Source organism: Aquarana catesbeiana, linkage group LG05 (assembly GCF_042186555.1).
Source record: "Aquarana catesbeiana isolate 2022-GZ linkage group LG05, ASM4218655v1, whole genome shotgun sequence".
NCBI lineage: Eukaryota > Metazoa > Chordata > Amphibia > Anura > Ranidae > Aquarana > Aquarana catesbeiana.
Genome location: NC_133328.1, coordinates 316,325,913 through 316,398,001, shown reverse-complemented (window position 1 = coordinate 316,398,001; position 72,089 = coordinate 316,325,913).

The window sequence follows — 72,089 nt, the reverse complement described above, 5'->3', positions numbered from 1 at the left end:
CTTAAACTCTCATAGACTCGCCTAAACTTTGTACAATATGCTTTCAATTTGTGTCTTTTATGTCACGTTTTTAAAGCTAAAAATGTTGACGTTTTTTCTGCTTCTAGTGTGCATGGAGCCAGAGTGTCAACTACAACTCTGCCCTCTGACACCAACAGTTTACAATGCGCAAATTAGAAATTTAGAATAGACAATACACTACTAATATTAACACACAGGAAGGCGCAAAGGCTTAGTGCAGCCCTCAAAAAATCCACTTGCCTGCTCACATTTTGCGAGTGGATTTTGAGGGCTGTCAAGTGTGGGTTGCCTGGGGGCGGGGAGGTGAGCACCGCCGGAAGCCTGGGTTTGTCAGGGTGATCATAGGGGAAGGGAGAGGAGAGCCACCGCCACCTGGTTGATCAGAGAGCGGGGAACCTAACAGCTTTAATTTCAATAGCTGTGTGTTCCCCGCCGCGCACCGTCATATACAGCCTCTCCTCTTTGTCTGGGTACTTTGATAGACAGATCACCCGTCCCAGGATTGGACGGGTGATCTGTCTATCAAAGTGCCCGGACAAGGGGGAGGGGCTGTATATGACGGTGCGCGGCAGGGAACACACAGCTATTGAAATTAAAGCTGTTATGTTCCCTGCGCTCTGTTCAACCAGGCGGCGGCTCTCCTCTCCCTTCCCCTACACAGGTAGGTTGCATTGGGGACACAGAGCTGCATTGGGGATACAGAGCTGCATTGGGGATACAGAGCTGCATTGGGGACACAGAGCTGCATTGGGGACACAGAGCTGCAATGGGGACACAGAGCTGCAATGGGGACACAGAGCTGCAATAGGGACACAGGGCTGCATTGGGGACACAGAGCTGCATTGGGGACACAGGCTGCACTGGCAGACACAGGCTGCATTGGTGACACAGGCTGCACTGGCGGACACAGGCTGCACTGGCGGGCACAGGTTGCATTGGCAGAGACGTGCTGCACCGGTGGACACAAGCTGCACTGGGGGCACATAGCTGCATTGGGGACACCGGCTGCAATGGGGACACATGGCTGCATTGGTGACACAGGCTGCATTGGGGACACAGGCTGCAATGGGGACACATGGCTGCATTGGTGACACAGGCTGCATTGGGGACACAGGCTGCATTGGGGACACAGAGCTGCATTGGGGACACATGGCTGCATTGGGGGCACAGGCTGCAATGGGGACACATGGCTGCATTGGTGACACAGGCTGCACTGGCGGACACAGGCTGCACTGGCGGACACAGGCTGCACTGGTGACACAGGCTGCACTGGCAGACACAGGCTGTACTGGCGGGCACAGGCTGCACTGGCGGGCACAGGTTGCATTGGTGACACATAGATGCATTGGGGACACGTAGCTGCAATGGGGACACGTAGCTGCAATGGGGACACAGGCTGCAATGGGGACAGGGGCGGACTGACAACCTATGGGGCCCCCGGGCAATGGGAGATTATGGGGCCCCCGGGCAATAGGAGAAGATTATGGGGCCCCTGGGCAATAGAAGATTATGGGGCCCCCAGGCAATAGATTATGGGGCCACACAGTGTACACACACACATACGGTATACACACACAGACACACAATATACACACACACAGTATACACACACTGAATACACATACACACACATTTTTACATACTGTCCCTGGTTTTATTGAGGCTGGCAACCCTGATGGGGCCCCTTAGTGGCATGGGGCCCTCGGGCAGTGCCCGAGTGCCCGAATGGTCAGTCCGCCCCTGAATGGGGACACAGGCTGCATTGGGGAAACAGATAAAGTTGTTAATATCTATTTTTATAACGTAATTCTGCATGAAACATTTAAGTGTCATTTCATGAGATAATTTATGAGGGCGTGTTTGGGGTATTCTTCTTCAATAAAATTTAATGGTGGTAATGCACTAGGCTTTTGCGTCTTCCTGTGTGTCTCTACAGTTTGTTGAAGATATCCCTATCTGAGGTGGGCTGCATTGAGCGAAGCATTATGGTGACATCATAGAATGTGTGACCACTTGGGCACTGGAGTGTTTTTCTAAAGGCCCATACACACGATCTGACTTTTTGACAACAAACATGCAAATTAGCTGTTTTGGAGCAACATCCCACCGTGTGTACGCTCCATCGGACAACCTTTTTCTGTTTCCATCTGACTTTTGTTGGCTGTGCGAATGGACAAACTTTCCGGCAACAAAAGTCCGATGGAGCAAAGTCCGATCGTGTGTACACAAAAGCATCGGACTACAGTACGCGGCCGCGAGAATGTTTCCAGCGCGAACCCATCGCGCTGGTTCTCGGCGACAGGGTACTGTACATCTCTCGCTGGCTGCAACAGGAAAAACACATTTTCCTATTTTGGCCAGCGCGAGAGGGAATTCCCCTCTGGGGGGCATGCCAGGCCCTTAGGTCTGGTATGGATTTTAAGGGGAACAGCGTGGGGGTCCCCCCCAAATCCATACCAGACCCTTATCCGAGCACGCAGCCCGGCCGGTCAGGAAAGGAGGTGGGGACGAGCGAGCGCCCCCCCCCCGAGCCGTACCAGGCCACATGCCCTCAACATGGGGGGGTGGGTGCTTTGGGGGAGGGGGGTGCCCTGCGGCCCCCCCACCCCAAAGCACGTTGTCCCCATGTTGATGAGGACAAGGGCCTCTTCCCGATAACCCTGGCCGTTGGTTGTCGGGGTCTGCGGGCGGGGGGCTTATCGGAATCCGGGAGCCCCCTTTAATAAGGGGGCCCCCAGATCCCGGCCCCCCACCCTATGTGAATGAGTATGGGGTACAGCGTACCCCTACCCATTCACCTAGGGAAAAAAGTGTCAATAAATAAAACACACTACACAGGTTTTAAAATTAATTTATTAGGCAGCTCCGGGGTCTTCTTCTGACTTCGGGGGTCTTCTTCCGACTTCGGGGGTCTCTCAGGCCCTTCTCCCTCTCTCCGGTGTCGTCTCCGCGCTCTCTGGTTCTTCTCCTCTGGTGCCTTCTTCCTTCTGCCGGGCTCCTCCGCTATCTTCTGCTCTTTTGCCGCTCTTTTGCTAGCGGAGGAGCCCGGACATCTGGATCGTCTTCTTCCTTCTTCTCTTCCAGATATGTTGACATGACGCTCTCTCCCCCAAAGCACCCACCCCCCATGTTGAGGGCATGCGGCCTGGTATGGCTCACGGGGGGGGGGGGGCGCTCGCTCGTCCCCACCCCCTTTCCTGACCGGCCGGGCTGCGTGCTCGGATAGGGGTCTGGTATAGATTTTTTTCAGCGTAGGGGGTTCCCCTTAAAATCCATACCAGACCTAAGGGCCTGGTATGCCCCCGGAGGGGAACCCATGCCGGTTTTTTATTTAAAATTTGGCGTGGAGTTCCCCCTCAAGATTCATACCAAACACAGTGCCTGGCATTGGCGGGGATCCAAGTCGGATCCCCGCACCAGTGTGAACCCAGCTCAAAAGGTGTCAATCTTGCCAATAAAAGTGGCGAGATTGACACAATATCAGACAACAATACACAAGTTGACCAAAGGGTGGTGGTAAAGAGCTGAAAAACCATGTGATTTTGTGAAAGTTGGCTGGAAAAGTCCTTTACAAATACACTAAAAGTGAAAAAAAAACCACTATTAAAGGGGTTGTAAAGGTTCGTGTTTTTTCACCTTAATGCATCCTATGCATTAAGGTGAAAAAACACCTGGCAATGACAGCCCCCCAGCCCCCCTGTTTAAATACCTGAGCCCGTTCACCTGCTGTGTGCGTCCCCCGGCGTCCTCTTCTCCACGTAGTCTGGCCGTTGATTGGATAGATAGAATAGATTGATAGCAGTGCAGCCATTGGCTCGCGCTGCTGTCAATCACATCCAATGATGCGGTCCGCCGGGGGACTGGACCGAGTCATACACGCTGTGTCTATGGACGCAGCGTGTATGACAGGGAGTGCGCCCGCAAGCTAACCCCCTCGGGATAGAGCTTCCCAGAGGGAGGTTAGCTATTGCCGGGAGGAGCCGAGACAGCCGCCAAGGGACCCCAGAACAGGAGGATCGGGGCCACTCTGTGCAAAACAAACTGCACAGTGGAGGTAAGTATAACATGTTTGTTATTTTTTTTTTTTTTTAAACTAACCCATACAAACCCTTTGAATTAAAACTATCAAAACTACTAACCTTTAAGTCAGAGGTCTCCAATTTTTCTTAACAAAGGGCCAATGTACAGACTTCAGACAGTGGCAAGTAGGAGTAGAAAATGCCCAAGTGTCAGTGGAAGTAGACAATTTCTTAGGCTTGGTGGTCTGTGGGGGTAAATAATTTACACAGTGCCTGTGATCAGAATGAGTAGAAATAGTGCCCCATCAGTGGTATTTGTGGGAGGAATAGTGCGTCATTATTAGCATCAGTAGTAGGAAAAGTGTCTCACCATTGGTGTCAGTGGGAGGAATACTGTCTTACTCTTGGTGTCAGTAGAGAGAATAGTGCCTCATGTTTGGTGTCACTGGGAGGAATAGTGCCTCATTACCAGTGGGAGTAATGTCGCGTACACACGATCAGTTTTCTCATTGGAAAAAGATTTGACCGCTTTTACCGACGGGATTCCGCTCAAGTTTGCCTTACATACACACTGTCACGCAAAAGTTCGCTGAAATTACGACGCGGTGACGTACAACACTACGACGAGCCGAGAAAATGAAGTTCAATGCTTCCGAGCATGCGTCGAATTGGTTCAGAGCATGCGTAGGGATTTTGCGCGTCGGAAATGCCACAGACGATCGCATTTTCGGATAGGAACTTTTCCCGACCAAAAAATTGAGAGCATGCGCTCAATCTTTTGCTGGCTGGAATTCCGCTAGCAAAAGACTGATGGAGCATACACACGGTCACATTTTCCGACGAAAAACTCTCATTGGTCTTTTGCGGGCTGAAATTACGATCGTGTGTACATGGCATAACAGTTCCCCAAGGGTCAGATAAAGGCACGCCGTGGCCCGAAAAGAGGGCCATATTTGGGCCACGGGCCACTGTTTGGAGACCATTGCTTTAAGTCATTTTTTAATAAACCCTCAATTTAGTAATTTCTACCTACCTGCCACTATCTTTCCTTCAATAATTTAGAGCAGGACACACTTGCAGAGGCACCATGGCGTAGTGTGAAAATCCACATATATTGGCCAGTGTATGCATCTAATCTAATTTTTTAATATTACTTTATAAGTGGGTTCTAATTTAGGTCCATAGTTTCCAATATTGCAGTGGTTGTTATGCATTCATAGGAGGTATGCAGTGTGGTCCTCTCATGGGTACAGTAGCTTTATGGAGGGCTAGGATAACCTCCTGGGAAGCTTTGCTCTTAAAGGGGTTGTAAAGGTAAAAGTTTTTTCACCTTAATGCATTCTATGCATTAAGGTGAAAAAACTTCTGACAGAACCGCCGCCCCCAGCCCCCCCGTTTTACTTACCTGACGCCTCGAAAGTCAGCTTCGCGTTCCCGACATCTGTTCCTCCGCTCACCCTGGCCGCTGATTGGCTGCAGTGGATGGATTGAAAGCAGCGCAGCCATTGGCTCGCGCTGCTGTCAATCACATCCGATGACGCGGCGCGCCGGGGGGCGGGGCCGAGTGATACAGCGAGCGGCTATAGCCGCCGGCTGTATCACGGGAGCGCGCCCGCAAGCACTCACCACCGTGCGAGAGAGCTCGCATGAAGGTGGTAAATGCTTGCGGGGAGGAGCTGAGACAGCCGCCGAGGGACCCCAGAAGACCAGGTTCGGGGCCACTCTGTGCAGAACGAGCTGCACAGTGAAGGTAAGTATGACATGTTTGTTATTTTTTTGGGTGATGTATTTTTTATTTATTTTTTTATCTATTTTCTTTAATATGTTCAGAATTTAAAAAAAAAAAAATATATATATATATATACATATCGAATTAGCAGACAGAACTACTGTCTCTTTTTTACATGTTTTCAAGGCCATACTTATCTGCTTGGCTTCAAAGAGCCCATTGTTTACAAAGCTTCGTAGCTCCTATTCTAATATTCACAGAATAAATGACAGAGGCTGGGTTTACACATATGCGATGCCAGACATTGCATGTGATTCGCACCGCGTTGCTGTGCACATCACATGCGATGTCTGTTCGATGCAAATTCAGCCATACAGTTTGTATGGCTGAAAAAGCATCGCATTCACACCAAAATGGAGTAGGACCCTTTTTTTGGTCCACACTGGAATCAGATCGCAATCCGATTCCACAATTCGCACTGCGTTCTGCAAACCAATTTGGGGGTGTCATTCTATTGACACCCGCAGCGGTTCTCAGAGAGCAGTGAAAACCCTTGATAGAGTTAAGTGATCTGTGACGCAATGTGTCAGAAGGAGCCGGGTGACGTCACTTCCGGTCACAGCCGAAACCGGTAGTCTCTGATCTATGTGAGGTTGAACACTGCATTTTTTATATGTAAGTTTGCTGCTGCTCAATGAACTACTTTTATTTGATTACTGCACTATGGAGATCTCTTTCTATTCTTTGTGAGCTTTGAATGGAAGAGAGTGGAGGATATCAAGGAGGATAATATTTACAGTGGAGTTTCCTTTCCAACAATTGGAATATACCTTATCTGGCTGGATGCTCCAAGGAAAGGAGTTTGCTGTTTTGGCCATCAAGGATATTTAACAACAGAGGCATTACTAGACCTGTAGGGGTCTAAACTTGAGGTGAGAGGCTGGGGCCCACTATTGGTGTACTACGGATGGCGGCAGCTACTATCACTTATAACAAACTGAACTTTTTGCACCTGATGTCACATTTATCACCAAGGATTTCTACACAAGCGCTTTATTTATATATATTTTTTTGGATTGACTACGTTTTAAGCATTTAATATTGCCTTCTTATACAGATTTGTGGTGTGTTTGCAACTTTGCACATGTTTTTCAATATTTTTTACCATTAATGTGTACTGTTTTAACTGCTTTTCATACTTCCACTTTATTTTGTTTTCTTATTGAGTATGTGCCACATTATCATCTTTATATTTACTTTTTACTGTGTGGGAACACTTTCAATGTTGGCAGCCAAATTTTTTTTACTTTTATTTTTGGTTGCGCATTAGTGTTCTAATATTTTACATTTGCAGGAGAGCTTGTTATGTAGAAAAGTAACAGACTTACTGGCTGGTTCACCGGATAAATATAAAGGAAAGAAGGGCTGAAAAAGAAAACTAATGCATTACATCTAGGAATTAGTAAGTCGCAATACAATAAATGTTTGCTTTTGGGTTTAATACTGCTTTAAACAGTTGCAAATAATAACATGTGCATCAATGTTATAAGAACAGATAAACAGAGTGAGTTCTCACAGTAACATACATAGTATGCCCATGTTCACTGGGCCCCACACACAGCTGGCATATAGAGAAGCTCTATCTCCACCAATTCCATCACTACAAGAGGGCCAAAAATGAAAGGGGCACTAACATCTGCCAACAAGTGGGTCTGGACGCTGCACCTGTCCTTTCTAGGATCACTAAAACAAGTGAATTTTATGCACATAGGCTTAATACATACACTATATTACCAAAAGTATTGGGACGCCTGCCTTTACATGCACATAAAGTTACAGTGTTTGTTAACCCAAAAAGAAAAATAGATTTCCTGGTCCCTTAAAGCAGATTACACAGCACAGTGCTTGTGCTGTGTAATCTGCCCTCTCTAAACTGTAAAAAAAAACCTGCCTGCACCTGCCACTTCTTGTATCCCCCTCTCTGTACTGACCAAGGTGGTCAAGGCTGCTGAGTCCTGACCACCATGGTCAGAGTGTGTCCCTCCATCATACGCAGTCCCTGCTCTCAGCTCTCCTCTCTCCCCCTCACCCCCTCCTCTCTGCCTGTCATCCCTGTGTCTGTGTGTCTTCGTCTCCGACTCCCCGCCCCCCACCGATTAGTAAAATAAAAAATTCTAAATGGTCCCTGCCAGCCCCTCTCTTATAGCACACTACATTAGTCTTTTATGAAAACAAAAGTTGTAAATACTGATTTAGCCTCATTATCAGGCCAGTCACGTGACTCTCTGTCAGTTTCCAGGGCTACTGCAGGAGATGCTGAGCGGCCATATGATCTCCCCGCCTGACGTCAGAGGGAGATCTCGGCCCCTCCTGCAGGAGCCAAATATCGGATGTATACAGCGGCCACGAGTCATGTGAGCAAACTAAAGATCGTTCTAAATAGGTATTTACAACGCTTATTTTTATAAAAGACTAATACAGTGTGCTATGCTATGAGGGTCTGGCAAAGTTTGTGTTACATGGGTTAACAAACACTTTAAATGGCATCCCAGTCTTAGTCCGTAGGGTTCAATATTGAGTTGGCCCACCCTTTGCAGCTATAACAGCTTCAACTGATTTTACTGACAGTCTACTAACGGAGAAGGTACCAGCTGATTGGAGAAAAGCCAATGTAGCAAAAAGGGCCAAAATACGTCCCTGGGATTTACAGACCAGTTAGCCTAACATTAATAGTATGCAAGCTCCTGGAGGGGATGATAAGGGACTATATACAAGATTTTAGTAAAGAAAACGGTATCATTAGCAGTAATCAGCATGGATTCATGAAGAATCGTTCTTGCCAAACCAATCTATTAACCTTCTATGAGGAGGTGAGCTGCCATCTAGATAAAGGAAGGCCCGTAGATGTGGTGTATCTGGATTTTGCAAAAGCATTTGACACAGTTCCCCATAAACATTTACTGTACAAAGTAAGGTCCGTTGGCACGGACCATAGGGTGAGTACATGGATTGAAAACTGACTACAAGAGCGAGTTCAGAGGGTGGTGATAAATGGGGAGTACTCAGAATGGTCAGGAGTGGAAAGTAGGGTCCCCCAGGGTTCTGTGCTGGGACCAATCCTATTTAATATGTTCATAAATGACCTGGAGGATGGTATAAACAGTTCAATCTCGGTATTTGTGGACGGTACTAAGCTAAGCAGGGCAATAACTTCTCCACAGGATGTGGAAACCTTGCAAGAAGATCTGAACAAATTCATGGGGTGGGCAACTACATGACAAATGAGGTTTAATGTGGAAAAATGTAAAATAATGCATTTGGGTGGCAAAAAATGAATGCAATCTACTCACTGGGAGGAAAACCTCTGGGAGAATCTAGGATGGAAACGGACCTGGGGGGTCCTAGTAGATGACAGGCTCAGCAATGGCATGCAATGCCAACAGAATATTGGCATGCATTAAAAAGGGAATTAACTCAAGAGATTAAGCAGTAATTCTCCCACTCTACAAGACTCTGGTCCGGCCTCAGCTGGAGTATGCTGTCCAGTTCTGGGCACCAGTCCTCAGGAAGGATGTACTGGAAATAGAGCGAGCACAGAGAAGGGCAACAAAGCTAATAAAGAGACTGGAGGGTATTAGTTATGAAGAAAGGTTCCAAGTACTGAACTTATTCTCTCTGGAAAAGAGACGCTTGATAGGGGATATGATTTAAATTTACAAATACCACACTGGTGACCCCACAATAGGGATAAAACTTTTCCATGGAAGGGAGTTTAATAAGACACATGTCCACTCATTTATATGGGAAGAAATAAGATTTAACCTTAAACTGCGCAGAGGATTCTTTACTGTAAGAGCGGCAAGGATGTGGAATTCTCTACCACAGGCGGTGGTTTCAGCGGGGAGCATCGATAGTTTCAAAAAACTATTAGATAAGCACCTGAATGACCACAACATACAGGGATATACAATGTAATACTGACATATAATCAAACACTTAGGTTGGACTTGATGGACTTATGTCTTTTTTCAACCTCACCTACTATGTAACTTTGTAACTCTTCTGGGAAGGCTATCCACAAGGTTTAGGAGTGTGTCTATAGAAATGTTTGACCATTCTTCCAGAAGTGCATTTGTGAGGTCAGGCACTGATGTTGGAGAGAAGGCCTGGCTAGCAGTCTCCACTCCATGTCTTTATGGGCCTTGCTTTGTGCACTGGTCAAAGTCATTTGGTAGGGATTATGGTGTGGGGTTGTTTTTCAGGGTTTGGGCTTGGCCCCTTAGTTCCAGTGAAGAGAACCCTTTAGGCGTCAACATACCAAAACATTTTGGACAATTTCTCCCAACCTGCAAGACTGCAAGCCAGGTCTTCTTTTGACCTCACAAATGTGCTTCTGGAAGAATGATCAAAAATTCCCATAGACACACTCATAAACCTTGTGGACAGCCTTCCCAGAAGACTTGAAGCTATTATAGCTGCAAAGGCTAATTCAATATGGATGCCATTAAAGTTCATGTGCATGTAAAGGCAGGCTTCCCGATACTTTTGGCAATATAGTGTAGAATGCACATAGCCCTAAATTTTTTTTCTCAACTTTTGTTTAGAAAAAAAAACAATCTCTTCTGGGTGATCTACGTACATTGCAAGGATTGTTTTTATTTTTTATTTTGGCCATAAATACACTTTAGTTATATTCTGAAGCTGATTAAGGCCATTGACAATGACAGTCTAGGGAAGTGGCCATCAGGATTAGAGTTCTGGAATGACACAGACCTACCTGTATATCTTGACTTGGTACTTATTCCAGAAATAATTCAGCTTCCAAACCTTAGCTGAAACACTGATATAGCAGTGTCACCGGAGCTTAACTTTATTTATCTAGCTCAAATCCTTTAAATATCAACCATCTCCACTTTCTACTGGCATGCCCCAAGGTTCTGTCCTCGGGCCCCTTCTGTTCATAGCTATCTTCTTCCTCTTGGTCTCATATTTTCTAAATTTAATCTACTTCCATTGTTATGCTGATGACACCCAGCTCAACCTGTCCACTAAACCTACCACCCTTCCACCCAAATCGTTTACCAGCTGTTTATAGGAAATTAACACCTGGCTCTTTTCCAACTTTCTCCCCATTGGTACGCACTCCACCCTGACAAAGCTTAACAGTTTTTCGGTTAATATTGATAACTCTACAATCTGTCCCTCCCCTCAGGTAAAGAGTCTGGGTGTCATCCTCGACAGTATACTGTCCTTTCAAGCCCACATCAGTAACGTTACTCGGTCAGCATATTTCCATTCATGCAAGATGAATCACCTCCGTCCATTCCTCACACCCAACAGCACTGCCTTTCTTTTTCACAATCTGGTCACTTTTCACATAGTTTATTGTAACTCCCTTCTTTTTGGTCTCCCTTTCAAGTTCCTCCATAAACTAAAACTGGTTCAGAACTCTGCTGCTCACATCATCACCAGAACCCCTTCCTTTAATCACACCACTTCTGTCCTTCAACACCTCCACTGGTTTCCGGTCAAATTAACCTTTAGAGGTTATTCATAACCTCCCTCCTCCATATCTTCCTGAACTCCTGCATGTCAACAGAGTGTCCTGTACTCTCAGGTCTTCTTCTTCCATCCTTCTCAATGTTCCATCTGCCCACCTGACCACTATGGGACTGAGAGCCTTTATACGTTCTTCTCCTTGACTTTGGAAAACCCTGCCTCTTGACATCCGCATCATTGATTTCCTGCCCATCTTCAAATCGCATCTCAAAACTCATCTTTTTAAACTAGCGTACTCTGTCTGACTTCATTAATTTGTTTTTGTAATTTAGTGGTTATGTAATGTAATTTATTTTTTGTTGCCCTGTTGTTATCTTTGCAAGGTGTTCCGAAAGGCGCTTATGAATAAAATGTATTATTATTATTATTACCTCTTTTTTTGTCTCAAATGTCTAGTTCTATTCAGCAGAAAAGCCAAAATACAGAAATGACTCCAACACCACAAAAATGCTGCTAGCTACTGCACAAACTCCTTAAGGATATGATGGAAAGCCTACTTGCAAGCTTTCCAAATTTTATTCAAGCTTACAGGATACCTCTCAAACACTCTCTGTACACTTTCCAAATGTTTATTAACCACTTGCCATTTGCCTGGAAAATACTTGAGGTTCCCGAAAGGGTCTTGTAAAAAGCCCTCCTTTTTAGGTAAGAAGTTGAATTTGCAGTCCTTAGCCATAATGTACTCAATAAACAAGTCATCTAGTCAAAATAATGAAACTCATAGCAATCTAAACTACACTCTATCCATCTACTAGACTGAGAGTTTCTACAGACAGAAAGTGCTAAAAAAAAAAAAATGACTAACAGAAGGATATCTTCTACCTTTGCTTTTTTTTAAGTGATTTAACCAACAAAATACAAGTGTATTCTGTTGAAAATGTTTTTTTATCTGCATTCCATTTCCTATTCCCACCCATTATTTCCAGTAATCACTTGTAAAGTGCTGTATAAGCATTTCTGCCTTCTCACTCTGCTTCCTCCTGCTTCTCTCTTCCATCAGTTTTTCATGTCTCTCTGAAGATACTATACATCCCGAGCCCACATCCTGCATCCTTGGCTTTTACTTCCCCACCACAAAGCAAAGTACTAAAGCTGCTGTCTTTTCCATTGATTACTATTTATTACTACCTATCCCTACAAACTAAAGAACTGCATAGATAATTTACAAAGAAACATTTATTTTAATTTAAATATGCATACAAACAAAAAGTAGGAAATTATCTTATACTAAAAGAGAGGCTGCCAACATGTATATCAGTTCCCAAATATACTGTACCTAATATGTGGCTAAATTAAATTTGCTAGTTAAGGCACATGACATTGTACTAGATTTCTTTTATTTTTTTGTAAGGACAGTATCTTCTTTTGCATAGACATGAAAATGTGAGTATTATAAAGGCTATACTAGTGTAGCACCCTCTAGTGCTAGAAGTGTGGATCAGGGGTTTCCAAACTGCAGCCTGAGGGCCAGATGTGGCCCTTTCCTAGCCTTTATCTGGCCCTTAGGGCACTATTCCACCCACTGATATGAGGCACTATTCCTCCCACTGACACCAACAATGGGGCACTACTTCCACCGATACAAATGATGGGATACTATTTCTCCTACTAATAGGGGCACTACTCCTCCTCCTATTGGCCACCAATCCTGGGGCCATATTTATTTTCACTGATGTCGGGCCCGGGACATTTCCTGCCCCCCGCTGGCCACAATCCGGCCTTCCTAAAGTCTGAAGGACAATAAACTGGCCCTTTGTTTGAAAAGTTTTGAGACCCCTGGTGTAGATAGTTTTCTTTTGGTGTTTAAGTGTAGGTAAATTTGTGCAGGCTTGGCCAAGCCTGTCTGTGTTTTTCCTGGATTGGGCAGAGATCCAGGGAGAGCTGGATGACTCACAGGCAACATCACTGAGACCCCCCCCCCCCATTTCTAGAATGTACTGGAACCTTCTAGAAAGATGGGAGGGTAAGTAAGGTGGAGCTGCCTGGAGTTTTCTGAGGGCCCTGACTAATCCCCAACTTGGGTTGGCAGGGGGCAGGCCCCCTTAAATATTCTGGGTCAGCCCAGCTGGGGAGGAGAGTTCTGGTGGAAGCTGGAGATGGAGTGTTAAGCTGTCATGGCCTTTGAGGGAGCTTCCCAGTCTAGGAGGGGTGACCTTGGGCCTGGGCTCAGGTGTGGATGGGACCTTCTGACCCATGGAGGTGTCCTGGCGATGAGGCACTGGGAGCAAGGAGAGGACAGCGGGAGAACACTGCCGGGCAAGTCTCCAGGAGGAACAGGTACAGCCAGGAGGGCTGGTGAGTGACACACGGTCAAGAGGATTGGGAGGCACGCCTGAGAGGACTGGGATGGAGCAGTCTGCGATGGGTGCAGAGCCAGTCAGGAGGACTGTGGTGGCACGGTCAGTTGAAAGCAGCAGCTGCAGCCAGGAGGGCTGGCAGTGCCTGAAGAGATGGTACTGGGAGCAGTAGCCACAGATAGGACAGCTAGCACCCAAGACTTCAAATTTTGCTACACCATAGGGGCCCAAAGTTCCTGTCTGCAAAAAGCTTTCAACCAGACCCAGCCAAGACTGTGCTGGTCCTGAAACTTGTGCTAGCTGGTCCTGGGAGTGATAGTCTGCAAGGAAGCATCTGCTGAAGGTAGAAGAGTAGAAAATGTATATACTGGAGTGTATATAATTCAAGTCTCTACAGAGTTTTCATTGATCAAATGGGCATCCCATATGCATCTTTCCCCATCCAAGTTTAAATCCCCTAATAAAAAACAACAAAGACTGTTTCTTGTCTCTGAGTGACTGGAAATTTGTGTGCCTGGCTGTGCATGGTGGGAGACGACCTCATTCACCAGCAGCCCTTAGGGGGGTAGCGCTAAATTTGGGGGCTCATTCGGGATGTCTGCCCATGGGTAACCTGCCAGCCGTTGCTCCTAGCAACCAGTGTTTCATCGAGCCAGAGAACAGAGTTTGGTTCCAAAGACCACAGATGGACTGAACTGGGGAAGGACTTATGTGATCTGCCTGTTTGTCACTGTAAAACCCAAGTGCCGTTGTCTATAGCAACCAGCGGGAGCTGCCTATCAAGTGATTGGGGCCATGCTTACCCAGTTTCCCCACCCACGGTTGGGACGGACACTTGTGCTAAAACCTGTTAATTCCGTGAACTCTACCATTTACTGTCACCCGTGGCAACCACGGCGGGCGACCACGCCCATGGATTACAAATATGTCCAGCGATCTACTAATGATGGACATTATGTCTTTATGCTCCAAACACCTTTATACAGTAAAGTGTGCCTGCAGATGTCTATGGTTGCCCTTGGTGATTGGGGTAATTCAGCGGCTGCCTGCGGGTGGGACTGTTCTGACTGTGTTCCCTTCAGTGAGACATGGGCTAAAAACTTTATTGTTGCTACCTGGAATGGGAGAAAGTATGCAACTAGTGCACGAGGAGTCGCCCCTTAGGACTTTCAAGGCAGAAAAGTATAAAGAGTAACAATATGTAAAAAAAATGCACATACAGTAAGTGCCAACTTTATTATTTAATAGAAAAAATATATAGTAATAGAAATATATGAATAAAAAATTCACTTTAAAATACACCAATGAATCAATTGTATACAAGGTAATTATACCCACTCAAAGCTCACAATCCACTGCCTAAAACGAGTTGAGGTCAGACGGATAGATTTACAGCATACATCCCGACATGTTTCGGAAATTCACATTGATATATAATATTCCTTCATCAGGGATTTTACAATTGGTTGAATTGATCCTTGTCTGTAATATAAATTTTAATCATATAGTAATAGAGATAATAACATCGTTTGTGCAGTAATGTAGGAAAGTGCAAGTAGTTACACTTTACACAGTATTCTATATCAAGGCTTATAATACTTACATAGATGGGATTCATTACAAATCATATCAAGATAAGAACAATAGCCAGGAAGGAATAGGCTGGCTGAGACGTCCACAGAGATATAGGATGGGCAGTCATGGATTAAAAGCCGATCACTGCAGCGCATCCACAAGAGAAGAAAAAAAAAAGAAAAGTAGAAAAAATATATATTAATAAAGATAATTAAATAATAATACAGTAGTTATAAAATAATATAAAATAGAGATAAAATAATATATAAAAATGGAAATGACTAGAAGAGAGAAGGGGGATGAGAAAATACTGAATAACGCTACATTGGTCAGATCAATGGTACCCCTGATGAAGGAATATTATATATCAATCTGAAACATGTCGAGATGTATGCTGTAAATCTATCCGTCTGACCTCAACTCGTTTTAGGCAGTGGATTGTGAGCTTTGGGTTGATATAATTACCTTGTATACAATTGATTCATTGGTGTATTTTAAAGTGAATTTTGTATTCATATATTTCTATTACTATATATTTTTTCTACTAAATAATAAAGTTGGCACTTATGTGCATTTTTTTTACATACCGTATTGTTACTCTTTATACTTTTCTGCCTTGAAAGTCCTAAGGGGCGACTCCTCATGCACTAGTTGCATACATTTTCCCATTCCATTTAATTAAGGATGTTGGCAGTACCCTATACATTTCCAATTCTCATATTGTCTTTATCTCTTATCGTTGCTACCAGCAACCACCATGAAAGTCAGCAGCCACATGCTCCCAGTTGCTCTGGCACAGTTAGTGCCAAGCGACAAGTTTTGCAAGCATCAGAAGGCCTGCAAAGCAACGCATGCGGGAAGAGACCTGCTTATCAGTTCAGCAGGCGCTAGCCCGTCTGGAAGCTTGGGGGTGGAAATACTCCCTGGAGAAAATCCAGTGTACCCTGCTAGTAGAGAGGAGCAAGATGGCGGAGTGTTCTCGTGTGTTTCCAGAGATGACCTGGTTGCTTGATCTGCAGGAGCAAACGCTGGTGGACACCGATGTCTGGTTGGAGTATTGCAGGGGATTCGCCCTCAGGATGATCAAGGGGATGGAGTGACTGTGCCTGCTGTGTCCTGAATGCCGGATACAGACCATGGTGGTCAGTGCCTGGGTCCGGTGCGGGCATTGTAATGAGCTGCTCACCCGGCTAGTACCCAGCCAGAAGGGGCCACAGTACTACAGCGTGGACCTGCAACCGGGACTGTGCAAACTGCAGCTGCAGAAGTCCCGGAAGACCAGAGTGGGCCTTGGATCATCCAAGCAAGACGGGGTCGAGTTTGAGCCTGGTGACTCTACTGCAAAGATCAGTGACATTGGGGAAGAAGAGTGGAGATCTGCCTAGGCCTGCAGCCCGGTCGGGGACCTGGTAACTGTAATTACTGCCCATCAGGAACCAGATAATGTCCCTGAAATGCTGGTTGTTTCTATGTGCTCTGCTGACCCAACCTGAAGGAGTCAGTGCAGGAAGGAGATCAGGATGAGGGGTGCCCTCAGGTGAGCCACAGGGGGAAAGCGGAGAAAAGGCCATAGATTGGGGTAGCCCCGGACTGCAAACAGAGTTTGGGTCCCTGGAAGAGATAACGGATTGGTCATCACACAGTAGCTTGAAGGAGGAATGGGAGATAGGAGGCTCCCTGGTCCAAGAAGAGATCCACTCCGAGGTGTTAGATGTGCCAGATCTTGTTGTGGGAACTGGAGGACCTACAGAAACCCCTGTCAGTGCAAGAAAGCTCTTCTATAACATACCTTCCACCACCTAGACCAGAGCAGCTGAATTCAAGCAGTGGGTCAAAAGGTCTCCCAACGCTTGTGTCCTGCCAGGAAAAGGGAAGCCAAGAAAACTGCCCAGGTTTTCCAGGTTCCTGTGGGAAGTTCAGCGCAGAGTTGCTCTGGAGTGGGATCTGGACTACCCCCGTGTCCCTCCCGACATCTTGAATGTCATTGAGAACTGCCAGGGAGAGTGGAAGGATGACCTGGTGTGGGAGTATATGCACATCCCTAAGCCTCAGCATGTTCCAGATTGTGAGGAGACCTAGGCCCGGTTTCAGGACATTCCAAAGGAATGGAGGCTGGGGAGAGCAATCTACAAAGATAGAGTGGTGGTCGTGAAAGCAGGACAGCCTGCTAGGAGCCACTCTATCTCCATCAGGAAAGCCACTGGCAGTATGAAGAGACTGCCTGATCTTAACTTTTATGCCTGAAGGACTGTTGGAGTGTACAGCCCAGGAGTGGGGATTGCCACACGGACAGCTGGGAGATTGCTGCCTGTATTTATGGCTTTGCTGAATACTTTCAGGACTAGGCTGCCACCCTGATCTTTTTTTTTTTTAATACTTTATTTGGTTTTATATATAACAAAGCCAACATATATCAAATACTTAGAAAAAAATAGTATTCATCAAAACATCTTTATATATCTATTTTTACAGTGGCTTGCGAAAGTATTCGGCCCCCTTGAACTTTTCAACCTTTTGCCACATTTCAGGCTTCAAACATAAAGATATAAAATTTTAATTTTTTGTGAAGAATCACCAACAAGTGGGACACAATTGTGAAGTGGAACGAAATCTATTGTATATTTTAAACTTTTTAAGCAATTAAAAAACTGAAAAGTGGTGCGTGCAAAATTATTCGGCCCCTTTACTTTCAGTGCAGCAAACTCACTCCAGAAGTTCAGCGAGGATCTCTGAATGATCCAATGTTGTCCTAAATGACTGATGGTGATAAATAGAATCCACCTGTGTGTAATCAAGTCTCTGTATAAATGCACCTGCTCTGTGATAGTCTCAGGGTTCTGTTGAAAGCATAGCATCATGAGAGCATCATGAAGACCAAGGAACCCACCAGGCAGGTCCGTAATACTGTTGTGGAGAAGTTTAAAGCCGGATTTGGATACAAAAAGATTTCCCAAGCTTTAAACATCCCAAGGAGCACTGTGCAAGCGATCATTTTGAAATGGAAGGAGTATCAGACCACTGCAAATCTACCAAGACCTGGCTGTCCCTCTAAACTTTCAGCTCAGACAAGGAGAAGACTGATCAGAGATGCAGCCAAGAGGCCCATGATCACTCTGGATGAACTGCAGAGAACTACAGCCGAGGTGGGAGAGTCTGTCCATAGGACAAAATCAGTCGTACACTGCACAAATCTGGCCTTTATGGAAGAGTGGCAAGAAGAAAGCCATTTCTCAAAGATATCCATAAAAAGTCTCGTCTAAAGTTTGCCACAAGCCACCTGGGAGACACACCAAACATGTGGAAGAAGGTGCTCTGGTCCGATGAAACCAAAATCGAACTTTTTGGCCACAATGCAAAACGATATGTTTGGCGTAAAAGCAACACAGCTCATCACACTCAACACACCATCCGCATTGTCAAACATGGTGGTGGCAGCATCATGGTTTGGGTCTGCTTTTCTTCAGCAGGGACAGGGAAGATGGTTAAAATTGAGGGGAAGATGGATGCAGCCAAATACAGGACCATTCTGGATGAAAACCTGTTGGAGTCTGCAAAAGACCTGAAACTGGGACGGAGATTTATCTTCCAACAAGACAATGATCCCAAACATACAGCAAAATCTACAAAGGAATGGTTCACAAATAAACGTATCCAGGTGTTAGAATGGCCAAGTCAAAGTCCAGACCTGAATCCAATCGAGAATCTGTGGAAAGAGCTGAAAACTGCTGTTCACAAACGCTCTCCATCCAACCTCACTGAGCTCAAGCTGTTTTGCAAGGAAGAATGGGCAAGAATTTCAGTCTCTCGATGTGCAAAACTGATAGAGACATACCCCAAGCAACTTGCAGCTGTAATCGCAGCAAAAGGTGGCTCTACAAAGTATTAACGCAAGGGGGGGGCGAATAATTTTGCACGCCCCACTTTTCATTTTTTTATTAGTTAAAAAAGTTTCAAAAATCCAAAAGATTTCGTTCCACTTCACAATTGTGTCCCACTTGTTGGTGATTCTTCACAAAAAATAAAAATTTTATATCTTTATGTTTGAAGCCTGAAATGTGGCAAAAGGTTGAAAAGTTCAAAGGGGCCGAATACTTTCGCAAGCCACTGTATATATACAGTATCTCACAAAAGTGAGTACACCACTCACATTTTTGTAAATATTTTATTATATCTTTTCGTGTGACAACACTGAAGAAATTTCACTTTGCTACAATGTAAAGTCGTGAGTGTACAGCTTGTATAACAGTGTATATTTGCTGTCCCCTCAAATTAACTCAAGACACAGCCATTAATGTCTAAACCGCATGCAACATAAAGTGAGTACACCCCTAAGTGAAAATGTCCAAATTGGGCCCAATTAGCCATTTTCCCTCCCCGGTGTCACGTGACTCGTTAGTGTTACAAGGTCTCAGGTGTGAATGGGGAACAGGTGTGTTAAATTTGCTGTCATCGCTCTCACTCTCTCATACTGGTCACTGGAAGTTCAACATGGCACCTCATGCAAAGAACTCTCTGGGGATCTAAAAAAAAAAATTATTGCACTACATAAAGATGACCTAGGCTATAAGAAGATTGTCAAGACCCTGAAACTGAGCTGCAGCACGGTGGCCAAGACCAGACAGTGGTTTAACAGGACATGTTCCATTCAGAGCAGGCCTCGCCATAGTCGACCAAAGAAGTTGAGTGCACGTGCTCAGCATCATATCCAGAGGTTGTCTTTGGGAAATAGACGTATGAGTGCTGCCAGCATTGCTGCAGAGGTTGAAGGGGGGGGTCAGCCTGACAGTGCTCAGACCATACGCCACACACTGCATCAAATTGGTCTGCATGGCTTCCCAGAAGGAAGCCTCTTCTAAAGATGATGCAAGAAAGTCCGCAAACAGTTTGCTGAAAGCAAGCAAACTTAGGACATGGATTACTAGAACCATGTCCTGTGGTCTAATGAGACCAAGATAAACTTATTTGGTTCAGAAGGTGTCAAGAGTGTGTGGCGCAACCAGGTGAGGAATACAAAGACAGGAGTGTCTTGCCTACAGTCAAGCATGGTGGTGGGAGTGTCATGGTCTGGGGCTACATGAGAGCTTCCGCCACTGGGGAGCTTCAGTTCATTGAGGGAACAATGAATGCCAACATGTACTGTGACACACTGAAGCAGAGCATGATCCCCTCTCTTCGGAGACTGGGCCGCAGGGCAGTATTCCAACATAACGACCCCAAACACACCTCCAAGACGACCACTGCCTAGCTAAAGAAGCTGAGGGTAAAGGTGACAGACTGGCCAAGCATGTCTTCAGACCTAAACCCTATTGAGCATCTGTGGGGCATCCTCAAACGGAAGGTGGAGGAGCGCAAGGTCTCTAACATCCACCAGCTCCGTGATGTCGTCATAGAGGAATGGAAGAGGACTCCAGTGGCAACCTGTGAAGCTCTGGTGAACTCCATGCTTAAGACAGGGCAGAGCTGGAAAATAATGGTGGCCACACAAAATATTGACATTTTGGGTCCAATTTGGACATTTTAACTTAGAGGTGTACTCACTTTTGTTGCCAGTGGTTTAGACATTAATGGCTGTGTGTTGAGTTGTTTTGAGGGGACAGCAAATTTACACTGTTATACAAGCTGTACACTCACTACTTTACATTGTAGCAAAGTCTAATTTCTTCCCCTTGACAGTGAAAGGAAAATGGGAGCTGGATGTTGGGCCCTTGGATGAGGATCAATGGGAGGAGGTTTTGCAGTCAGTTTCCATATGCTCATTGAATGTAACGCAAAGATTAACGCAACTATATACACTCTTGAGAACGTATTATACACCTCATAGGTTACATAATATGGGACTTTTTTCCACTCCAACCTGTACTAGATGTAAAAGAGAACACAGAGATTTAATACATATGTTATGGAGATGTCCCAGACTGCATATGTACTGGAAGGGGGTGGTGGACATGCTGAGCGCAGTGTTTGGGGTCTCGATTCCACTGGACCCTAGACACTGTATACTGAATGTGTTTGATGAACTGGAATGGGACCCCCATGTCAGAGAAGCCCTAACTAGAGCCCTTTTTGTGGCCCGTAAGTTAATCATGGTGCACTGGAAATCTGAAACGCCCCCCTCAGTTAAGGAATGGGTTACTGCACTAGGCAATATACTAAGAATGGAAAAAATTATATACCAACACAGGGGATGTTCATGTAAATTTGAAAAACTCTGGGAACCATGGCTTGGCACACTTAGCCCCGGAGGACCTAGTCATGGATAGACTATTGCGACTTAATAGTGGTTGAGAGTATTTTGCACCCTGCATTAGACTTGAATAGAGTTTGATGCCCCTGCCGGACGAGGACAGAGGGATGGAATCAGAGAGGATAAAGATGCAGTAATTTTATTGTTTAATAGTGGGAATTATATTAATGTATAAAACTTGATTCTATTTCTGGGATTGTGTCCGTTTATGCTATTATGTATAACTTAACTGAAGATTTCTTGGACTGTATGTACCTGTTTTTCAATAAAAACTTTTTTCTTGGATAAAAAAAAAAAAAGTCTAATTTCTTCAGTGTTAACACATGACAAGATATAATAAAATATTTACAAAATGTGAGAGGTGTACTCACTTTTGTGAGATACTGTGTATATATATGTGTAGTAACCTCCCACACACCACCCCTCCCCCCTCCCTTTGTCAGTCACCTCTGCCCTTTTTCTCTTCTTCTTATTGTCCGTTTCTACTCTTCCCTTCCACTTCCTATTCCATCAGATTCTCTGTATATTGCCTAGTTTTCTTAAAGTCTATCCAATTTTCCCCATATACTATTGTATCTTTCTACCTGGCCCTCCTCTCTACTACTAAGATATTACATTTTAAATACCGTATTCATCAGCATATAACACACACTTTTTTCTCCTAAAAATCAGGGGAAAATCGTAGGTGCGTGTTATACGCCGATCCCCACCGATACCCCGCTGATTGTGAGCGGAGGAGCGAGGGCCTCCGAAATACATACATAGCTGAGTGTACTTGGCTAGACTCATCTAGCTCCGCTCACAGTCACGCCCAGTCCCGCCCTATGATGGACATAACACAGGGACTGGGCATGGCTGTGAGCGGAGCTAGACGAGTCTAGCCAAGTACACTCAGCCATGTATGTATTTCGGCGGCCCTCGCTCCTCCGCTCACAATCAGCGGGGTATCGGTGGGGATCGGCGTATAACACGCACCTACGATTTTCCCCTGATTTTTAGGGGAAAAAAGTGTGTGTTATATGCTGATGAATACAGTATTTAAAATGTAATATCTTAGTAGTAGAGAGGAGGGCCAGGTAGAAAGAGTACACTCGGCTATGTTCTCGGTGGTGTTCTGACAAGAAGTGTCCCCCCCATCGGATAGTGTCCGCCCCGTACTACGCAGGCGCATCGCTTGCGCAATACGGAAGACAAAGGAGACGCCGAAAGTCTCCGAAGACACGGCGCCTGCGCAATACAGTATTACACGGTGCCATATTTAAACTGCAATGTCACTGGGCAAAGCTGCAAATTACACTGACAAGGCTGGAGATGGACACTGACAAGGCTGGAGATGGACACTGACAAGGCTGGACATAGGCTGGAGATGGACACTGACAAGGCTGGAGATGACACTGATAAGGCTGGAGATGACACTGATAAGGCTGCAGATGCCACTGACAAGGCTGCATTGATGGGCATTTAAATGTAAGGTTTTTTTTTCCTTAAAAAGTTTTTTTTTCTTAAAATTCCCTCCTAAACTTGCGGTGCGTGTTATACGTTGGCGCGTGTTATACGCCGATAAATACGGTATATATTTTTCTACTATTTCAAACCATTCTTTTATGGTAGGTTTTTCTGGGTCTAACCATTTTTTTTAGGTATTATTTCTTTCACTGCATTCAATAGGTAAGGTGTCAGGGTTCTCTTATATTTGTTTTTTCGTACTATTTGTAGTAATACGCATACACATGGGTCATTTGGCGTTTCCTTTCCTGTAATTTCCCTTATATAACATTGTATGTCCTGACAATACTCCTTTATCTTTGTATATTCCCACCATATGTGGGTCATAGTACCTTTCTGATTACAACCTCTCCAACATAGGGGAGATTTACTTTGCTTGTATTTTTGAGCCTTTATGGGGTTATATACCATCTCGCTAAGCATTTATAAATAATTTATAATGTATTTATATCGATTGCATAATCGTGTACTTCTCCCAACACTTTGGTCACTTGTTGTTCTATAGACCTGAGATGTTCCATCTTTCAATGTTGACTGTAAATTACATAATCTTTCTGTTGGGTTTAAGTTCCCCTTAGATCTAATTGGCTGTGGTAATGAAGTCATGAAGTGCTTCAGCTCTGAATACCTCCATTCATTTATCTTTATGGTTTCACTTTTGTGCATTATTTCCTTAATGGATCTTATTTTCGCTTTATTCACTATATTGTTTAATTGTGTATTTCCTATCCAATTTCCACAAAGTGCCCCTTTACCAGGTAAAAAAAAAAAGGTCTCTGAAAGCTAAATTAATGGTGAATTATATTCCGATTATCTTGCCTGTAAATTAAATCCCAAATTTTAAAACATTTCTTGTCAACTCCTGTGTGCCTTTAACTAGTGTTCTGTATTTTGGTGGTATCCAGATATTCTTGCTTAAATGTGTTTTATTGTGTTCTCCATCTTAACCCATCTTTTTTCACTTTTTTTGTTTGTCCATGCTATCAGTCGTGCTATTATTACTTAATTTTAATATCTTTTTATATCAGGTGCTGTTGACCCCCCATGTGTTTTATCTCTACTCAGTAGTGCAAGCTGTACTCTTGGCTTTTTATCTTGCCATATGTATCTTAGTATCATCGTCTTTAATGTCTTAAAAAATGTCAGAGGTAGAGCCCTTGCACACTGGGGCGGTTTGCAGGCGCTATTGCGCTAATAATAGCGCCTGCAAACCGCCCCGAAAGTGCCGCTGCTTTCATTCCAGTGTGAAAGCCCCGAGGGCTTGCACACTGGAGCGATGCGCTGGCAGGACGGTAAAAAAAGTCCTGCCAGCAGCATCTTCGGAGCGGTGAAGGAGCGGTGTGTATACCGCTCCTTTACCGCTCCTGCCCATTGAAATCAGAGGCGCTTTGCGGTGGTATTTAACCCTTTCTCGGCCGCTAGCGGGGGGTAAAACCGCCCCGCTAGCGGCCGAATAGCGACGGTAAAACGCCGCTAATAATAGCGGCGTTTTACCGCCGACGCCGCCCCCCGCCCCAGTGTGCAAGGGCTCGTAGTATATTTGGTATTGTTTGGAATTTATTTAATTTTTTTTGGAGTATTACCATTTTTACCATGTTTATTCTTCCCATCCATGACAGTGGGCGTATTGCTATTTTCCTAATCTCCGCTTTAATCTCGTTGAGTAGTGGAATGAAAATAGCTAGATACATTATCCCCAACAAGGTTGTTAGTTTTTGTCCGAGATATTTGAATTCCTTTCCCCCCTAGAGGTCAGTCGAACAAACATGTGACAGCATTGATTGGTACAGCTCTGTCACATAAAGTGAGTTACATGTTTCTCCTTAACTGGAAGTAAAATGTATTTCCTATGGTTCCCAGCATTAAATAGAGGGGAAAGAGGGAAAGGCAAGCATGTTCTGGGGAGGGGCGGGGGATTTAAGATTGGCATTGATTGGGCTAAATACTTTAAATAATTATTAGTTTTAAGCTGGTAATAGCTATGAGGTTCAACGAAGTGTCTACTGAGGAGAGCAGAAAAAGAATTTTTGAGTTGGTGAAAAATAAAGCTTTGCAAGAGGAAAAAGAAAATAAGGTATTCAACAGTTAAGTGGTCATTTCATGCAAAAGAATTCCAATGGCCCAACAGAAACTTACTGGTCTTTTGAGATCCTTGCCAAACATGGTCATTCTCATGTTCATTTACAGTGACACTAAATGATATTCTTACTTTCCAAAAAAAAAATCCATACACATCCACTATTTAATGGCCCTGTAATCTATTTTTCATGAAATAGTTTCTTACTTTGTTTTTCTGTCTCCTAGTCATGGTGCTTCATAGTAAGTCCTCAGTGAGCTCCCAAACTTCTCCTTTTAACCCCTTATTTCCATTTCTTTGGAAAGATTAGTGCACATTAGTTGCGGTGATGTGCACTGGAGGTTTGCACCATACTGACCCCAGACCTGCCTTACTTCTTCTTGGATGGGACAGTCAGCTACCCGTTGTTTGGAGATACTCCGCTATATTGTGTCACGCTATCCCTGGCTGGAGGCCTATTGCATATAAACAAATGTCCAGTCAAAGTACAATTTAACCTTCCTGCAGATATGGCGCATACTGCATAAACGGCCTCTCGGCAGGTGGGCTTTATCTATATATACAGTATCTCACAAAAGTGAGTACTCCCCTCATATTTTTGTAAATATTTTATTATATTTTTTCATGTGACAACACTGAAGAAATGACACTTTGCTACAATGTAAAGTAGTGAGTGTACAGCTTGTATAACAGTGTAAATGTGCTGTCCTCTCAAAATAACTCAACACACAGCCATTAATGTCTAAACTGCTGGCAACAAAAGTGAGTACGCCCCTAAGTAAAAATGTCCAAACTGGGCCCAAAGTGTCAATATTTTGTGTGGCCACCATTATTTTCCAGCACTGCCTAAACCCTCTTGGGCATGGAGTTCACCAGAGCTTCACAAGTTGCCACTGGAGTTCTTTTCCACTCCTCCATGATGACATAATGGAGCTGGTGGATGTTAGAGACCTTGCCCTCCTCCACCTTCCGTTTGAGGATGTCTCACAGATGCTCAATAGGGATTAGGTCTGGAGACAGGTATACAACAGAGGGAAGTTGCGACTTTAAAATGAAGCAGATGGAATGCGGAGGAATACATAAAAAGTTTTATTCCGTGAAGTAATACTAATAGAAGGCAAAAATACATTCATATATATATACATATATATCTTTAGCACCAATAGTAGGTATAGCAAGTACAGAAATAAATATCCATATAGCACATATCATAACAGATACATGATGATAAGGTGATAATGTATAGAGCAATGATAAACTTACAGGTACCAAGAGTGGCATATTCGATAACTGTGTCTGTGAAACACATGTTTGTATAAAAATAAGTAAATAACTAGTATAAAGGTGGCATCAGATTAAACTCGTAGCTCAAGGTGGCATCAGATTAAACTCGTAGCTCGACGCGTTTCGTGAATACCTTCACTCGTCAGGAGCAGATGCGACAATTGCCTATAGAATATAATAAGTATGATAAGCCACACTCAGTGTAGAAAAGAATGGGATTGGTAGACTTATGTTAGAAATAATAGGCCAAACACACTTACCAAACGGGCAGATAGTAAAACATGCAGGAAATGGCACACGGTGAGCCTGATGACCCCTCCACGGGGGCTGAGGTGGCGTGTGTAGAGGATTGCAGCATTGGATGATATTAAAAGAACATGGATAGGAAATGGTGTCCATATGAATATAGTGGTATTGTATGGTTCATCAGACAAGAATATCTGAAAATAAATATTATGTATAATTAGAAACAATAAAAGTTGTTTTCGAATAATTCTTAGTGAACCCAATAGACGTGTATAAAATAGTGCAAGAAAGATATATATGTATATATATGAATGTATTTTTGCCTTCTATTAGTATTACTTCACGGAATAAAACTTTTTATGTATTCCTCCTCATTCCATCTGCTTCATTTTAAAGTCCCAACTTCCCTTTGTTGTATACCTGAGATAGGGATGGAGACACCTCACCGTGTCTCACTCAGTCCTAAAATTCCCCCCTTTTTTACAAATTAGGTCTGGAGACATGCTTGGCCAGTCCATCACCTTTACCCTCAGCTTCTTTAGCAAGGCAGTGGTCATCTTGAAGGTGTGTTTGGGGTTGTTATCATGCTGGAATACTGCCCTGTTGCTTAGTCTCCGAAGGAAGGGGATCATGTTTTGTTTCACTATGTCACAGTACATGTTGGCATTCATGGTTCCCTCAATGAACTGTAGCTCCCCAGTGCCGGCAGCATTCATGCAGCCCCAGACCATGACACTCCCACCACCATGCTTGACTGTAAGCAAGACATACTTGTCTTTGTACTCCTCACCTAGTTGCTGCCACACACACTTAACACCTTCTGAATCAAATAAGTTTATCTTGGTCTCATCAGACCACAGAACATGGTTCCAGTAATCTATGTCCTTAGTCTGCCTGTCTTCAGCAAACTGTTTGCTGGATTTCTTGTGCATCATCTTTAGAAGAGGCTTCCTTCTGAGAAGACAGCCATGCAGACCAATTTGATGCAGTGTGCGGCGTATGGCCTGAGGACTGACAGGCTGACCTCCCCACCCCTTCATCCTCTGCAGTAATGCTGGCAGCGCTTATACGTTTATTTGCCAGACAACCTCTGGATATGACGCTGAACACATGCACTCAACCTCTTTGGTCGACCATGGCGAGGCCTGTTCTGAGTGGAACCTGTCCTGTTAAACCTCTGTATGGTCTTCGCCACTGTGCTGCAGCTCAGTTTCAGGGCCTTGGCAATCTTCTTATAGCCTAGGCCATCTTTATGTAGAGCGATAATTCTTTTTTTCAGATCCTCAGAGAGTTCTTTGCCATGAGGTGCCATGTTGAACTTCCAGTGACCAGTATGAGAGAGTGAGAGTGATAACACCAAACTTAACACACCTTCGCCCCATTCACACCTGAGACCTTGTATCACTAATGAGTCACTTGATACCGGGGAGGGAAAATGGCCAGTTGGGCCCAATTTGGACATTTTCACTTAGAGGTGTACTTACTTTTGTTGCCAGCAGTTTAGACATTAATGTCTGTGTGTTGAGTTATTTTGAGGAGACAGCTAAGTTACACTGTTATACAGACTGTACACTTACTACTTTATATTGTAGCAAAGTGTAATTTCTTCAGTGTTGTCACATGAAAAGGTATAATAAAATATTTACAAAAATGTGAGGGGTGTACTCACTTTTGTGAGATACTGTATATATAATGTACACTATATTGCCAAAAGTATTTGTAAGCCTGCCTTTACACGCACATGGATTTTAATGGCATCCCTGTCTTAGTCCGTAGGGTTCAATATTGAGTTGGCCCACCCTTTGCAGCTATAACATCTTTAACTCTTCTGGGAAGGCTGTCCACAAGGTTTAGGAGTGTGTCTATGGGAATGTTTGACAATTTTCCAGAAGCGCATTTATGAGGTCAGGCACTGATGTTGGACAAGAAAGCCTGGCTCACAGTCTCCGCTCTAATTCTCATTCCGCATGGACTCTGCTTTGTGAACTGTTCACAGTCATGTTGGAACAGGAAGGGGCCATCCCCAAACTGTTCCCATCAAGTTAGGAGTATGAAATTGTTCAATATGTCTTGGTATGCTGATGCATTAAGAGTTTCCTTCACTAGAACTAAGGGGGCAAGCCCAACCCCTGAAAAACAACCCCACACCATAATCCCCCCGTCCACCAAATGATTTGGACCAGTGCACAAAGAAAGGTTCAGAAAAGACTTGGATGAATGAGTTTGGGGTGCAGGGACTTGACTGGCCTGCACAGAGTCCTGACCTCAATCCAATAAAACACCTTTGGAATGAATTAGAGCCTTCTCTTCCAACATCAGTGCCTGACCTCACAAATGGGATTCTGGAAGAATGGTCAAACATTCCCATACGAAAAGAAAAGAAGGGGGGCGCACCGACCTAGTTCATTACCACTAATAAACTTCATTACAGCATAAAAAACTAGTGGTAATGCACTAGGTCAGTGCACCCCCCTTCTTTTCTTTTTGTTTTAGCCTATGAATACCCATTGTTCAAAGGAGGGCTGCAAGACGTCAGGCATTACCCCATTAAGGTGGTCGCACCACATAATTAGTCACTGGACACCTGAGCGCAGGAGAGTTTTTTCTGTTTCTGCAAACATTCCCATAGACACACTCCTAAACCTTGTCGGCAGCCTTCCCAGAAGAGTTGAAGCTTTTATAGCTGCAAAGGGTGGGTCAACTCAATATTGAACCCTACGGACTAAAACTGCGATGCCATTTATGCTCTGTTTCCACTACTGCAAATTGTTGTGCGACTTGACACATGTGAAGTGGAATGACAAGTCAAAGTCCATGTATTTCAATGGTCCCTGTTCTAATTGGTGCGACTCAAGTCGCAGCGACTCCAAAAAAGATTTTTGCACTACTTTGTTCATGCGTGTAAAGGCAGGCTTCCCAATACTTTTGGTAATATAGTGTATATATACAGCGGGTAAAATAAGTATTGAACACGTCACAATTTTTCTAGGTAAATATATATTTCTAAAGATGCTATTGACATGAAATTTTGACCACACATCGGTAACTACCTATGCAATCCATACATACAAAGAAACCAAAACAAATAAGTTCAGAAATTAAGTTACGTATAATAAAATAGAATGACACAGGGAAAGAGTATTGAACACATGACAAAAAGTGAGGTGCAAAAAAGGCATGGAAAGCCAAGACACCAGCTGAAATATATCCGTAATTGGAAAGCAATCCTGCCCCTTGTCAGTGAAAATTAATATCAGCTGGTTCAGTCTCAACTGATGGCCTATGAAAAGGTGTCTCATTACCAAGGTGTCACACAAGAAATATCTCATGATGGGTAAAAGCAAAGAGCTCTCGCAAAACACCTTCGCAAATGTATTATTGCGAAACATACTGATGGCATCGGCCAGAGAAGGATTTCGAAACTTAATGTTGCAGTAAGCACTGTTGGTGCCATAATCCGGAGGTGGAAAGACCATGATTTCACCATAAACCAGCCATGACCAGGTGCTACTCACAAGATTTCTGACAGAGAACTGAAAAGAATTATCAGAAGAGTTGTCCAAGAGCCAAGGACCACGTGTGGAGTGCTTCAAAAAGACTTGGAATTAGGTAAATTGTTTCAAAGAAAACAATAAGTAATGTACTCAACTGCCATGGCCTGTATGCACGCTCACCACGCAAGACTGCAATGCTGAAGAAAAAGCAAGTTGAAGCTAGTTTAAAGTTTGCTTCACAACATTTACAGTAGAGAAGCCTGTGAAATACTGGGAGAATATAGTTTGGTCAGATGAGACCAAAATTGAAATCATTGGATGCCATAATGCACACCATGTTTGGAGGTCAAATGGCACATCACTCCAAAAATACCATACCAACAGTGAAGTTTGGAGGTGGGAACATCATGGTGTGGGGCTGTTTTTCAGCATACGGTACTGGCAAACTTCATATCATTGAAGGAAGGATATATGGAAAAATGTACCAAGACATTCTTGATAAAAAATCTGCTGCCACCTACCAGGATGATGAAGATGAAAAGCAGGTGAACATTTCAGCAATGCCCAAACACAAAGCCAAGGAAACTCTCAATTGGTTTCAAAGAAAGAAAATAAATCTGCTAGAATGGCCCAGCCAATCACCTGACCTGAATCCAATAAAAAATCTATGGAAAGAACTAAAGATCAGAGTTCATAGAAGAGGCCCACGGAACCTTCAAGATTTGAAGACTGTTTGTGTGGAAGAATGGGCCAAAATCACCTGAGCAATGCATGTGACTAGTTTCTCCATACAGGAGGCGTCTTGAAGCTGTTATTACCAACAAAGGATTTTGTACGAAGTATTAAATACATTTCAGTTAACGTGTTCAATACTTTTTCCCTGTGTTGAAATAAATATTGGGTGGTTATGGATTTCCTCCCTATATTTGTAAATTTGTATTAACTGTCTATTCTTATAATTGACGAATCTATCAAAGCTCTGATATTGTTAATGGTGATGGTATAATAATAAGGTTAGCTATTAAAAGTACACACACTGCTTAAATAAACAAGGGTCTTATTTATTTTCCAAGAAAATAGGAATTCTAACATAAAACACTAAAAAGAAAAATATTACAGAGCATTTGAAACAAAAGAAAATCAATCATACGTTACGTAAGGTCGTCCTCTTTGGTCAGTATCTTCAGCTGGGCTCGATGGCATGAGAGAGCATTCTTCCTGCCGGTCAGCACTTTTAAATTACATTCAGACACCGCCCACACAACTCCATTGCCAGCCTATATCAGAATTCTGACAAATCAAAATCCATAAGAGGCAGTCCTTCTAAATATCTGTCCATCCTCCAGGAAGCCTGCTGTAGTGTCCACTAGGGGCAGCATTTGTCTATGAATCACCGCTATTTGACCTGGGTCAAATCTTCAGTGACAGCTGTCTTTAATCTTCTGTAACTAAGTCCATCAGTCATCTTGGCAGGAGTGGCTTTTGAAACTTTTGTTTGCAGGCATGATAATCAGGCACTTCAATCTTTATTACACCAGGTGATTTGGAGCCAAGCTCTACTTCTATACGCCCCTGCAAGGGGGCATGACTCTTCTTTCAGATGAAAGTTCTGATATGCATTAAAGCCCTGATGGGTAACCTGCTAAATGGCATTCCAGGCAGCCCCAAAGAGTGATGAGGCTAGGTGTATCCAGATTTCATATTAAAAAACACCTTATATTATAGAATAAGACATGTTGCCTTCCAACATGTGTCATTCCATTTTATTGCACATAACTTAATTTTTTAACTTATTTGTTTTGATTTCTTTTGTACGTGGGGATTGCATGGGTTGTTACCGACATGTGGTAAACATTTCATTTCAATAGCACCTTTAGAGACATATTTACTTAGAAAAATGGTGACCTGTTTAATACTTGAAGCGCTTACCCCCGAAGGAGCTGCTAAATAATTGTTATATCCGTAATTCACGTTTACCACCCAACCCATCGCTGCCCATAAATTCAGAAACACAGTCCATAATGCTTTTTCTCTTGCTTTATTAAGTAACATGAACTGGGATAGGAGAAGGACTTCTTTTGAGATCCTCTTTTGTTGCATTATCATCTTTTCACTGTCTCTTATGGAAGAACTAGAATCATTTGCGGATAATAGGAAATCACTTTGTGTGATTTCTTCAATCAGGGAAGATGGAAGTAGATTTGATAGAGAATAATTGATAAAGAGTCACTCTGAATAACTTCTTCATCTGCAGAACTTTTCAAGAACAGTCTGTATCTCTATATGTGTGCTTGCAGCTTTACTGCTACCTTTTTACCACTACTTCCCATCTGCATGGTACTTCCAAGTTGAGCTAAAGAAAAGTCACTCTGAATAACTTCTCCTGCTTGACTGATTGGAATCCCGGGGCATTCCTGAACCCAAAGTCACAGGCCATCACCGCCTGTCTCACTGACTTGCGTACCAACATCCCTCAGCCTCTGGTAGTACCCTTCCCTTGGGCTTTCACTCACATGATCAATAGTCCATGTGCCACTCATAAACGATCGATCACCCAGTTTTCTTCCGCTTTGTTGCTACTTCTTCCGCAATGATTCTTTGTTCCCTTTTCTCCTTTCTGGCCCACTCCCTTCCCCACAGGGGCGCCCAACGACACCAGCGACTACATGCTGTACGGTGTCGTCTCTTCTTCTATGGAGACCGGTTCCCCACCCTTCTCGCAAGGGGGGCTCCGTTGGCTCCCCGGAGGGGGAACCTCTCCCCTCCGGGAACCAGGCTGGCTTCTCCAAGCTCAAACAGGACTCCCCCTCTGACCATGTGACCCGGCTTTTATATGAGAGTCCCGGGACATTGCCCAACAAATTAATGATTGACCGAGACTCGCATACAAACTACCTGCCACTCAAATCCCAAATGAACAAACAGGCCTGCTGTAATAGTACAAGCCTGCCTAAATTTACCTGACATTGTAAACTAACAAAAAGGTCACCTACATAATAGTAGGTGCCCGCTACATACTTATTTTACCCACTGTATATATTTATATATATATATATATATATATATATATATAAACTAGCCAATCAAATGTGTTTGGCCTGAAATAATACTTTAGATAAATAAAAAAATCTATATATAGTTAAATATTAGCAACCCTTTGTGTGATGTCTTGGTTTATAACATACCCATGTCAAGACACTCTACATTATTACACCCGTCAGTTGTTTTAATTCATACTCTTCGCTATAGCTGAAAACAAGTAAACACTTCACTTTGCTGCAGTTTTATAGACAGCATGAAATATCACATTTTTATATGATATCATTTGGATATAATGCAAATGGTTGTACTGTCAGAACTTCAAAATCCTCATCCAGGCCACAGAGAATAGCCAAAAGATATTTCTTAGGTCAATATTTCCACAAACGAACATTAAAAGGAATTGTTCATATATTTACAGTGTCATCTCAGAAGAGAAGAAACATCTGTCACTGGAATGAAACATCTGTCCCTGGCTTTGGTTCATACTGGTCTTTCAAGGGATTTTCCTTTCACATTTGGATCATCCGACATGTGTTACTAATATGATATTTTGATAAAAGTTTTTGTGTAAGAAAAAAAGAGATGACAGATAAGAACAGCAGGAAAATAATCAGTCAGGTTACCTATTGAAATGTCAGAATAATTTATTGAGTGTGTCTGCAAGCAAGAAAATAAATATATTGGAAGCAATCTTTTTGCGGGTGTGTCCAGCCTGTATATTACAGAGCCTTTTCTGTTCTCTGTGTAATAGATTGTTTTCACACCACTGGAAGTCTTCGACATTTCATGTGTCTAAAGTGAACTGTACATCGGCAATTGTTTTGTGGTTCTCATCAGGCCTTGTCTTTTTCTTTTTGTTTTGTGACTAAATATATAACAGATGTCCTGGCAAGACTCTCCTCCGAAGGCATTTGGTAAAGGCAGTCCTTCATAGTCTCAGACCTCTGGCAACATTCATTACCCCTGTGGATCTGATCAGCACTACTTGGCAGTGGTACTGATAGCATCCGAAGTCAATGAAAGCACTGGAGTATTTCAAATCCTTGCTTCACAATAATACTAGAATGCTTTGGTTATATATAGAACTTTATTTACAAGGCTAGTTCTGCTCCATGAGGAAAGCTGATGGCTTTGTAGTGTGGCGCCTTGCCTCTGATGGATGCATAGCAGAGCACAGCTTTGGGTACCGCTTAGACTAGAAGAAGAGCGGCTGATTATTTCTCAATTGCTCTGGCACAAAAGACAAAAACGGCTCTCTCAGACTCTACTTTTTAGATCCTGGAAGCATCTGTTTCTTCCATTCTGCATTTATACATATTTATTTTTCTCTCTGCTCTTTACTCTTGAGGATCTTTTTAAAACAAGCTTGTCAAAACATCAGTTCTGTTAAATAACCAGGAAACATGTCAGCATAGCTTTACATTTTTAATTAGAAGTGCTAGAAAAAGCTCTCCAAAGTTGAGCAGATGAAACAAACATAGTTGCCTTGTTTTGCACTAGTTCAAGTAAAACTCCACCCAAAACCTTTTATTTTTTGGGAGAGGAAAGGGGGGGGGGGTAAGGTGGGCCAATAATAACCTCTCTTATTTTCTTTTTCTTCTTTCTTTTTCACTCCCAGCCCTTTTTCCTTCACTCATCCTGCTCCACCTCTTGCTGATTCTTCCCACCCTCACTCCCCTCTCCCAAGACCTACAGGTACATAAGCTTGCCCAAATATTTCCTAGCAAGGTGCTTGGATTCCATGTAAAACTCTACCATTAACAATGTAGGTATAAAAAAAGGATAATGCAGCATACACACGATCGGAATTTCCGTCAGAAAAAACTTGGATGGTTTTTCTGACAGAATTTTGCTCAAGCTTGCCTTGCATACACACGGTCACACAAAAGTTCTCTGAACTTTCGACCTTCAAGAACGCGGTGACGTACAACACTTCAACGAGCCGAGAAAATTAAGTTCAATGCTTCCGACCATGCGTCGAATTGTTTCCGAGCATGCGTGATTTTTTACGTGTCCGAATTGCATACAGACAATCGCATTTTCAGATAGGAACTTTTCCCGACCGAAAAATAGAGAACCTGCTCTCAATCTTTTGCTGGCTGGAATTCTGCCAACAAAAGACCGATGGAGCATACACACAGTCGCATTTTCCAACAAAAAGCTCTCATCTGAGTTTTGCTGGCGGCATTTCCGATCGTGTGTACGCGGCATTACTGTTCCCCTTGCATGCTGATATGATGTCCAATTGTTGTTACTATTTCTCTGTTTTACACCTTTGTGGGAATGCCATCTCTCACTATGAAAATGATTATTATACCTGTATGTGCAAACTTCTATATGATTCCTTAACCACTTAAGCCGCGGAAGATTTGCCCCTGAATGACCAGGCCATTTTTTCCGATTCTGCACTGCGTCGCTTTAAGTGACAATTGCGCGGTCGTGTGACGCTATACCCAAACAAAATTGACGTCCTTTTTTCCCCACAAATAGAGCCTTCTTTTGGTGGTGTTTGATCATCTCACCGGTTTTTATTTTTTGCGCTATAAACAAAAAAAAGTGACAATTTTGAAAAAAAAAAAAACACAATATTTTTTACTTTTTGCTATAATAAATATCCCCCCCAAAAAATAAGGAAAACCAATTTCTTCCCCAGTTTAGGCCAATATGTATTCTTCTACATATTTTTGGTTAAAAAAAAAATCTCAATAAGTGTATATTTATTGGTTTGCGCAAAAGTTATAGCGTCTACAAAATAGGGGCTATATTTATGGCATTTTTATTATTTTTTTTTCTACTAGTAATTGCGACGATCTGCAATTTTTATCGGGATTGCAGTGGATAGATCGGACACTTTTGACACTTTTTAGGGACCATTGACATTTATACAGCAATCAGTGCTGAAAAAACACTGATTACTGTAAAAAATGTCATTGGCAGAAAAGGAGTGAACACTACGGGCAATCATGGGGTTAAATCTGTTACCTAGGGAGTGTTTCTAACTGTGGGGGGATGGGACTGACTGGGGGAGGAGACCGATCGGTGTTCCTAAGCATTGGGAACAACTGATCAGTCTCCTCACCCCTGACATAACGGAGATCTGTCTATTTACATTCACAGACCTCCATTCTGTCTCTCTCAGAAGCGATCGCCAGGCACACGCATCGGCTCTGCTCCCGCGCCGCGGGTGCACGCGCGCCCCTAGTGCTCTTAAAGTGGCCGACGTATAGCTACAATGGCTCACCCAGGGGAGCCAACCTGCCACAGTATAACTGCAGGGGCTGGTCGGGAACCAGTTAAAAAAGAAAAACCACCGACTCCTAAATTGAGATTTTTCCCCTATGGGAATTGGACTTCTTGAGCCGTCGTCCCTGCCGATGCTCCCCATCTTCTCTTCCCTTTTTTTCTTCTCCCTCTTTCTTCCCTTTTCCTAGACACCCAGTGTGTCGACTTCTCTCTCATAAAATTCAGAAAAACACTACCCGGTATGCGCTGACCTTTGGTGCATCTGCTTTGAGGCCCGGCAGGGCCATCTTAATAGCATCATGGGCCCCTGGGCATAGTAATGCTATGGGGCCCCTACAAGCCTGCCCCAATTTATGCACCTACTCTCAAGAATAAAAGTACAATATTTTCTACTTACATAGTTACATAGTAGGTGAGGTTAGAAAAAAGACACAAGTCCATCAAGTCCAACCTATGTGTGTGATTATATGTCAGTATTACATTGTATATTCCTGTATGTTGTGGTCGTTCGGGTGCTTATCTAATAGTTTTTTGAAACTATCGATGCCCCCCGCTAAGACCACCGCCTGTGGAAGGGAATCCCACATCCTTGCCACTCTTATGCCCCGTACACACGGTCGGATTTTCCGATGGAAAATGTGTGATAGGACCTTGTTGTCGGAAATTCCGACCGTGTGTAGGCTCCATCACACATTTTCCATCGGATTTTCCGACACACAAAGTTTGAGAGCAGGATATAACATTTTCCAACAACAAAATCCGTTGTCGGAAATTCCGATCGTGTGTACACAAATCCACGGACAAAGTGCCACGCATGCTCAGAATAAATAAAGAGATGAAAGCTATTGGCCACTGCCCCGTTTATAGTCCCGACGTACGTGTTTTACGTCACCGCGTTCAGAACGATCGGATTTTCCGACAACTTTGTGTGACCGTGTGTATGCAAGACAAGTTTGAGCCAACATCCGTCGGAAAAAATCCTAGGATTTTGTTGTCGGAATGTCCGAACAAAGTCCGACCGTGTGTGCAGGGCATAACAGTAAAGAACCCTCTAAGTAGTTTAAGTTTAAACCTCTTTTCTTCTAATTTTAATGAGTGGCCACAAGTCTTGTTAAACTCCCTTCTGCGAAAAAGTTGTATCCCTATTGTGGGGTCACCAGTATAGTATTTGTAAATTGAAATCATATCCCCTCTTAAGCGTCTCTTCTCCAGAGAGAATAAATTCAGTGCTTGCAACCTTTCCTCATAACTAATATCCTCCAGACCCTTTATTAGCTTTGTTGCCCTTTTTTGTACTCACTCCATTTCCAGTACATCCTTCCTGAGGACTTTGCAGCGTGTCACTTGCTACTGTCCCCTGCCACAAGATTCAGCGTGTTACTTGCCACTTGTCCCCTGTGACCAGGTGCAGCTTGTCACTTGCCACCCGTCCCCTGCCTCCAGATTCAGCATGTTACTTGCCACCCATCCCCTGTCACCAGATGCAGCGTGTCACTTGCCATTGGTCCCCTGTAACCAGATTCAGCATGTCACTTGCCACCGGTCCCCTGTAACCAGATTTAGCATGTCACTTGCCACTGGTCCCCTGCCACCAGATTTAGCGTGTCACTTGCCATCGGCCCCCTGCCACCAGATTTAGCGTGTCACTTGCCACTGGTCCCCTGCCACCGGATTAGGGTGTCACTTGCCAACAGATTCAGTGTGTTACTAGCCACTGGTCACCTGCCACCAGATTTAGCGTGTCACTTGCCACCGGTCCCCTGCCACCAGATTTAGCATGTCATTTGCCACCGGTCACCTGCCACCAGATTTAGCGTATCACTTGCCACCGGTCCCCTGCCACCAGATTCAGTATGTCACTTTCCACCAGAGTCAGCGTGTCACTTGCCACTGGTCACCTGCCACCAGATTCAGTGTGTCACTTGCCACCGGTCACCTGCCACCAGATTCAGTGTGTCACTTGCCACCGGTCCCCTGCCACCAGATTCAGCATGTTACTTGCCACCGGTCCCCTGCCACCAGGTTTAGCGTGTCACTTGCCACCCATAGCCTGGCTCTCTCTCCCTCCCCTTCAGCTGGGAATACTGGGGGCTGCAGTTTCTCTATTAGGATTGCTGGGGCTTGCCAGTCCTCGGGACTACATATCCCATGTTCCTCCTTTATGCTCATTTTTTTTTTTATTCTACCTGGCAAGAAGAGGGCTCCGCTCCTGAGTACACCAGCATGAGGAGGAAAGGGAGCGGGGAAGAAAAGCCCGCAGCTGCTCGAGTCTCTCCCGACAGACACAGCCGCTCTCCCCACTGCAGACAGAAGGAGGGAGGAGACGGCGGCTTAAGGGGGGTGGCATCACAGTTTCTTCTTCTTGGACCCGCTCGCCATCGGTGCTGCTATTATGGAAGGAAAAGCAAACGGGAGGGGCACTTGAGCTTCGGCGCCCGCTGCCCCCCCCCCCCGCACCCGCCCAGGATCGGCCCTGCTGGACAGCAGGTGGAGGTGGAGCCACCAATATTCGGCAATGGCAGTCACTCAGGGAACCAAAGATGCCGCGGCACCACTAGACTGCCTGTGCCCGCTCAGCCTGACTCCCGTGACCCACTGCTGCCAGTGCTATTTGTCTGGCTCTGAGGGCCCCAGGTGAACCAGGGGTGCCCGCACAGTAAGATGGCCCTGAGGCCCGGGCATGGTTGCCCTATACCAGTAATGGCGAACCTTGGCACCCCAGATGGTTTGGGAACTACATTTCTCATGATGCTCTTCACAATGTGGTTGAGCATCATGGGAAATGTAGTTCCAATATAAATCCAAATTTATATAGCACCAACAGTTTTCTGCAGGGCCAAGAAATGTAATTGTATTTGTTATATTTTATATTATATATGTAACAATGTATGATACTAGAATTACTCACATTAGTTTTGACTGTTTACAATGGAAAAATAAAATGTTGATATATGCTTTGGTGAACCTTTTAAATAAATAATGTCTTTGCCATTCCAGAGACCACTTTCCCTAGGACAGGAAAAGAAGGGAAATCTCTCCAATGGGGGCATAGGCAGAAAAAAACAACCCGACAGAGGTCCTAACCCTTCTCCATTGTAAAAAAAAGAGGTCCTTTTTGGTAAAATCATTCCTCCTTTCTTGCCCGAGAACCATCATAAACAGAAGAAGTAAAAAGATGCTCCCTTATTACCCGCTGTCCGTTTTCATCCAATCTCTCCGTATCGAGTAAGCAGAGAGGGACCTGTCATCCGCCGGCTCAGCGGAGATCAACGGAGAGATCTCTCGCTGAGCCGGCGGACAGAGGCGGACTCCATGGCAGTGGATCCGCCTCGTGGGAATGAGGGCTTATCCAGGAAGGCAGCCTGGGTGGCTAAGAAAGGGATAGCAGCAAGTCTGTGAAAGCTCCCTTTAAAATAAAGTGGTGACTAGATATCTAGCCCATCCCATTCCCATGGGAATGGTTAGAGGGGAACACTTATACCCCTTACCCATTGCCACAAAGGGGCTGATTTACTAAAACTGAAGAGTGCAATATATGTCTCTGAAATCACGGCCAAAATCAGGACTGATATGCAAGAGTGAAATTGTGCGAGTTCAGCTGAACTTTCACGGCTTCCTGCAGCTCAGTGTGAACCTGCGATTAATGAGATTCAAGCTTTCAATCCTCAAAGTAATCCGTTGAGAGTTTTTTTTCATGACATTATTTAAACATAAAAGCAAACACCTGATTGGTTGCTATGGGCAATTATTTTCTGAGTAGCACTATCTAGGGATAATAGTAGTGGGTGCTGATGGGTGTAGAGTCATTATGTGGCTTAGATAAAAACTTGTCAAGTACATCTAGATGACTATTGTTTTTGTTGATGCGTGTGTGGAATACTTCATAGGACGTGATGGCCAAGACCACCCATGAACATTTTTGCGATTTCCTCTGTGGTTTTGTAGTGATGCGGATATCTACTGGTGTATCCTGGAAGATGATGATGACTCACCTCAGGATGCTTTTTCGTACTTACTTTTACCTAGAACTGTAGCCATTCTTTTGCAGTTGATGACCAAACTACCTAATCGATACAAAAAATGCTTTACGAGGTGAAAGAAATGTTTATGGACATGCATTATTACATTGACAGCATTTGGTGTGTAAAAACAATTTATATTTTCTTGTTCAGTGTGTCCTGTTCTCGCAAGACTAATGTTGTGACCACTGACCAGAAAAGTCTGTGTATTTCTGCTTTTAGCATCCCAAGGATCTATGCATCGATAGACACACACAGCACAACTCGGGCCTGCCCCCCACTCCCTCCTCCAATGGCTCCCACTGCTGCCTCTGTGTCCTGTGAGGAGAGGAAGAGAGACCAACACAGCTGCTCTCAGGTACAGAACTTGATCGAGATAGGACTCAGGTAAGTATACAGGGAGGTGAGCGGGCAGTACAAATACTGGGGCTTTTTTTACCCCAATGTAGGGAATGCAATAAGGTAAAAAAAAAATATCTTGCCTATACAACCACTTTAAAGAAAATGTATCAGGTAACAGCTTTTTTTTAACAAATTATGCAATTCCATACACCATGCAACTCATTGTATTTGATAGCATCGGGGCACAGAGGAAGTGTTTCCCATTCAAGCTCTGCAATTACAAGATGAAGATAGCATGGACAGGAGAAGACAGCTGTCGCAGACAATACCAGTAATGTGTCTTACATGTTTATTTGCTATGGTCATCAGCTCCATCTACTGGTAAGTGACCCTAATGCCGCGTACACACGAGCAGACTTTTCGACCGGACTGGTCCGACGGACCGAGTCCGGCGGACAATCCGACCATGTGTGGGTTTCATCGGACCTGCAGCTGACTTTTTCAAGCGAAAATCTGACGGACTTTAGATTTGGAACATGCTTCAAATCTTTCCGACGGACTTGAGTACGGTCGAAAAATCCGCTCGTCTGTATGCTAGTCCGACAGACGAAAACAACGCTAGGGCAGCTATTGGCTACTGGCTATCAACTTCCTTATTTTAGTCCGGTCGTACGACATCACGTACGAATCCGTCGGACTTTGGTGTGATCGTGTGTAGGCAAGTCCGGTCGTTAAAAAAAAGTCCGTCGTAACTCCGTCGAAAGTCCGTTGGAAAGACCGTCGGACCTTTGTTGTCGAAAAGTCCAACCGTGTGTACGCGGCATTAATGTGTTTTTTTCCTAAAATGCCTCAGTCAGCAAAATACTGCATTTTGGCCACTAGAGTGAGCTGATGATCATAAGAAATGAACATATTAAACACAATACAGGGATTATTTGCTGAACGAGCAAATGATCAGGCTTTGGTACAATGATTTTATTGTATTTGCATTTTATGATTTTATTTTATAAAGACTCAGACCACCATGAGTTGCATGGTGCAACTGATAAATGGTTAGAGGTTTCCAGTGCTGATTGCTGGACAACCAGCTCACAGCTAGATACCAAGAGTGCTTTACATTATCTGGATATATGTATTATATGGCTGTTTAACTCCTTCCCGCCCATGTTATAGAGCTACAGCGCGGTTCTCTAGTTCTGGGAGGGCGTTCATAGACGTCATTCAGAACGGCGCCCCCTGGGGTGCGCATTGGGTGGGCTGTGTTCTTTGGTCACATGTAAACAGAATTTTCCTCACACTCTGCCTCTGTGTATAACCGGGAGGGCTGACAGTACATTGTTTATCAGTGCCTTTTTCATTGGTGACCATCAGTGTAGCTTATTAGCACTGCCTCGTTAGTACCCATCAGCACCGCCTCATCAGTACTCATCAGTGCCGACTCATTAGTCCAACTAATGCCCCGTACACACGAGCAGAATTTCCGTCGAAAAAATCTTGGATGGTTTTTTCCGACGGAATTCCACTCAAGCTTGGCTTGCATACACACGGTCACACAAAAGTTCTGTGAACTTTTGACTGTCAAGAATGCGGTGACGTACAACACTATGACGAGCTGAGAAAATGAAGTTCAATGCTTCCGAGCATGCGTCAAATTGTTTCTGAGCATGCGTGATTTTTTGCGCGTCCGAATTGCATATAGATGAACATATTTTCAGATAGGAACTTTTTCTGACCGAAAAATAGAGAACTTGCTCTCAATCTTTTGCTGGCTGGGATTCCGCTAGCAAAAGTCCTATGGAGCAAACACAATTTCCGACCAAAAAGCTCTCATCAGTGGTTATTGTTTAGAAAGTTCTTCCTAGAGTGAACTTCCACTTTAATTTGTATTTGCAGGGACTAGGAATGCCAGTTATATGCAATAATATTTGGTTCATTACACTAAAAGCATCAGCCGGTCTGACAAACTGTGATTAGCTCTTCTTATATTTATCACTTTTATTTAAGCATTTTCTTTGTAATTAGGTCAAAAGGATTAGCTGAGCATGAAAGCAACCATGTATTATGTTAGCTGAATTTCTCTCTATGTGGTAAAAGTTGTAAATTTTGTGTTGGCCTTCAGTTACGACTATCTGTTAATACAATAATCTCAGGTCAGGTTTAAATGTTGTACGGTAAATATTTTTTGTAGACATCAGGAAGTGACTGATGTTAGCCTGTACATAATTGTTCTACCATTTCCTCTGTAGCTTGCTTTTCTTCTATTATTTAGTGATCTATTAGTGGTGCAGTAAAAATGAAGAGTCCATTCTTTTTCTGACTGGTCTTCTGCTCTTCACAGTTAGCAGACTGCTGGATGTGATTCTGTGGTGAAACACAATGTCTTCTGTCAGGGACAGAATGATTATATTTAAAGCTGTACTCCAGGCAAACAGTTAAAGCGATTGTTACCCCAACACATCATATTCCTTATATGTGCTTGCTGTACCATGTACTTGTATGAGAAAGTCTCCTGTTCTATTTGTATTGCTTCCTTTGTGTGAAATCCCTGGTGTTCCTGCTAGTCCCTCTGCTTTCCTATTAAAAACTGACCACAGTAAGCAAGAGAGCAAACCGTGGTCAGTTCTCTAGCTATGCTGGGCACTCCGTGTACTCTCCCCCAATGATCAGACTTTTCCTGACCCCCCCCCCCCCCCGCACAGCCATTCACTGGGAAGCTTAATGTGCTGCTGCTCCTCCTCCTCCCCCAGCTCTTATGCAGCTGAGAACAGAGGGAATGTGACCCATTATTAAAAAAAGGAGAAAAAGGTATTACTGTTTTTTTTTTTATATCTATACAAAAATGTTTTGCCTTTTCAGTTCTATTTTAAACTGAATGGGTTCTTTAACCGCCCGCTGTCGTTTGACAGCAGCAGAATGGCTCCCCTGCGCGAATCGCCGTAGCTGTACGGCAACCGCTTTAAGTGGTATAGGGGGCGCGCGCCCACAGCGGTACTGAAGAGCTGATGCGCGTGCCTGGCGGCCGTGATGTCCACTGGGCACCCACAATCGCTCCTGACAGAGCCAGAACGAGGATCTGTGTGTGTAAACACACAAATCCACGTCCTGTCAGGGGAGAGGAGACAGATAGTGTGTTCCTGATCGGTCTCCTCCCCCAGGCAGTCCCATCCCCCCTACAGTTAGAATACACTGAGGGAACACATTTAACCCCTTGATCGCCCCCTAGTGTTAACCCCTCACCTGCCAGTGACATTTATACAGTAATCAGTGGCTATTTTTAGCTCTTATAGCTGTATAAATGTCAGTGGTCCCAAAAAAGTGTCAAAAGTGTCCGATCTGTCCACCACAATGTCGCAGTCCCGATGAAAATTGCAGATCGCCGCCATTACTAGTATAAAAAAATAATAATAAAAATGCCATTATTCTATCCCCTATTTTGTAGACGCTATAGCTTTTGCGCAAATCAATCAATATACGCTTATTGCGTTTTTTGTTTTTTTTTACCAAAAATATGTAGAAGAATATATATCAGCCTAAACTGAGGAAGAAATTCATTTTTTGAAAAATTTGTGGATATTTACTATAGCAAAAAGAAAAAAAATTGTGTTTTTTTCCAAATTTTCGTTCTTTTTTTGTTTATAGCGCAAAAAATTAAAACCGCAGAGGTGATCAAATACCACCAAAAGAAAACTCTATTTGTGGGGAAAAAAAGACGTCAATTTTGTTTGGGTACAGTGTCGTATTATCGTGTAATTGTCAGTTAAAGGAACAAAGTGCTGTATCGCAAAAAATGGCTCGGTCAGGAAGGAGGTAAATACTTCCGTGGCTGAAGTGGTTAACAAGGTGATTGTTTACAATCACTTTAAATCTGCATATGGAATACATAGAAGGGAGCTCTTTTTCCTGCCAAATGATTTGTATTTCTGACCACCCAGTCCTAAGCCAAGTGAATGATACTGCTTACAGTTTAAGTAAATGTCCAGAAAGGTTTTGGGAGAAGGGTTAGAACCCCTGGCAGGCTTTTACTGCTATCTGAGCCTTCATCTGCATTACTTCCTGCCATGCTGACAACATTTTATAAGACAGGAACGGAGAGCAATTCTCCAACAGCAACACATTTGATAGAACCCCTATCAAATGTTTATTTGTATTTGCACCCCTATTGTGGGTTTTCTCTCTTGGTCTAATGAAACTGCTGTCAGCAGGACTAGAAGTAAGGACTTGTTTAGACTTGCCATTGGGCAGCAGTAAAAACATGCAGTTGTGCCACGTTTTTATTCCCTAACCCATCCCTGCCCCCAATTCAGGTAGTGGATGGGAATGTACAGTATCTCACAAAAGTGAGTACACCCCTCATATTTTTGTAAATATTTTATTATATCTTTTTATGTGACAACACTGAAAAAATTACACTTTGCTACAATGTAAAGTAGTGAGTGTACAGCTTGTATAACAGTGTAAATTTGCTATCCCCTCAAAATAACCCAACACACAGCCACTAATGTCTAAGTACACCCCTTAGCGAAAATGTCCAAATTGTGCCCAATTAGCCATTTTTTCTTCCTTGTGTCATGTGACTCATTAGTGTTACAAGGTCTCAGGTGTGAATGGGGAGCAGGTGTGTTAAATTTGGTGTTATCGCTCTCACTCTCTCATACTGATCACTAGAAGTTCAACATGGCACCTCATGGCAAAGAACTCTGAGGATCTGAAAAAAAGAATTGTTGCTCTACATAAAGATGGCCTAGACTATAAAAAGATTGCCAAGACCCTGAAACTGAGCTGCAGCACAGTGGCCAAGACCAGACAGCGGTTTAACAGGACAGGTTCCACTCAGAACAGGCCTCGCCATGGTTGACCAAAGGAGTTGAGTGCACATGCTCAGCATCATATCCAGAGGTTGTATTTGGGAAATAGACGTATGAGTGCTGCCAGCATTGCTGCAGAGGTTGAAAGGGTGGGGGTCAGTCTGTCAGTGCTCAGACCATACGCCGCACACTACATCAAATTGGTCTGCATGGCTGTCATCCCAGAAGGAAGCTTCTTCTAAAGATGATGCACAAGAAAACCCGCAAACAGTTTGCCGAAGACAAGCAGACTAAGGACATGGATTACTGGAACCATGTCCTGTGGTCTGATGAGACCAAAATAAACGTATTTGGTTCAGATGGTGTCATGCGGGTGTGGTGGAAACCGGGTGAGGAGTGCAAAGACAAATGTGTCTTGCCTACAGTCAAGCATGGTGATGGGAGTGTCATGGTCTGGGGCTGCATGAGTGCTGTTGGCACTGGGGAGCTACAGTTCATTGAGGGAACCATGAAAGCCAACATGTACTGTGACATACTGAAGCATGATCCCCTCCCTTTGGAGTCTGGGCCACAGGTTAGTATTCCAACATGATAATGACTTCAAACACACCTCCAAGATGACCACTGCCTTGCTAAAGAAGCTGAGGGTAAAGGTGATGGACTGGCCAAGCATGTCTCCAGACCTAAACCCTATTGAGCATCTGTGGGGCATCCTCAAATGGAAGGTGGAGCAGCACAAGGTCTCTAACATTCAAGAGCTCCGTGATGTCATCATGGAGGAGTGGAAGAGGACTCTAGTGGCAACCCGTGAAGTTCTGGTGAACTCCATGCACAAGAGAGTTAAGGCAGTGCTGGAAAATAATGGTGGCCACACAAAATATTGACACTTTGGGCCCAATTTGGGCATTTTCACTTAGGGGTGTACTCACTTTTGTTGCCAGCGGTTTAGACATTAATGGCTGTGTGTGGAGCTATTTTGAGGGGACAGCAAATTGTTATACCAAGCTGTACACTCACTACTTTACATTGTAGCAAAGTGTCAGACTGGGAGAGGGAAGGGCGAGACTGGTAGCCAATCAGATGTGCTGCTTGGGGTGGATTAAGAACACCACTGTATTACAGTCCTACTCCAGGAAAAGTATGTGTATGCAAATTCATAAACTTCTTATCTTGGATAGAGTGAGTAAGAGTTAGAACTCCTGTCAGGTTTTTACTGCTATCAAGTGCTCAGCTAGAGAGATTTACCTTAAGGCCATGTTCAGATGAGGGGCAAGCTTGCATTTTCAGAGGTGTTTGACAAGCAGTGAAGACACAATATGTTGCATTCTCATTGCCTGTTTTAAAGTAGAGCTAAGGCCCCTTTTACACGAGCTGTCCGATCAGGTTCGCCTGTCAGTTTTTCTGATCGGAGCCTCCATTCACCCCTATGGAGCAGCGGATGTCAGCAGTGACATGTCAGCTGACACCCACCTCTATCTGATCCGATCCTGTCTGTGACTTTCATATGGATGGAGACCCTATTTTTCATCCGTCTGACGGATCATTTTCATCTGATCTCCCCATAGAGGAGAGTGGGGCTCTGACAGGTCTGTCTCTACACAGTGAGTGGAGACGGACCTGTCATCAGCCTGCTCATCGGGGATCAGCGTGTCAATCCCCCCTTAAGCAAAGTGGAGTTCGCCGGGTAGACCCCCGTTGTGAAAGGACCCTTAAGGCAAAACTTTTTTTTTAGTTTTGGAGAGAATGGAGAAGGATTACAACACCTGTCAGTTTTTATTGCTGTCTGTGCCCTTGTTAGGGAAGATTGTTAGGGAGTTTCACCCTCTCTATTTGTCCTATTTACCATTATCACCAAAAGTGAAAGTGAAAGAAATAACCAAATTTTGAGTTATACCCAGAACCGAAATAGAAGGTAAATCTTCCAATAGTTCTAGCACTAGTTCTTATGACCCTGGTGACACCAGGGGATTCTCACACCTTGGATGGATTTCCTCTCACTTCCTGTTTTGGCTATGGGACAGGAAGTAAGTGAAGGGATATTTCCCGGTGGAGCGCAGATGGCAAAAATAAATCTTACAGGGGTTATAAGCCTCCTGTACTCTATCCAAAATCAAATAAATAGATTGCCTTTAGTTCTACTTTAACCCTGTAAATACCGCACCATTGTGCCATAACCCTGTGCATTGCACGCATTTGCGGCGCAGCCTTATTCGCTTGAAAGGGTCAGTGTTGCTACAGCCCACCAAATGCAACAAGGGTGATAATTTTTGCTAAAGCCACAAAGCAAAGCATCACAGCTGCCGCATATGCATATACCCATCTGAAATTCACGGACAAGATCGAATCAGATAGAGGTGGGTGTCAGTGGACATGTCAGTGCTGACATCCGCCGTTCCATAGGGGTGAATGGAGGCTCCGAGCAGGTCCGCCTGAAAAACTGACAGGCGGACCTGATTGGACAGCCTGTGTTAAAGGGGCCTTAGTTCTACTTTAAAACAGGCAATGAGAATGCAACATATTGCCTCCTCACTGCTTGTCAAACACCTCTGAAAATGCAAGCTTGCCCCTCATCTGAACATGGCCTTAAGGTAAATCTCTCTAACTGAGCACTTGATAGCAGTAAAAACCTGGCAGGAGTTCTAACTCCTTCTCACTCCTTATCCTTATAATTCTGAATGACCACAACATACAGGGATATACAATGTAATACTGACATATAATCACACACATAGGTTGGACTTGTGTCTTTTTTCAACCTCACCTACTATGTAACTATGTAACTGTCCAAGAGAAGAAGTTTATGACTTTGCATACACATACTTTTCCTGGAGTTGGACTGTAAACAATACAGCGGTGTCCTTTCTCCACCCCAAGCAGCACATCTGAATGGCTCCCAGTCTTGCCCTTCCCTCTCCCAGTCTGAGTACTGCTTGAGGCTAGGTTCACATCTAAGCCGGTTTTAAAGTTTCTAAGTCAGTTTTAAAGCTCCAGTATTAGAATCGTTACATGGTACACAATGTTCAAACCAGTGAGCATTGTTTTCTTTACTAGCGATAAGCCGCAGCAATGTTCCCATGGAGGCTCAGCGTGTGATGAAACACACATTTTACAAATTTCCATACCGAGGTTCAGTTATGTTTACACCTTAGTGTGTCTTTTATTTGTGTGCTTGCAGAAATATTTGTATCTGCTCTTTCACCTCTCTGTTCTGATGTTCCAGTAATTGAATTTTCAGTTCTATACCAAATTGACTTAAGTCAAGAAATTTCAGTTCATTAAGGTAGTTTTCAAACCATTAGCAACCTGCCTTTTGTTTTTCTCTGCTTCCATTTGATCGATGTTCTGTTAATGTTTACAGGTCTTAAGTTTAAGGTTTTATTGTCTGTTTCTCTTTTTTCATTAAATGTGCACATCAATATAAATGGTATTGCCTAATGGTACTGTACTGCAGTAACTTTATATCTGGTAATACTGGCCTGCGAAATGGATAATAAAGGGCTCTCCCTGGTCCTGTCTGTCCCTGCTGGAGCCACTCAAGATCATTTGCTGCATGTTTTAAAGTGCAGCTCCATCCAAAAAACATTTTTTTCACACACATTGGGATTCAAAAACGCCGCTTTTAAGGGCGTTTGATGTTTTTTTGTCTGCCTCTACACACCCCTTTATGTTAGCCTTTGTGTTCATGCACTTATAGGAGCTTATAGGCATTTAGAAAAGAAAAAAAAAAAAAAAAAACCAGCACTTGCGCATTCAGGAGAGAAGCTTTTTAGGAGAAAAACACACAACGTGCCTAAATGTGTTTAGCACACATTCATTCATAATACTCAAGTGCTAATATTCTGGCCAATGGAATGAATGGCCAAATGTATGAACGCGCCTAATCATGTATTCAAAACGTGGCTTTAGCCCCGTTCACACTGAATCTGACTTTGAAATTGTGCGACTTCACTGGAATTTGTGCGATTTCACTTGAAATCGCACGATTCAAAGCCGCATGTCAGGGTGACTTTAGGTGTGACTTCATGCACAGATGTCTATGCAAGTTGCACCTGAAATCGCCAAAAATAGTGCAGGAACTTCCTTTTCAAATGGGTGCGACACTGCAAAGTCAGTGTCGTACCAATTTGAACAGTTCCATTTACGACAATAGGGTGCAACTTGTCATATGATTTGAACCTGTCAAATCGCATGACAAGTTGCACCGGTGTGAACGAGGGCTTAGGCACATTTTTTAGGCTGCTTTACTTTTGCCAGGAGAAAAGGCGTTCAGAAAAGCTGGGCAAATGCCCAGTGTGTATGAGGCCTATCTGTGGTAAGATTTCTCTTGCTCTATTCGTCTCTATTGAGGGGGTTCACCCTCACTTCCTGTCCTGATGACACCTGTTAGAAAATGTAACCCTTAACCTACTCCATAAAAAAAGTATTTTTATTGCTGTCTGTGTCCCCATTGGAGAGATTTCTGTTCACTTCTTGACACTCCTTTCCAACATGTAGGGCTGCCACCCACCCAGTTTTTTTTTTTACTTTGAAGGGTGGCTTTAGCTCAAATCCCAGCCCATTGGTCGTGCCCCTCTGACATGTTTTACCCACATTGGGCTTAATTATAGAGGTTCTCCTCTCACCTCTATGATTAAAAATGATATTAAAGCTTTTTTTTTTTAAATAACAAACATGTCATACTCACTTGATCTGTGCAATAGTTTTGCACAGAGCAGCTCCAGTCCTCTTAGTCTCGGGTCCCCCGCCAGTGTTCCTGGCTACTCCCCTTTGACCAGTGCCCCCAATAACAAGCTGCTTACTATGGGGGTACTAGTGTGTGCTTGCTCCCTAGCCCTGTGCTATGCATCCATAAGACACATAGAGCCGAGGCTCGGCCCGCCCCCACGCTCTCTTCATTGGCTCACTGGCTGTGATTGAAAGCAGCGGGAGCCAATGGCTCCTACTGCTGTGTCTCAGCCAATGAGTCGAGAGAGACCTGGGACAGCTGAGGCTCCCGTGCATATTGCTGGTTTGAGATGGGGCTCAGGGGAGTATTAGGGGGCTGTAGGGGAAGCAGCACACAGAAGGTTTTTTACCTTCATGCATAGAATATATGAAGATAAAAAGCCTTGTGCCTTTACAACAACTTTAAGCCCAATGTGGGTGAAGCATGTCAGAGGGGCATGACCCAAGGGCTGGCATTTGAGCTTAAAGGGGTTGTAAAGTCAGAAGGTTTTTAATCTTAATGCATTCTATGCATTAAGGTAAAAAGCCTTCTGTGTGCAGCAGCCCTCCTAATGCTTACCTGAGCTCCATCTCTGTCCACGAGTGTCTCGGCCATCCGGGACTCTCCCTTTCGATTGGCTGAGACACAGCAGCGTTGCTATTGGCTGCCGCTGCTGTCAATCAAAGTCAGCCAATCAGGAGAGAGAGGGGGCGGGGCTGAACTACAGCTCCGTGTCTGAATGGACACACGGAGCTGCAGCTCGGCTCGGGTGTCCCCATAGCAAGTTGCTTGCTGTGGGGGCACTTGAAAGGAGGGAGGGGCCAGGAGCAGCGAAGAGGGACCCGAGAAGAGGAGGATTCAGGCTGCTCTGTGCAAATCCACTGCACAGGGCAGGTAAATATAACATGTTTGTTAATTTTCTAAAAAAAAAAATACAGTGTGCGGCAGTACCTGCATGCAATGTTATATTTAAGATGTGCTCTATTTCTGTCAGCACCTGAATACAGAGTGTAAACCTGGGAGACTGACACAAAAGATCTGAATAGTACGCTAACAAGTCATTAAATAAACAACTGGCCTCGAATAGATCCATAATGTCCCTCAGAGATCAAATTAGGTCAAATCTGACAGTAGTGGAGGGGGGGGGGGGGGGGTGGAAAAACCAAAGAGCTTCCACGCAAAAATAAAGAGACCAGAAAACAAAAATAGGAAAGAAAAAGGAAATGGGGAAGAGGAGGAAAAACTGAGAGGGACAGGAGGAACAGAGGGGTACTCACTTCCACCATGGCCCCACTGTGAACACCAGCCTATATATAGATCACATCCTGGAACTCCTGAGAGTTGAGAAATACACTCCAAGCGGCCCAGGTGGAGGTATGTTTATCCAATTTATCATGTTCTACCACCAGTGGATGCTCAAGGTCAATTATAGCATCCGGTTCCAACACCCATTCATGTATGGTGAGGAACTGTTGGGATCACCAATAATGGGGAATGACAGCTCTTGCAGCTGTCAAAAAATAGCAGAGGATATCCCTTTTAACTGATCTAACAGATCCGGGTACCATGGAAAAAAGGATTTGAAGGTCAGAAGATATGCATGTACTTGTTACTCCATGATAAACATTTAGTATGGGTCATAATACCTTCCAAGCCTTGACATCTCCAACAGACACTAGGAAGCGACAGATAAAAATGATGAAGGATGTCTGGGCATTTTTTCCAGTGGGTGAGGATTTTAAAATTCTTTTCTTGAGCAGACCTAGCAAATGAGAGTTTATGAGATAAGATAAATGCTTTTTCCCAATCCTCAGAATTGAAAGTCATGGCCAACTCTCTTTCCCAGGTGGAAGTACACACTGGGAGAGAAGAATGCGAGAGAGAGGACAGTATAGAATAAATCTGAGATACTAAGTGTGATGGGGGGGGGGGGATCACACAATAGAAGGTCCTCAAAAGAGGAAGAACGAGAGGTAACCTGCATCAGTCAGAGATTTTGGAGCTGTTTGTTCAACAACCACTATTCTGATCCGAGCCAGTGAGATGAAATGTCAAACAAAAGATGACCTGCAGAAGTCAACAATGCAAAGCTTTATTTATAATTGTATGATAATAGCCAAAAGGACTAATGGATAGGTTGAATCTCCACAGAGGGTCACAAACACAAACGGGTTGTTCGAATGTTTGTTCGCCCCCCTGAACCAACCACAATGCATTGCGGCGCTGAACAGTGCATTGCAAGCCCTGATTGGCTGAAGCAGTGAAAGCTTAAGCCAATCAGGGCACAGAGCACTGTCAGAGTCATGATTGGACACTGTCATCATGACTTTATCCAATCATGGCTCATTCCCGCCCCACAGTATAAAAGTATTCTTTCAATGGCAGCCATTTTCAGTGTGATTTTGGCGTGGAGAGAGATAGAATAGGGCTCTGTTCAGTGCGATCAGTTCGTTAGTGTGCTATACTGTGCTATTTTGCTTCAATTGTCAGTGTAGAATATTGGTTTAGTGTCAGTCTAGGGATAGTTTGAGTGTAGTGAGGAGGACCATCATTCGGCTTTGCATAATGTGCAGCTAGAGTAGGCACAGCTCATATAGTTTCACTGTAGTGAAGTGTAGTGAGACCGTGTCAGTAATCTTTACATTAGTGTATAGCTAGAGTAGGGACAGTTCAGATAGCTTCAGTGTAGTGATGGTTGAACACCGTCTATTTGATTGCGTTACTGCCAGTTGAACGCCATTTACTTCTGTGTGCGTTACTGCCAGTTTAACACCATTTACTTCTGTGTGCGTTACTGCCAGTTTAATGCCATATCGTTTTGTGTGCATTACTGCGATTTTAACGCCATATAGTTTTGTGCATTACTGCCAGTTTAACGGCATATCGCTTTGTGTGCGTTACTGCCAGTTTAACACCATATAGTACTGTGTGCGTTACTGCTAGTTTAATGCCATATAGTTTTGTGTGCGTTACTGCCAGTTTAACACCATATAGTTCTGTTCGTCACTGTACGTTTGACGCAATATATTGCAGTATATTATAGTCCATCCATGGAGTGTGTCTGTGTAGTGTGAGTACTTAAAGTAAAGTGCACCAAACACCTCTTTACATTGATTAAAGTGCATCTACGTACAGATTTCAACTTCTTCTTTACATTTGCTTATAAGCACCTCCCCCTCCCTCCCAATAATGTCTGAGAGGACAACAAGGAGAGGCAGACGTTCCCTTGGCACTGTAAGGGCGCCAGCAACAAATGTGTCCACAGCCAAAGGTGGACATGGTGGTCAGTCCTCAGGCAGGGTATCATTTTCTCTGTTTAGTGAGTTTGCCTGTGCTATCCAGCCACAGCATGCAGAGGAGGTGGTGGACTGGCTTACTAAACCTTCCTCATCCTCCTCATCCTCTGTCACACAAGTAGAGACAAGTGTGCAGTCCCCTGCAGTTGCCAGAGTGGATACACCCGCTTCCTTGTCCACATCTGTTCGTGCTATAGCCCCAACATCAGCCAAGTCAGCTAAGTTATTTAACCACAGTGTCATCCACTTGATCCTTGATGATGCCCAGCCATTACTGGATTCTGAGGTTGAGGATGACAGGAACATGAGCCTAGAGAGAGGGAGGAACACTGGTAGACAAATTGGCATTCATGTTCCCCAAGCCGCAGCGTATTGCCAAGTTGTCTCCAGTGGTAATGATGAAGATGGAGGAGATGGAGATGATGATGAGGTCACTGATGCGACTTGGGTGCCAGATAGAGCAGAGGAGGAAACTGAAGGTAAGGCGGCACAACCCCAAGGAGGCCGACATCAAGAAAGAGTAGAGAGCAGCCACCCTATTCCATCACATTCTGCAGCTGTTATCTCCCGGCCCACTCCCCAAAGCTCAGCTGTCTGGGCCTTTTGCAGCACATCTGCAGCAGATCGCACTGTTGCTATCTGCAAACTGTGTCTCAGGCACATCAAACGTGGCAAAAACATCAACCGTTTGGGTACCACGTGCCTAACAAGGCATTTAACATCCACTCAGCCCGTTGGCAAGAGCACCTAAAAGCCACACAAAAGGGGCACAAATCTGTTCCTCCTCCTCCTTACCCACTTCAGTATGCCCCTGTGATACCAAGTCATTACCTTTGAGCAGCCTCCACTGACAGGGATGATGGTATAGCACAGGGTGTCTCAGGTCCTAGCAGCACATTGGCCAGCAGCACACCCCCAGCTGTAGACTGAAGCCGGCAAATTTCTCTGCCCCATCTGCTGCAGCAGAAAAAAAAATACAGTCCCTGCCACCCACATGCCCAGCGTCTGAATGCAAGCTTGTCAAAGCTGTTGGCTCTCCAACTTATGCCTTTCAGCCTGGTGGATTCTGCCCCTTCCGTGAATTCGCACAATGTGCTGTACCACAATGAAAGGTTCCCAGTCACTACTACTTTTCATGTAAGGCTGTTACATCTCTCTACCATCATGTGGAAGGGAATGTTCTGGCATCGTTGGGCAAGGCAGTCAGCCGTAAAATCCACCTCAATGCTGACACGTGGTCCAGCAAGCATGGGCAGGGATGATATATTTCATTCACAGCACACTGGGTAAAGCTGCTTGCAACTCGAAAGGATGCAGGACAGGGCTCGGTGCTGCTTCAATCTGTAAGCGATGGCTTTCCAACCCCAGGACCCTTGGGAGGAGGAAGTTCCAGATCCTGTCAGACCCCGAGGAGTCTGCTTCTCAAGCCTCGGCAAATTTGAGGCGCATGGGCAAGCTCATGCTTCAAAGCCTGAGAAAGGACCCAAGAATATGTGGCATAAAGGAGAAGAATGATTACTGGTTGGCATCCCTCCTTGACCACCGTTATAAGGGGAAGGTCTCAGAACTCATCCCATACCCACAGAGAGTGCAGAAGATAAAATCTTTTGAGGACATGTTAAAGAGGATTTTATTGAACATTTTTCCTGACTCCTGTAGGTTACAGTGTGGTGGAAAACGTCATTTTCAGTCTTCTGTTGGTCAAGAGAGGAGCGTTGGAGAAGGCGTCCACCTAAGTGAGGCATTTCAGAATTTTTTTAGTCCTCCCTGCCCACGGCTGTCAGCTTCCACATCCCATCGTCAGCATCTGCATCACATGGTGGACGATTACCTCGGGGCCAAAACAGAGATGGAGAGCTTTCCAGCTGACGATCAACTGACTTACTGGGTCATGAGAATAGACCACTGGCCAGAGCTTGCCCAGTATGTTATTGAGTTGTTGGGCTGCCCTGCATTCAGTGCTGCAGGAGGTTTTGTTACTGATCATAGAACGCATCTGTCCACAGACTCTGTGGACCGTTTGACTTTTATAAAAATGAATCAGTCTTGGATTACCAGCTATGAAGCCCCTGATGCCGATATCACTGAGTAAGTCTTTTTGGTGTGGAATGTGGAATCTCTGCAGGACTTCGAGGCTGCCTAACGTTGAGGGTGTTCAATTATTTCACCTGAAATAATGTTTTCGGTATAGGTTTCATGGGCACAATTAACACCCAAAGACCAATTTTTCAGCACCTGTTTGACAGGTGAATATCATTGCAATTTTTTACAGCAAGGCCAATTCCTGCTTTTATCAAGAGTACCTCTATAGGGTTACGGTGGGAAGGCATCATGGACACCCAAAGACCAATTTTTCTGCACCTGTTTGACAGGTGCATATCATTGCAATTTTTTACAGCAAGGCCAATTCTTGCTTTCATCAAGATTACCTCTATAGGGTTACGGTGAGAAGGCGCCACCAACACCCAAAGACCAATTTTTACGCGCCTGTTACTTCTATCCAAAGTGACACTAGAATGTATCCAAAAAATCTCTAATCTTGTTCCCAGTGCACTACATTGTGGCCTCATCATTCACACTAGCTCCTCAGCTGTTGCTGAGCAAAATAAAGGCAGCTTGCAGGGAAAATTTAATTTTTTTGGGCTTTATAAATGCAATTATTGCTGCAGCTGATTCTAAACATGGTACAGATCTGCCACTTTACAGGTAGACTAAGGGGGCCCCCCAGGCACTACATTGAAAGGAATTTTTAATTTTTATGCTTTCACTTTAAAAATCAAAAAATCACTGCTCATTTAAAAATGACATTTTTCACAAACTTTTTTTTTATTGATACATGTCCCCCAGGGCAGGACCCGGACCCCTATACCCATTGTATCCCCAATTATTGCATATAAGCCTTCAAAATGGGCACTTTTGATTTTTGATGTTCGTGTCCCATTGACTTTAATGGGGTTCGTTATTCTGGTCCAAACTTTCACGGTGTTCGACAGTTCTGATGCGAACCAAACAGAGGTCCATTCGGCCCATTCCTACTCTCCACATTGCCAGCACATCATCCATATTGACCAAAAAAGCGATGTACTGACCAAACTTCTGCATGCCATACACCTCCTGCTGCTCCCATCAGCTGAGGTGCAAGCATGAGCTCTAGTTCTGATACTGTGCGGGGAACGCAGCGATTCCTGTGCTTTTCCCGCACTGCATAACAATCAGAACGTGTCAATTAAAAGTTAACGGCATCCCAAAAGCAGGTAGCAAAACACAGTGCATTTGCCTGAACCGGTTGCCTGAACCGGTGTTTACACCCATGCGATCCAGTTAAAAACCTTTGTTATGCGGATGCGGTGCGATTTGAGCCATATAAATAAGGATGCACACAACCCCCATCAAAGTACCACATTATCTGATGATAATATTTAATGAAAACGTGACAAAGATAAGTTGTAACACCTCCAGTCTCTGATGGACATTTGGATCTATATGATAAATATACTAAATGGCATTAGACCTGTCATGCTGTATTCTACCTATAGGGGAGATTTATGTTCCAGGGTCACTTCAATTTCATTACTACGCAGTGTCACTGTAAATAGCATGACTAGTTTGCAAGAATGAATTATAGCTATATGCAGAGTTCCTCCAAAGAGCAGACAGCAATGAGGAGTAAAAGAGGATAAAAGTGTTAAGCTGAAAGACATAAGTCAGAGACATACTGTATACTTGCATTTGGAAGGATACAACATACCCAAAGGGGGGTCTAGCAACCTGGAAGGAGAGCCTGAGGGGAATATTGCTATGACTACACAAAAGGATGTCACACTCAATGTTTGTCAGGGTTTTCCACCAGTGTGGCTTGTGTAATTAGATCCCAGTTGTAGACTATTGCCGCGTACACATGATCGGAAATTCGGCCAGCAAAAGACCGATGAGAACTTTTGGTCGGAAAATGCGAAAGTATGTATGCTCCATTGGACTTTTGCTGGCCGAATTTCCACAAGCAAAAGATTGAGAGCATGTTCTCAATTTTCCCGACGGAAAAAGTTTCATTCATATGAATGCAATTCCGATGCGCAAAAAAACATGCATGCTCAGAATCAAGTACAAGGTGCAGCCGCTCAGTCTGGTAAAACGACTGTTCATAATGGAGATGGTACATTCGTCACACTGCAAATTTTTAAATCTTTCAATGCAGTGCATTCTCTTCTTCTTTATAATGCTAGAAGGATTAAGTTGTTTTGCTGCTCATATTCACACACTCACAAACTTATTTCTATATTTTTTCTCGTGATCTCATGAATAATCTTTTTTGTTTTTAAAGCCAGATCTCCATAATAATGTTTTTGTTTTTTTTATAGTCATTTTTTATTTTTTTTTAATCAAGATCTCCTGTTGTATTTTTTTTTTTTTATTATTATTTTATAGTCATCTCCATATTTTTTTTTTTTTTTTGTATGTCACGTTTACACAACACCATTATTATCTTGTGTTTGTAAACCTCAACGAGGTTGCTTGGTGTTGGTGTCCCTTGTTAATTTGACATTGTATTTTTGAAATGCACCTACCTACTCACCAAAAAACTGTCCTATTTGAAGAAAAACACATCGGCAAGTATTTTCATATAAAAAAATCTCCATTTATTCTGGCTCATAATAACAAAATAAAGAGGGAAAGCAACGCTGGAGAAACATCTGGAATTTGTGAAGCCTTTGGCCCCCAGGGCAGACATCAACTCTGTGGATAGAAAAATTGGTAGCTTGAGAAGTCCATATAGAAGGGAGCACAATCTGGTCCAGGACTCCCAGAGATCAGGAACAGCAGCAGATGACATATATGTCCCCAAGCTGTGGTACTACAACAGGCTGAGTCTTCTGTCAGACCAGACTGAACCCAGGCCATCACTTTCTTGTCTTCCGTGCAACCTTCTCTCCACGCTTCCCTGCAGCCTTCTCTGCAGCCTTTCCTGCAGCCTTTCCTGCAGGCTGTGGCTCTGGAGGTGGACTTGTGGCAGGAGGAGGAGGAGGATGGGCGAGCGCACATAAGTGGATGTCATCTGTCATTTGGCCACTCAAAAATGATTTTCTCGCATTTGCGGTGTGGGCCCTCCTCCATTTGCTGCAAATTTGAGGCTATATAGATGCCATAGGCCTCTACAGCGTCGAGGGGGGCTTTCAGGGCGTCATTAGCCTCTTTATTGAGGCCCAGTGATGCCTCCTCTACGTTCCTCCCCTTCCTGGGCCTTTTTGTTGTAAGGCGGAGGGGAGGCACCTGGGATTGGGTGAGGCTACTGGGCCCCGCCACCTCCTGGCTGACACTTACCCCGCCTAATCCTAGCTGACACTTACCCCCGCCTCCTCCTGTGTGCCACATTCCAGAGCCTCGTCCTGGTTGAGGTCTTCCTGTGTATGAAAAATGGACATAGTTTTAATTTTTGGTTCATCAATCACACACAATTTTCAGCTCATGACTGTTTCAAATGAAATGTTAATAAATAGAAAAGACTATCATTCTGAGCCCAGCATTTTTCATTCTTGTCCCAATCATTTTTGGACCCTACTGTCTATCGATATGTCAAACACTTTTTGTTAAATCATTCATTTGTTAGCAATAATAACATCTAGTTAACAACAATCATTTTCCCACAAAAAATATGTTTAAAAATACTATACCTGGCTCCATTTGGGCTCCTAAATTTCTTCCAGGATGGAAGGCCCAGGTTGGTCCTCAGAAGCCTCAGCTGGGGTTGAGGAAAGGGTGGATGGAAGGGGGGCCGGAAGAGTCGAAAGTGATTCCCTGGCTTCAATCTGGTCTTCCAGAAACCGCATCTTGTTGTAGTACCACAGACTGGGTACATACACGTCTTCTGCTGCTGCTCCTAACCTCATGGACTTATGGAACTTCTGAAGCTCCTTCCTATGCGTGCTTCTCAAGCTACCAATTTTCTTATCCACAAACTCGATGTCTGCGTTAGAGACCTGAGCCTTCACAAATTCCAGCAGTTTCTCCAGCGATGCCTTCCTTGCTGGTTTGTTGAGATATAAGGGGTTTTTCACCTCCCACAAATTGCGCATATCCCTGTATCTGTCTATGAAATCGCAGAGGAAGTCTGGGTCTTTAAATTGTTTCATTTTTGCTGCCAAGACCAAACAAAAGACAAAAACACTAATATCAGGCTAAACTCTCCTAATCTTATCCCAATATAGGCCTCAATCTAGAATCAGTATAGGCCGGGGGCGTGGCCTGGAGAGCAATGGAGTAGGTCGCAGGCTGTGTGAGCTCCGCTGACCAATATTCCGATTTTCATATCCTGCCATCCTAGCCATCAGACACCATACCACAACTCTGGGGATACATCCGGACTCCTTTGATAATTTTGGAGCCTGCTGAACTGCCTAATCACCGCCCGAGATTTACGGACCGGCACTGGCCCTAGGAAAGACCGCGGCTTTGGCCTAGTATCCACAGCGGTGGCCATTTTGCTCCACCCGGCGGAGGCCCGGGCTTGTTTTTCGGGCCCCACAGACTGCCTGAAGATACCCCCTCTCCTGGAACCACCTCCGGACTCCCTGTGGCCGCTGCCACAATAAATCCAAGGCCGAAATCTACCTCAGGATAGCCCGTGGCGCCGGTCTGTTATCCGGAGCGGCGGCCATCTTGCTTCACCCGGAAGAGGCCCGGGCTTGGTTTTCGGGCCCCACTGATTGCCAGAAGATACCCTCTCTCCTGGAACCACCTCCGGATTGCCTGCGGCTGTTGCCACAGTAAATCCAAGGCCGAAATCTACCTCAGGACAGCCCGTGGCGCAGGCCTGTTATCCGGAGCGGCGGCCATCTTGCTCAACCCGGCGGTTCAATAAGGAGTTTTCCTGACCTTTCTGAATACCCCCATTAGGAGAGAACACTGGGCTGCCTGCCCTTGCTGACTAGGGACAACTACAGCCCAAGCCCATTGTGGGTACCAAACATGGCTCCGGCCTATTATCCGGAACAGTGACCATCTTGCTACACCTGGAGAAGGCCTGGGTGTAGCTAACGCGGAGCAGCAAGGGAATATGTCCCAGCTGAAAAGGTCTTCTGAGGCGGTGGATAAGCTGGCGAAATACCGCCATCAGGACCAAGTCCCGCAGGCCAACGATGGAGACGGCACGTGCTCGGCGACGGTTCATCAGAGTGCGGAAACTACCAAGGTCCTAGATGCTATAGCAACGCTGCAGGGAACACTCACTGCCAAAATAGATGGGGTCAAGATTGACATCTCCCTGCTACGGCAAGATTTATCCAAGGTAAAAGATAGGGTAACCGAAGCCGAGACGCGCATTGGAGCGGCAGAAGACATCCTACACCCCACACTATGGAGGACCTGCAACGCCAGATCCATCAATTACACGCACACCAAGATGATATGGAGAATCGTTTAAGGCATCGCATCCCAGCTAAACCTCCACCTGTGGGAGCCCCCCCCCAGGACCTTCATTGCCAAGTTCCTAAACTTCAAGGAGAGAGATAAAATCCTGCGGCTGACCAGAAAGAAAGGTAATATCACCTTGGGTAACGGCCATGTTGCAGTGTTCCCTGATTTCTCGAAGTCCAAAGAAAGCATACACAGTTCCAAGATGTAAAGAGGCGGCTCAGGGTGGCACACCTTAAATATGCCATGTTGTTTCCGGCCAGACCGAGAGTGGAGGAGGAGGGCAAAGTCCTATTTTTTGAAGACCCAAGGGCAGCGGCACAGTGATTGGACCAACGCCCGGACGGATAATCGAACACACGGCCAGCCTGTGAGTACTGTTGACATTGGCAAAAGATGGCGGGTCCCACCATTTCTCTATTTGTAACTTTAGCTGTGGTGAGGTAGCCACATACTACCATCTACTTTTCGTATAAAGGTCTTACTCTCTCCCCTCCCCCATCCCTTTCATTTTCTTATCTCCTATTGTTTTTGTCTCCCCCTCTCATTCATACAACCCACGTATTACTAAATATGAGATTGGAGCTAACCCCCATTTTGAAGACAGGGGGACCCATTCCCTAGGTTGTATCCATTGGAAGGGAGGGTGTCCGCAGCCTGTTGATACCCCTGGTTACGCGGCTTTGGGCCTGAGACTACCTGACCTGCAGAGCTTCCTAACATGAGTTCTATACTACCTCTGCAGCAAAATAGAGGAGAATTTTATAGGGCTGAGGCCCCACCACACTAATATACCAGGATGATGATCTATCCTTTCAGCGAGAGCCTCACCGAGACAGAGAAAGAGACAAATCAGACTTGCCTCGTGTCCTTTCCATGCTTTATACAGTGGAAAATCGTCCCCGTCATGTTTGCAACCTTTATTTTTTTCTCCCCCTTTTTTTTCTTACTATGCTGAACATCACAGCTTACCAAATACAAAGTTCTGTACCTCCAGCTAACGTTGATGGCTGGAAGCCGATTTATATTCAGGTTGCAAGGGAATGTATGCTTCCACCAAGTTGGGTGGGTGAGAAGCTGGGAGGGAAGGAAAATGCCAGATACCTAGATCTGAGCATTGGGAATGTTAGCACAGTTGTGCAATGGTTATTTACTTGGAATGTTTTTGAACAAGCATTTATTGCATATGGAGTTTTTTTATTGGGTTACGAAATGGATGTATTGTTGCGGGTGTTGGGGGGGGGGGGTGCTGCCCTGCCGTTACACCTGCAATATGTTTGTAACCGAACACCATGGCGGACATTAAATTTATTATGTGGAATGTACGGGGCATGCGAGATAAGATTAAAAGAACAGCGGTACTACAGTACCTGAAAGGACAGAAAGTAGATATTATCACGTTGGTGGAAACGCATGTCACAGGCCACTTACAGGCGGCCCTAAAGCGCCCTTGGGTAGGGTGGGCTTACCACAGCACTCACACAAATATGTCTAGAGGGGTAACGGTGCTGGCGGCAAAATCTACACCCTTTGGGCTGATATCCATGGTGTTGGATCGGCAGGGCAGGTACCTCTTTCTGTATGCACTTGTGGGGGGAGACCCCTTGTTGATATTGGCTAGCTACATCCCATCCCCCGTCTGTACAGGTCGGACGTGGTTGCGGAAGGTCTTGCTTTTATAGCGCTGTACCCGTCCGTGCCTGTTGTATGGATGGGGGATTTTAATCAAACAATGACTCCATCCTTGGACAGACCAGCACAGGTTGAATCTAGACAGGGGAACCATTGCACACTAGGCTATACCGTACACTGACCGAATTTGCCCTTATAGATGTCTGGAGACATGCAAATCCCACTACTAGAGCATACACCTGCCATTCGGTAAGTCATAATACTATGTCCAGGATAGACTATATACTTGTTTCAAGGGACCTTCTGCCTAAGGTTTCGGGCTCAGGATTTGCTCCCCGAATCCTGTCAGACCACTCTCCGTGTTGGATGACTGCATCCTTACGGACAGCCTCTCCTGTCAGGCGATGGCGACTAAACCCTCACTGGCTATCTCTTCTTTCGAACCATGACTCCATTGCCAGGGAACTACTCTTTTTTTGGAAAGGACACAAGGGCCTTCTGCGCTTAACACACACTGGGACGATTTTAAAAACCATGCTCGTAGAATTTTGTCCTCCAGCATAAACAGGCTAAAAAGGGAGTCTAACACTATACTTCAAATCACTTCTGACAAACTTCGGGAATTAGAGGAGGTATACAGCTCCAACCCATCCCTTGAGAACCTAGAAAGAGTGAAACTACAGATACGTCTAGTCACGCAATTACACGCGGAGAAGGCAAAACAGCGTGTATTTTTCTGTAGGCAGAGGGTATATGAACAGGGAGAAAGGGCTGGGAGACTGTTGGCATACCTGGTCCATATTGACGATAAGCCCCTGGTTGTGGTATCGTTAGCTGACCCAGAAGGGCGTAATATAACGGATCTGGGGTGGGTGGCGGCTCAATTTAGACAATTTTATTGTAACCTATACAAATCTCAGAGTACATACACACAAAGAGAAATACGTTTGTATCTATCTTCCATACAGTTCCCCCAGCTGAACCGAAAACAGGTTGATCTTCTGGATGCACCTATCACAGAACATGATATCACAGAAGCCATTGCACAGCTAGCCAAATCTAAGGCTCCAGGGATGGACGGTCCACCTCTGGAATTTTATGTCACATGCTCAGATATAAAATTCTGGCCTCCAGGTTAAACTCCTAACTTTAATTCATATGGATCAAACGGGCTTTATGCCGGGGAAAAACACGGCTATGAATATCAGACGACTTTATATGAATATTCAAGCCCGACACGATAACTCAGGAACAAGGGTGGCGTTAGACACCGCTAAGGCCTTTGATTCTGTAAAATGGCCATATTTTTGGGAATGTTTGGGCAATTACGGTTTCGGGGCATGCTTCATTAAATGGGTACAGCTCCTATATCAAACACCCAGGGCCAGAATTTATGTGAATGGATGGCTCTCGGAGGAGTTCCCACTTGAGAGGGGCACCCGATAGAGGTGTCCCCTTTCTCCTTTACTATACGCACTGGCAGCTGAACCACTGGCGATTGCTATTAGAGCACACCCTGATATTCAGGGACTGCGCCAGGGCCCCACAGTCGATAAAACAGGAATGTATGCCAACAACACCATATTATACCTTGCGGACCAGGGACCCTCACTCCAAGCAGCGTTAAAACTTATTGAACAAATGGGGGGATACTCGGGTCTGCGTATAAATTGGGACAAGTCCCAGATTCTTCCTATAGATGTATTCCCTCCTCCCTACACATCCCCTCCATTACCACTTGCTAGGGTTTCCAAGATTAAATATTTGGGTGTGGAGGTGACGAGGGACCTGGTGGACTATACTCCTTTAAATGTAGCTCCATTGTTTAATTTACTGAAGAATAAAACACAGACATGGTCTAGATTACCATTAGGGGTGATGGGACGAGTAAATTTAATTAAAATGATTATACTGCCTAAGATCTTATATTTGATGTGGCATGCCCCTCTATGGCACTTGTGGGCACTGTTCGGTGGCACTTGTGGGCACTGTTAGGTGGCACTTGTGGGCACTATTAGGTGGCACTGCGGGCACTGTTAGGTGGCACTGTGGGCACTGTTAGGTGGCACTGTTAACTGGCAAAGATGAGGCAGATGTGCCTCTTCCACTTCGGGACCTTTGTCCCTCTCATCTGAGCCGGTGTTCGGCTTTTTTTTCTACTCACGCTATCAGCGTGAGTAGAAAAAAAAATGATTACCGATCTTTTGTTTACATCATGTGATCAGCTGTCATTGGCTGACAGCTGATCACATGATAAGGGGCCGGGACCGGCCCCTTACTCGGATCGGTGATCAGCTGTCAGCCAATGACAGCTGCTTACATGATGTAAACAAAAGATCGGTAATCGTTTTTTTTTCTACTCACGCTGATATAAAAATTTTTTTTTTTTTTTTTTTAATTCAGTCTTTTTACATTTTTTTAACAAAAAATAAGAACTGCAGAGGTGATCAAATACCACCAAAAGAAAGCTCTATTTGTGGGGAAAAAATGATAAAAATTTCATTTGGGTACAGTGTTGTATGACCGGGCAATTGTCATTCAAAGTGCGTCAGTGCTGAAAGCTGAAAATTGGTCTGGATAGGAGGGGGGTTTAAGTGCCCAGTAAGCAAGTGGTTAAGCAGATGGAAGCTACTTTAAATTCATTTGTCTGGGGGAATAGTAGACACAAACTAGCTTGGCAAACTTTAAAAAACCCCACAGATATGGGGGGGGCATATCCCTCCCGGATCTGCAGGACTATTACCTGGCCTCACAACTATCCCATATGTACCATTTTCACACGTCGGAAATGCAGCGATACACATCTTTGGTTTGCGATAAACCGGGACATCCAACGTATACACCGGTTCAGGCTATTCTACACTGGAAAAAAACATCAGGTCCCTCTGCGCAGTACAACTCGGGTATGCTGTAACATCACCAAAGAATATGGGAAATTTCCCTCAAAAAGCAAAATGTGGGGAAATTTCACTCACACACTCCACTGTGGCTTAATAGTCAGATGCCAGGACTGGAAACAATCCCAGATTCAATAGTTTGGGCTAGACACGGAATAATATTTCTCCATCAAGTACTTTCTGCCTCCGGGCTTAAGCAATTTCAGACCCTTAAAGAGTAGTTCTCCCTTCCACACCAACTAGCATTTAAATACTTGCAGCTCCGTCATGCTCTTAGAACTCAGTTACCGACTCTGGATCTAGGGTTGGAGCCCCCCCTGTGCTGGGCATAGTGATGGGAAATGACCCCTCTAAGCTGATATCACATCTGTATTACGCAATTAGACAACGAGGAGTAGCAGCTGTGTCACACAAAGCTAAGAAGGAGTGGGAACAGTACATGGGGCCCATAGAGGACACTGATTGGAACGAGATTTTAGAGGGAACCAAGACAGTATCTCCCAAGATGTCCGATAGACTGACACAAACATATATAGCTCATAAAGCCTATCTGACACCGAAGTTGGCGAAGTTTCAACACACGCCGGACCCAACGTGTCACTTGTGCAGGGCTAACGCAGGCTCGTTTTATATGGAGCTGCCCTCATATTCAGACATATTGGGCACAGGTTGTCCGTTTCCTCCATGATAAAATGGGGTCCCCTGTGGTGCTAGACCCTAAGTTATGTATTTTGGGGCTCCTGCCAGATGTAGAGGTGGATAAGTATCACACAATATTCATTTCTGAAACATTATTTTTAGCGCGCAAGGTAATAGCCCAGAGATGGATGCAGAATTTACCCCCCCACGATACAGATATGGAAAAAAGCAGTAAATTATACCCTACCATTTAAGAAACTAATTTACACACACAGGGGAGCATCACAAAAATTTTCTAAGATCTGGGACAGATGGCTGGAAGACGGGGAGACTTGTGTGTAGATGTGGCATATCTGGTGTAGTGCTCACCCACATCCGTGGCTTATCCCCTTCCCGCCGACCGTACGCAGATATGCATACTCGGCTTTCCGGGGTTATACCGGGATGATGCCTGCAGCAAGGAAACAAGGAAACCCATAGAAGTCCATGGGACGCAAACTTGAAAAATCTAAATTCCCCATTTTGAAAGCTTATATACAAGTTATTAGCCATAAAAATGGTATGGCGAACTGTTTGGCAAACGCCTCCCCCTCCTGAACCATACCAGGCCACATGCCCCCCCACCCCAAAGGACCTTGTCCCCATCCTAACAACCCTGGGCTGTTTTTGTGGAGGTCAGCAGGCTTATCAGCATCTGGAAGCCCACTTTAGCACCCAGATCCTGCCCCCCCCCCCCATGTGAATGAGTATATGGTACATAGTACCCCTACCCATTCACCAAAAAAGTGTCAAAAAGGAATAAAAACACACACAGCATTAAAAAAAAGCAATGTCCCCCAATTTAGATCCATTGTCAATCATGCCACCACCGCCGGACCTAAAAAAAAAAATCTCTGCCCGCGACGAAGGCTAACCACCTACTGCAGGCCCCACAGTTTGACAGTGCATGCTGGGTCAGTGACATCACCGGCTTCCCAGCCTGCTCCTTGACAACCAGCTATTCACTGTGCCCTGAATGGGCAATGTTTTGCCCAAGCAGGGCTTAAAATGGACTGTGAAGTGTGCAGTGCATTGCGGGGCACTCAGCGGGACCCGCAAATTCGGGTTTTTACCGAATGGGCAAACAGGCAATGTTTGGGCCGAACTTTTGCTCAGCTCAAACTGTTCACCCAACTAGTAAGGATCAAGGGATGTCTGTCTCAGTGGGGGGAGACAGTGTAGATCCCAATGTGGTTTCTCAATGGTCAGCAGGAGAAACTATATAGGGAGGGAAAACTTAGTGAGAGAGATGAAAGGGGAAAAATGGACTCAACAACTAAACCCGCCGAAATAAAAAAAAAAAAATGAGAGAAATGAGAGAAGAGCTTTGGAAGAACTCAAGTCATAACTCAGATTAGTTATTAAACCAAGTGACAGGGGAGAGAATGTGATTCTTATGAAAGACAGTTAAATAACACATTTTTATTCATGTGTCCCTCAAAACCCAGTCTCATCTCTTGTTCTGAAGGTAAATGCCCTTCTCTATACAGTGTGGCAGCAGAGGATTATCTCATTGAGTGAGAATGATTTTATGTGAGTATAGCCACTTCAGCCCTGGACCATTTGGCTGCCCAAAGACCAGAGCACTTTTTGCGATTTGGCACTGCGTCGCTTTAACTGACAATTGCGCGGTCGTGCGACGTGGCTCCCAAAAAAATTGATGTCCTTTTTTCCCCCACAAATAGAGCTTGCTTTTGGTGGTATTTGATCACCTCTGCAGTTTTTATTTTTTGCGCTATAAACAAAAAAAGAGCGACAATTTTGAAAAAAAAGCAATATTTTTTCTTTTTGCTATAATAAATATCGCCAAAAAATATATAAAAAAACAATTTTTTTCCTCAATTTAGGCCGATACATATTCTTCTACATATTTTTGGTAAAACAAAAATGCAATATTTATTGATTGGTTTGCACAAAAGTTATAGCGTCTACAAAATAGGGGATAGTTTTATGGCATTGTTATTAAAAATTTTTTTTTTTACTAGTAATGGCGGCGATCAATGATTTTATCATGACTGCGACATTATGGCGGACACATCGGACACTTTTTACTCCATTTTGGAACCATTGTCATTTATACAGCGATCAGTGCTATACATTGCATTGATTACTGTAAAAATGACACTGGCAGTGAAGGGGTTAACCAGTAAGGGGCGCTGAAGGGGTTAAGTGTGTCCTAGGGATCTGTTCTAACTGTGGGAGGGATGGGCTACGTGTGACACGACACTGATCACTGCTCCCGATCACAGGGAGCTGTGATCAGTGTCCTGTCACTAGGCAGAATGGGTAAATGCTTGTTTACATCAGCATTTCCCCGTTCTTCCTCTCCGTGAGACGATCGCGGGACTCCCAGTGGACATCGAGTCTATGGGACCCGCAGTCACACTCATGGAGCTCGCGGCGGGCGCCCACAGTGCCGCGTCTTAAAGGCGACATACCCGTACATTGATGTGCCCAGCCATGCCATTCTGCCGACATATATCGGTGTGACATGTTCCTTAAGTGGATAGAAAACCAGAATTTTATCTGATTCCTAAAGTCCACAAAGACCTTTTGCCCCACCTGGCAGACCAATTGTATCTGAGACAGGAAGTCCCAGAGAAAGCTTAGGAAATTTTTGGATGAAACTTTGAAGCCTTTGGTATACCAAAGGCCTTGGTTAATGTTGGACACGTTTTCAGGATCAGGAGGGTTGTTTGCTAGTCAGGATCAATGTTGAATCCCTGGACACCTAAATCCCTTCACCCAGTGGGATATTTTTGAAAAAGGGGTGCAATCAATTTTGATAATGAATCAATAAACATTTTGTTTTGGAGTACTTCCTGATACCTTTATATTTTATTTTGCATCTAATACCTGCCTTCTATCTGAGTTGTAGGGCTCAATAATGTAAAAAGCATGTAAAATGTTTCTACTGTCAGGAAGAGAGCACAGTAATATGTTGAACTCACTTCAAGATCTTAGATGTGATCATTCTGACCTTTTATACTGCTGTGAATGTCCCAAGTTCTTCTTTGCCAACACATTATAAAATATTGACAGCAGCGCTTTGCATCTCTTTCCTTCTAATTGCCAATTTATCTCAACTGTGAAACATCTGTCTTCATATTATTGAAAAGTTGTTTTTCATTACATATACATCACCAGCCTGCTTGTCCTTGTCAATGGCTGCCAACACTGCATGCAGATTAATGTCAGAGAGTTTGGCATTTTCACCTTGTTAATTTCTCCAGAAACCTGCTGATTGAAGCAGTTCTTCTTTTCTGCAGAGCAGCATGAGTTTGCTTTGGACATGTCCAGGTGTTTGAAGTTTAGTAATTTTAAAAGGCTTATGTAGAATCTAGTATTCTCTTTATATACAAAGGGATAGAACATATATTGTGAGCAAAGACCATAGATCTATTATAAAAAAAAGAGTTGAAAATTTCGTGTTTGGAGGGGAATTTAAAAAGTAAAATGGCAATTAAACTGGGGCATACAGCTTTACACAAAATTCCTGTTCTTTTATTCCTTTTTCTTGCAGAAGCTTGTAATCATAATTGTATGGTTATACTAGTTGGTATAAGGGTTAACATTATTTTCTATCAAAGACTTTGATTCAACTCTGCTAGAATAAACTGTCAAACTAGATTTGCAGAATCATTATATTTTCAGTATAGATGCTTGTAAAATAAACTGTTCTGTTCCACTGCCTTTACCAGTTTTTGCAAATCTAGAGAGAAGGATGTAGTAATGCTGCGTACACACGAGCGGCATGTCCGACAAAAAAAGTCTGACGGAAGCTTTTCATAATCTATTCCAATCGTGTGTATGCCTCATCTGACTTTTTTTTTTGAAAATTCTTACGGACCTAGAAATGGACTATGTTCTAAATATTTCCGACGGAACCAATTCCTATTGGAAAAACCGCTCGTCTGTATGCTGTTCCGACGGACCAAAAACTACACATGCTCTGAAGCAAGTACGAGACGAAAGCTATTGGCTACTGGCTATTTCACTTCCTTTTTCTAGTCCCGTCGTAGGTGTTGTATGTCACTGCATTCTGGACGGTCAGACTTTGGTGTGATCGTGTGTAGGCAAGAAGACCGCTTGAGCGGAATCTCGTCGGAGTTCCGTCGGAGAAACCTTCGGAGTTTATTCCGACAGCAAAACCGCTCATGTGTACAGGGCATAAGAGATTGCCGTGCTGGACTAAGTATCCCAGGGAGTATAATGTTCCTATGGGCAGTTCCAGAACAAAAAGTGTAGGCTCTCCTCCCACAAGAAAAATGATATGGCTACAGTGATAAGAAGCTAGAAGGAAGCAGACTGCGGAGGACAGTAGGCAAGACTAAATGGGCATGGTTCAATATGAGTGTCTCTTATTTGTTATAGATGAGCTACTTTTCACATCCTATATGGCCCTAGTATGCAGCTTTCAACACCCAAATAATAGTATTTTTATAGAAAAATGCAATAGGATCCAAATCCAAAGGGTTGCACACAAACTGCATACGCTTTATTGATAATCATTAAAACGCCATATACAGCAACAGTAGACACCATGTGAGCAAGGAAACATGTTTTGTGTTACTAGCACTTATTTATGACTATTAGTATTCATGAAGTGCTAGTAGCGCGAAACGTATTGACTGTTTCCTTGCTCCCACGATGTCTACTTTGGCTGCATATGACGTTTAAGTGATTATCAATAAAGTGGACGCAGTTTTCAAGTGTGCAGCCCTTTGGATCCTATTGCATTTGTTCCACATGGCTGGATGAGTGGTGCTTGCACCTGAATACACTGAAGGTAAAAGGGACTGTGTGATGGAATCATTTGGAGCAGCAACATATTGTACACATTAAATAGTGGTTTTGTACTCCATGTTAAATCCTTTGTTCACAGTCCCTTCAGGGACACAGCTGGATAGTATGAAACATTGGCTTAAATTGTTAACTACAGAAGAAATGAATGTTAGGCACAACAAACAACAGAAACTGATCAGCCCTGCTTGAGGCTATGACCTGTTCCACCTCACCTCTGCTCAGTTGTATAAAGATGACATAAATATGAAGAAAAGGAGCTGTGTTCCTCAATGGACTCTGAGAAAAAGATTTCATGGTAGGTTCAAAAATCATATATTCTTTATCACCCACTGAGGGACACAGTTGGATAGTAAGCAGCCTAGGGATGCCCAAAATCGGTCCAAACTGACTGGCAGGCACACCCGACAACACAGGCCAGGTAGCCCAACAAAAAAGATTTGAAAGGAGACCAAGGACATTAAAAGCTGCTTGCAAGGAAATTTCACCACAGAGGCAGACACGTGGACTTTGTAAAACTTAGAAAAGTACAGTGCCCAGCATAAATGAGTACACCCCAACAGATTTGTCAAAAAAAATTTACTTTCCTTTCAAAATCAACATTTTCTATGGGACACTATACTACAAAATACTCCCACAAGTGCAGGCCATTGATTGCAATTAAGATTTGTTAACTTTGCACACACAAAAAAGTATTTTTCCTAACAAATTAATTCAAGACTAGGGATGAGCTGAACACCCCCCGGTTCGCACCAGAGCATGCGAACAGACAAAAAATGTGTACGAACATGCGAACACTGTTAAAGTCTATGGGACACGAACGTGAAAAATCAAAAGTGCTAATTTTATAGGCTATTACCATAAATAGTGTTTGGGGACCCGGGTACTGGCGCAGGGGACATGTATCAATGCAAAAAAAAACTTTTAAAATGGCCATTTTTTCAGGAGCAGTAATTTTAAAAATGCTTAAACTGAAACAATAAAAATGAAATATTCCTTTAAATATCGTGCCTGGGGGTCCCCTTAGTCTGCCTGTAAAGTAGCACATTTTTCCCATGTTTATAACAGTACCGCAGAAAAAATATTTAAAATTGCTTGCGGCTGTAATGTATTGCCAGATCCCGGCAATATACATAAAACAATCATTGAAAAAAAAGGCGTGGGTCCCC